At 36.4% G+C, this 72,089-nt stretch overlaps 1 protein-coding gene across 2 annotated transcripts; it reads right to left on the reverse strand.

The window, feature by feature from the left end:
• Nucleotides 1-373: 373 nt before the first annotated feature.
• On the reverse strand, nt 374-42,281 carry LOC149797780 (vesicle-associated membrane protein 7-like). Of its 2 annotated transcripts, XM_089962729.1 has the most exons (10): nt 42,207-42,281; nt 34,997-35,165; nt 31,965-32,022; nt 29,714-29,763; nt 28,454-28,541; nt 25,710-25,803; nt 21,654-21,721; nt 17,619-17,711; nt 13,643-13,724; nt 374-6,109 (listed from the first exon to the last, which is right to left on the reverse strand). In XM_089962729.1, the coding sequence occupies exons 2-9, from the start codon at nt 35,140-35,142 to the stop codon at nt 13,656-13,658; spliced, it is 666 nt and encodes a 221-aa protein (XP_089818855.1). In that variant the 5' UTR covers nt 35,143-35,165; nt 42,207-42,281; the 3' UTR covers nt 374-6,109; nt 13,643-13,655. The 2 variants fall into 2 exon arrangements, with proteins under 2 accessions (XP_089818855.1, XP_089818854.1); XM_089962728.1 differs by having other exon boundaries at nt 374-13,724.
• Between the last annotated feature and the right edge of the window lie 29,808 nt (nt 42,282-72,089).

Genomic DNA, 72,089 nt, shown 5'->3' on the forward strand with positions numbered 1-72,089 from the left:
TAATACAAAAGTGACAAGTGAAAACTGTATCATACATTTCAAGTTCTTGTACGGTTGAGTAACTTTGATAAATGTTTATCCACATACTAAGTTTCATTAGTGTATACGAAATAGGATTCACACTATTAAGGATATATACAAACAGCAATAACAATATAAAAGTCACTGAAGCATAAAATTGGGATGTAATGATCTAGATTTGCGTTATTATTCTCAAATGTTCATAGGTGAAATTGGAACCAATATATTGAGGATGCAATGCATGAAAAGCTGAACACAAATGTCACTCAATCTTGTAAATCAGGTCAGAAAGACATAATTTTTGTATGGATGAGTAATTTTAAGGAAAGAAAAAAAAAAAGATTAATCATAATCCAAACAAAAATTCCTTTAATGTTTAGGTATATACAAGTGGAAAAATATCCAGCAACATACACAATATAGTATGTGTTTACATAAAGTCAGATAAAGAATTGTACACTAATACATGAGAAATTCAATGAGTTTGGATACAACATCCATAGACGAATAATAATACATCTTGATGCAAGGTTTTTCAGACGGGTGATTTTTTTTAAGCTACTGTCATGTGAAATCTCACTTAAATCCAGGAAATAACTCACCCACCTCCAAAGCAAGAAATACAGTTGCCCTCACTATAAAGCAACTCAGTTTACTGATGCACGTATTATAACATGGGCATGGACTTGTATCCAATTCAATGCTCTGAATTCTGGATAATCATTCCTACTTAATGATTTCACTCATTCTGTTTAACAAGAACCAATGAAAAGGCAATTTCACATCATCAAATACCATATTCCTGTGCTCTATGAACCATCATACCACAGCCTAGTTGGAACATCCCTCAGTATAAGAATCCTCAATTTTATTGCTTGTTAGGACTCTTCATTATTATGCATCATTAAATTAGTTCTGTTGGAACAACCCTGAATAATAAGAATCCTCACTTTTAAGGCTTGTTATACCTTCAGTACAAGCCTCCTTACTATTATGTATTATCATTACAATCTTGCTGGAGCATCCATCAGCACCATTCCCCACTTTTATGTATCATTATAACAGTCACGTTGAAACATCCCTCAGTCGAAGTCCCCACTTTTATGTAGAACTGTAACAGTCATTGAAACATCCCTCAGTCCAAGGCCACACTTTTATGTATCACTAACAGTTGTGTTCAAACATTCCCCAGTCCAAGTCCCCACTTCATGTATCATTACAACAGACCTGTTTAAACACCACTCAGTCCAAGTCCCCACTTTTATGTATCACTGTAACAGTCGTGTTCGAATGTCCCTCAGTCCAAGTCCCCACTTCATGTATCATTATAGCAGTCCTGTTTAAACACCACTCAGTCCAAGGCCACACTTTTATGTATCATTTTACAGCTTTGATAGAACATCCCACAGTACGAGTCCCCACTTTTCTGTATCATTGTAAAACCTTGTTGCAACATCCCTCATATAAGATTCTTCATTTGCAGGGCTTGTTTTTACAAAAAGAATGAATGCAGCAGGATCAGACCAGTTCTGGCTGATTGCACCCTAACAGTCTTTAGACATGAGATATACTCAAACTTGCTGAGTAGGTTTGTAAGATCTAACTTTTGTAGAATATATTTGTAGGTAATTCTAAATTTTCTTGAGCTTATTTGGAATGATAATTACCATACATGTCAAATGACTGCTGGAAGACTTGGACAAATGTAGAACACTGAAGATCCAATTCTTATCTCATGTTCCGTATTTGGCACATAATGGCAATGAAACCATTGAAATAAATATTAAATGAGGTATGCCATTATTTACCCAAACCTGTTTACATTTGTATTTACAATAGTTAAAAATATGTAATCAACTGCCTCTAGAAGTTTAATTTGTTTTTTGTTTCTAAATCTTCACTAAACAAGTCCACCACATTTTAAAATATATTTAGAAACAACTCAGGGAAAAAAGTACATGAGACCACATGAAAGGATGTCTTCACACCTTATTCAGACCACTGCAGTCACTGATGTTACAGGTCAGAAACCTCAACTTTACATCTACATGTTTAATGGTAAATTCAATAATGAATGTGAATTGTTCAGAATTTATAAAACATTTGGTGAGGTTTTGAAATTTACCCCCCCCCCAATAAATTGCATGTTCTAGTGGCAGTTGATTAAACAGTTATATGCCTATGGTCCACAAACTTGACATATTTGGTCCAAGTGGTCCCCAGTGTTGAAAATGTTGGAATGTTGGACCACTCTATTTCAACTATTCAAGCAACCACCCTTTGTTATCAGCCAATTTCTTCATTTGAATTCTTTAGTTTTTTTGTCAGTGGCATATCCAGACATATAAATTTTTGTAGTTGTAAGTGGGGGAGGAGAGCGTATACATGTAGGCAAGAGGTCTGTGGATTGAAGCCTCAGCTGGGGACCTTTGGTCAAAGCTCTCAAAAGAAAGGTCCTGCATTTTTAGTCTTTCCAGGGCATAGTTGTAAGCATTTAAATGTAAAGAAAACTTATTCTTGTACATATTCTGATTGTTTTACTCATTTTTTAGACAGGGCTGGTGCATGCTTACTCCACCCTAAACTAACCCATTATCTGTTCATGTCTGCCAACTCCAACCTAAACTCAACCATTATCTGTTCATGTTTGCTAACTCCAACCCTCATCAACATCTGCTCATGTCTGCTGAGGTTGACTGATGAAATGAAATACCTACAGTCATTGCAACCTTTGACAGATAAATCAATGAATGTAAGTACCCACCATTTGTTTTATAACACAACACAAAAATTGAAACCCACAAAACCGAAACCACAGTAACTACTTTTCAATTCTCTTAATGCACCCTATTTCATCACTGAAAACATTTAAGAAAATTCACCCATCCATCAGTAATACTGATGATTTATATACATGTATATATTAGTTCTGTACTTATATTTGTTATATACATACATTAGTTACATGCATATATTAATAAGCATGACTGTCACGTGACATTACAACCCAACTTTCATTCAAGCATTAATTTTGAAACAGCAACAGTCAATTTCACAATCTGAATTAAATACAAACACAGCAGATAGTCAAATCTCATTACATCAACATTTGGAAAACACATTAGTTTACTGTTAGGACAGAATATAAATTATGTAGTCTGACAATAGCGTTGATCTTTGTTAACAAATGTACAAAATTACCTATGTAAACCAAGTTACAGCTACACTGTCCCTAGGAATGAAATCAACTGACCAAGTCTTAATCTGACAGAAATCAACTGACTAGGTCTTAATCTGACAGAAATCAACTGACTAGGTCTTAATCTGACAGAAATCAACTGACCAAGTCTTAATCTGACAGAAATCAACTGACTAGGTCTTAATCTGACACAAATCAATTGACTAGGTCTTAATCTGACAGAAATCAACTGACTAGGTCTTAATCTGACAGAAATCAACTGACCAAGTCTTAATCTGACAGAAATCAACTGATCAGGTCGTATTCCTTACTGTAAAGAGAAGTCATCAGTCATGATTTCTGATCTACCAGTAACTCCCTGATGTGACCAAGTTTGTATAATACACCAAGTACTTGTGCTGATAACAGAGGGGCTTGACATGATCACATATAACAAGATGGCAGCATTTTGGCAGCTCTACTGTTCCAAAAAAAGTGAGAAAAAGGTAAAATAAATACCTGTCATATTCTGGTCTGATGATCCAAGAAAATATGTCAGAATAAATTAATACAAATGGTTTTCATGAATTGTTTACATGATTGCATCAAAGTTTACAACAAAATTGTTGCTTTGGATTTAACACCATTTTTCAACACAAGATTGGCCATATATGATGTCTAGCATATCTGGTTGAATAAGAACCTGGAAAAACCCCAGGAAAAACCATTGACCTGTGGGAAACTATTAGCAAGCTTCCTCACATGCTATGTACACCAACAGAGGTAATATATCAGAGATCTGTAAAGATGAGTGCCCAACCACTAGTCACTCAAGACCCCTTACAATGATGTCTGAACCTCTAACATAAAAGAAATTGAACTACATTTTCAATCTTGTAAATCAGTAAATAAGTGCTTGGAGGAACGTCATCCAAATTGCATTCAAAATTAAAATCAGATTGCCAGCCATTCTTCTAAACAGTGCAATAAAACAGTGAGCATATCAATCATCAGTGATATTTTGCATGACAAACATAAAACAACAATAACATTCATGGACAATGAAGATGTTATATGGCACTGAGCAACGAAATATGAAAAACTGAAAAAGCTTTATTCATGTGGTTTTTGTATATATGACCTCATATGTGACAGATCAAATTTTTTTGAAAAGATTAAACAGCTTCGTAGGGATCGGTAAATGGATGCAAATTTTCAATTTTCAACGACTTGTCAACAGTGATATAATAATTGAACACTGCATACTACATGACTCAAAGGGAAGCTGCGAGTCCAAACCTTACACCAATGACAATGAGCTTAGGTAAGGATCAGCCTCAGGGATAGATAAACTTTGATCCCTAGTTACTGGCAAATCAGCACAATGTATTGAATGAACCTTTGACCTTAGTGTCTACATTACCAAAGAAAGCAACAAAATGGCATGGATGATAGCTAGTACATTCCAGGACTGTATTATAAATTTCATCAAAAAGAGCATATAGCTTGGATATAAAATGTGATTTTACTATTGGACAACGCTACGAGCCATACTAGTAATGGACTTTAGCTAAAAATGTGATATTGAAAATCTGTCAGGTCCAACATGCCTTACATGTTCAATCCATAGACTCAGGAATAATCCACAAATTTAAGAGCTACTAAAAGAAGCTTTAATTTCATCTTTTCTTTCAGTGCACTAAGAAAAATGTAGAACACAATGTCTTTATTAAAATTGCAATAATTTTTGTGAATCAGGCAAATGCTTCTGTAAAAACTTCAACCAAAGTCAACTTCTGTATGAACATTTACAAGGTACATGACAGGGCTTGGACTGAAATAATATGACCAGCAGTTGCTGCACCAACCACCTACAGAAGCCCACATGGATGCCATGGAATACATCACAGCCGATTTAGATGGGGGAAATGCTCAGTGACAGTACTATTGTTTAGATTGTCAGATTCATGAAGTACAGATCATAAGTGATAATGAGGATGATAAAGAGAAACAGGTGGTTGAGAAGTCAGATGCTAATCCATTATTTGGTGATGATAACTTGTGTGCCATTGACTTTTGCAGTGTGAATCAATTTCAGAAATCAATCATGGTTTGTGTACTTAGATGACTTGATACTGATTAATGTGCTCCTTGAATATTGTGAAATTTGTGTTTTAACAAAGCCTGGAGTATTTCATTTTTCCAAAGTCCATTCTATTCATTTCTCTTGGATTATTCCAATGGATTAGAACATAAAAACACGTTAGACTATTTCCTGATACACGCTCAAATACATCATGAAAACTCATATTTGCTTATTCATGTGAGACTGATAAACAGTAATGTCAGTTAGACTGAATTTTCTATTTACCAATCCAGGTGTCTATCAAACAATATTGTGATACCTTCAGTATTAATATATGTATTTCATTAAATGGCATTGGAATTTACTTTACAAAAGAAATTAGATTTTACTCATATCATTGTCATTTTTATTTTATAAAAGAATTATTTGTCAGAAAGGAAAGCTGAAATAAATATCTGTGGGTAAAATGAAAGAAAATATTAGAAAATACAACAAGCATATTGTCCTTCCTTTTTCTCTTCTTTCTCTTTCAATGATGTGTACAGCCTAACAAGAAAGGTAACTCATGATGAATAAAATTGCATATATCAATATAACAGCAAATTTTTTGTTGTTTTTGTATACAGGCCTAACACCATTTTTTAGTACATGATAGGCTATACACAGAGCCAGTATAACTGGTGGTGGAAGAACCTGGAAAACCTCAGGAAGAACCACCAACCCACGGGCAGCTACTGGCATGCTTTCACACATACCCACATAGGCCGAGCCAAAGAACAGCAAACTTGATATAATAACAAAACTGCTTGCAACTTGGCCATTCACTGTAAAAAGAACAGACTGTACAAGTAAATATATATCTATAATGTTATTAACATATAACTTCATCATATCTATAAAGTTTTCATTGGAAAATCAAAATATTTTTACCCTCTGCCCTAATAAAGTAATAAATAAAGAAAAAAGTTTTATACAAATATATTCTATTCAATTTTAAACAATTTCCTTTAAAAAATTAAAAATTACATCATTATTATGCTTTATATAATCCTCAACTTTTTGGGTATAAATACTATCTTAATCACAGCAAATTATTTGCCAGTTACTTTTGCAATGAAAATTCAATGCTAAATACAATAGAAAAGATGCATGTTCAGTGATCCCTTACCCAAAGACCCCAGTATAACATGGTTCCTCATATAATACAAGTTCAGTGATCCATCACTATAAAACCCCAGTATAACATGGTTCCTCATATAATACAAGTTCAGATATTCCTCACTATCAAACCCAAATATAAAATGGTTCACAAGATAAAACAAGTTCAGTGATCCATCACTATAAAACCCCAGTATAACATGGTTCCTCATATAATACAAGTTCAGTGATCCATCACTATAAAACCCCAGTATAACATGGTTCCTCATATAATACAAGTTCAGATATTCCTCACTATCAAACCCAAATATAAAATGGTTCACAAGATAAAACAAGTTCAGTGATCCATCACTATAAAACCCCAGTATAACATGGTTCTTCATATAAAATGGACAATGGCATGGACTCCATTACATTAACTTGTACTAGTTTTATCATTGTTATTTATATCATTTGCATTCACTGAGAACCAACTAAATGTGGTTTCACACCATTAAATAAATTAGTTTTGTTGTTTTTTGTACAAGATACCGTCATATGACTGTGTTGTCACATACAGTATAAGAAGTCCTCATTTATAACACTTTGAAACATACCTCTGTGTATCATGTCCTCACTTATAACACTTTAACAAACCTATGTAATATAGGCTAAATACCTCTTCACTTTTAGCACAGTGTAAGATACTCTGTATTGATGTCCTCACTTGTAACACTACACAAGCAGCATTTTAAAGAGCAGAGTTAAAAAAACTCAAGACGCTGATAAAAATGCTACAAACATACAACATGAATTGTATAACTGAGCCAAGAGCATAGCCCAAACTTTCCCATCAACAATTAGTCCTTTATATAAGACATTGCACTTCTTTTTTATCCTTTCAGATGTCTAATGACATCATACCCTCGTTAGTATGAAAAAGTGTGATGTCTTATTTATTGAACAAATTAATGATTGGAAATCTGATGCCAGCAAAAATTTTCCACTTAGGGAGTAAACAGATCACACCTAAAATTAGGTTTCAAAAGAATGATGTATGCAACAATTGTACACCACACTATGATGTGTGTCACTTGTAAACCATAATATAATGTCTGTCACTTGTTCCCCATGCTATGTACATACTTCTATGATGTGTGTCACCTATGCACCATGCATTGACACATATTTTAAGCTCTGATGTTGCCACCATCACTGTCAGGAAAGTAACCTATATATACAACACTTGATAAGAAACAATCATAATTTTGGCAGAATTTTATTGAAAATTATTTTGTACGACTCTCTCTATTGTAGCTTAGCAGACAAAACACAACAGTGATTGGTCTGATTTGCAGAAACACAAGACAGCCTCAAGCTTATGAAAGATAAATTGTAAACTGGTACACTGACATGAAATTAATCGATGCTGCTTTTAGTGTTGTACTTAAGCATTGGCTGGATAAACAGAGGCTGAGCTAATGAAACTGGAGTACACAGATTTTAGCAAGTCTTCTTTCTTTCAAAATGCATCTTTGTATAGATCATCGTATTCTGATATATATCATCAAGGAATATTACAAATTGTTCAGTAAACCACAAAGCAAATGATCAAAATTTTCAGAATTGACTATGTACAATGATTTCACTAATCAACACAAAACTTAAATGCTATACCCCTGTTACTGACTTAGACCGTACAGTCTATGATCACTCTTCACATTATTTTAAATATTTATGGATATACCATATATACTCACATATAAACCAAATAATTTAGAAAAATAATAAAGCCTGGAAGAAAGGGTGGGGGGTCAGCTTATATGAAGGCCAAGGTCTAAAGTTGAAATTTTTTAATTTTTTGTCCTTCATCACCCGTATTTATTGTTAATGTATGTTGCCAAAGACCTAATGATGCCACAAAGCTCATATATGTGCTGTCTTGACATTTTTTGTAACTTAACAGGTAGGACAATGAATGAAAAACAGATACTACCATAATTTACTTCTATCGGATACATGTCCATCCTCCCAAAAATGCAACATGCATGTATTATGAGCCTTGGTTGAATGTGTAATTTTCAAGAAAACCACCATATTAGTAACATCTCAATCAAGTGTTTAACCCTCAACTAATCAGTGATCATTAAACTCTACAGTACTTTAAAAATGAATGCTAGTTTATTTCAGTGTTAATTTGAAAAGAAACTAAATACAAAAATTAATATTTATGATTCTGAAGGTATTTATGACAGTAACATTTTGGTACCGAGTATGATAGTCTTAAAGCAACCAAAATGATATTCTCCGTGAGGGTTTGTGTTGCAGGCAAATAACAGGCAAGTAGGAGTATACGAGTAGGTGTGATCAATTATTCAATTTATAATTTGTGGGATTCCTTTGACAGATGTGTTTGGAAGTAAAAGACAGCCACCTGGATTTTGTTAAAAGCATACCTGATGTACTGAAAAACCTGACCACACACAATCACGGGATTCCTTTGACAGGTGTGTTTGGAAGTAAAAGACAGCCACCTGGATTTTGTTAAAAGCATACCGGATGTATTGAAAAACCTGACCACACACAATCACGGGATTCCTTTGACAGGTGTGTTTGGAAGCAAAAGACAGCCACCTGGATTTTGTTAAAAGCATACCTGATGTACTGAAAAACCTGAGCACACATAATCACTATTTATCTTCTACTATTGTTTAGTTGTCTATAAAGCAAAGTTGTTTGTTAGCTGTAGAGTGCTGAACTACCAGTTTACTTAATCTGTGGTACATAACACCTCTGGGATAATGGATTTGTTTTGTTGCACAATGCCAATGAATTTATATATCAACTCTCTCATGTATTGTTTAACGAGATAAGGCAGTAGTCATGGTTTCTACTCATAGTTCTAACTGTCACACATGCTTGAACGAACTCCACTCTGATAACCAATCACATTTTTTCTCACTGAATCACGCTAGTAACAAAAACAAAAAATGAAATGATGATAAATAATTATCCAATACAAACTGACAACCAACCACCCATGGATAAAGTATAAATAGGAATACTACCAATATCAAAAGTTATTTCAGTTTAATATTTCTAGAAATTTATGGCGATCAGTTAAATGAATAGTGTTGGAAGTAAAACAAAGCATTCTGCTCATGATACAGCCTTCAAACTTAAAGTTATTGAATATGCAGAATCAAATAACTGTGCTGCAACATGCAAATTTTGTATAAACGAGATGCAAGTATGACAATGGCAGAAAAGCAAAACAACATTAGAACAAATGCCAAGAACAAAGAAGGCTCATTGGACTGGGATCGCCTCATTCTCTATACTGGAGAAAGAACTCATTGATTTTGTAAGTGAATGACAACAAAACAGATACATTATCACAATGAACCGCAATTCGTCTGCATGATATGCAAATGGTGAAAGATGGCAAATATGAGTTGGCAGATTCAAAATTTGTTTCATCAGTCGGTTGGTGTTCACGTTTTATGAACCAGCATGGTTTGTGTCTCAGGCAGCAAATGAAAATAGCATAAAAACTACCAAAAGACTTGGCAGAAAAAAACTGAATCATTTCAAAAGTTTATCATCCAATGCAGAAAGGAGTGCTCATTCGAACTATCACGAGTCAGATATATGGATGAGCATGAAATTTCCTGCTGGTGTCATCATTTTTTCACATAACAAGGGATGACTGGATGAAAGTGGTATGGTTGAGTGATTGGAGGAATTCTGAACAAGAAACCAGGTGTACTTCTTCAGAAACCATCAATGCTTGTCTGGGATATATTTCAAGCACACAAGACAAACAAGGTCAAAAAGGCCGTAAAGAAAATGAAAACTACATTGTCTGTGATACCAGGAGGTTTAACATCAGTTTTACAACCTTTTCATGTCTGCCTAAACAAGCCATTTAAAGACAGCTGATGAAAATGTGGTCTAAATGGGTTAGTTCAGGCACAGTGAAGTAGACAAAAGGGGAAAAAAACATCAACTTGGTCGCCAAGTGGGTCAAGGATGCATGGGACTCAATTCCATTGGAAATGATTAAAATCACTTAAAAAGTGCTGTATCAGCAATGCCAAAAAAGGAACTGAGGATGATATTTGAATCATATGATGATGAGGAGAATGAGAAGCATGACACAATATCAGATGACTCTGATGACATTGATGGCATCTACAATGACAGCATGCCCATAACAGACACCAAGTTTCATGAACTGTTTGGTAATTCCGATACTGAGTCAGATTCTAAAGGATCCTAATGATCGAGTTTTTATAATTCAGGATTTTAGTATGACGATTTTTTAATTTAAATTAAGACTTAGCATTTAAGATAAATTTTACTTCTTTGTTTCGAAACATAAATTAATATTTGTACTTTCCTTTTTGTTAGGTTTGAAGATAATAATTTTAGTAACGTGATTTGCCTAAAAAAATTCAATGACAACTCACTTTGTGCATTCTGTGACATAGACTAGAATCTATGGGTTGCCTTATGCATGGGTCATGCACTTTTGATGTTTTTATCTGTTCAGGGGGTTGACTTATGGATGGGTCATGCACTTTTGATGTTTTTATCTGTTCAGGGGGTTGACTTATGCATGGGTCATGCACTTTTGATGTTTTTATCTGTTCAGGGGGTTGACTTATGGATGGGTCATGCACTTTTGATGTTTTTATCTGTTCAGGGGGTTGACTTATGGATGGGTCATGCACTTTTGATGTTTTTATCTGTTCAGGGGGTTGACTTATGCATGGGTCATGCACTTTTGATGTTTTTATCTGTTCAGGGGGTTGACTTATGCATGGGTCATGCACTTTTGATGTTTTTATCTGTTCAGGGGGTTGACTTATGCATGGGTCATGCACTTTTGATGTTTTTATCTGTTCAGGGGGTTGACTTATGCATGGGTCATGCACTTTTGATGTTTTTATCTGTTCAGGGGGTTGACTTATGCATGGGTCATGCACTTTTGATGTTTTTATCTGTTCACGGGGTTGACTTATGCATGGGTCATGCACTTTTGATGTTTTTATCTGTTCAGGGGGTTGACTTATGCATGGGTCATGCACTTTTGATGTTTTTATCTGTTCAGGGGGTTGACTTATGCATGGGTCATGCACTTTTGATGTTTTTATCTGTTCAGGGGGTTGACTTATGGACTGATAAGCGAGTATATACAGTAATTAAAGTTTGTTGACAAAATCTTACAACTCTCGTTTCTCTTTCATATGTAATTACTAAAAATGTCACAGATGAATGTAAGCCATGTCAGCAAGTAATGTGTATTCTGGTCTACTAGGTATTTGGATCATTTAAAAAACATAGTATAATCAATTAAAATGATGCTATGAACCAATCAAGGATTTTTAAATTACAACAGATTTCCAAAATATATGATGGTAATTGCAGAATCTTTACAATATATAAACTCTGCTCTCATTATGACTCCATAAAATGAAGGTCATAATAACAATGGAGAGGTATTCTGTGTGATTGAACCATTATTTCTATAGTAATATTATATATACATTCAATTTATGATCAAAAAATAATCTGCATAACTGATTCACTGGAAGTTCACACAGGGGAATCTTTTCTTATTACTGCAGTTACTCGAGTGTAAACTAGTCTCCTGACCTTAATTTAATTGATGCTGCTTTTAGTGTTGTACTGAAGCATTGAGAGATACCAATTTTCATGGAGTACCAATTTTTGTTGAGCAAAAATTTGTATGGGTACCAAATTCTGTAGGGTAACAATTTTGTATGGATTTCATGGTTTTAAAGACCCAGTGAAAATATGACACTTCTGGCAAATAGGACCAGTTCCCAAATAAATTATTTTAAGTACCAACAAAAATACCATTTTATCATGAAATCCCTAAAACCTGTATGTAAAAGAAGACGAATATTAAATTCACAGTATTTCATAAAATGCTGTCTGTAATAAAAAGAAAGTGCTTTTATTTCTAAAGGTTTGTTTATTTAATAATGCATTCCCAAAGCTGCCAACCCTCAAAATGTAATCACTAACACAAATCTCTCATCTAGACCAAAATCTCTAAATTTCAAATTTCAAATCTGAAATAAAACTGGTATTTATCCAATCCCCCCCAAAAATCATTTTTACATATATTTGTGTCCACTAGACTCTCAGACAAGCAAGTGAAAGGAAAATTCACTCTAAAATGGCCATTTTATGATCTGATATTCAAGACAAAATTATTCTTTCTCATTATCTTCCCAATTCTTGATGTATGTAAGCCCATCACATCTTCCACTATGGCTTATGTTAATATTATTAGAGTTGCATACCTTGTAATATGCAAACAAATCAACACATCTGCATGCTATGTGGCTGTTCTTGAGTGCACTCCATTTTTAACTTCTGTGAGGCTTTTTGCCTGAGTTTGATTAGGCTGCATGCCTGTGTGCACCATTAGGCTTGGAGAAGAAGAATGATATGCAGAAACTGATTGGTTAACATGCACTAAAGAAGCCAATCAGATGCTGCATTAGGAATGTGACTTGGCTGGTGTTCTGGTTCTGTTTTCATTCAATACACAGTACTGAATTGGAACATCACTCAGCCTTTTCCAAGCTACCATGGAAATGGCTGATCGGTGTTCTTATTGTAAGGATACCATCTACATAATGATAATTTAATCCTTTATCAGAATCTGTGATTCGATTTGATCCATAATGTATTGGCAAATGGGTAAAAAAAAATTTTTTTTATAAAGTACAGAAGTTCACAGGGGTTGACATCTCTGCATTCTGCTGGACTCAACACTAGTATAACTGGGTTAAAGTGGTGGCTATCAATGTAATTGTGCATACTGACCAGTCTAACTGCCCAGCAGGTGGAACGGTTTACCATTTCTACGTATCTGAGCCTGTTTATCAGGAACCCATTGGATTACCTGTGCAGTTTGCCCTATGTATAACATATAATTTTTCAATGTTTATAACTTCAGCCTTCCTCATTCACTTTTCAAGAAAGTTTCACCACATATTTACAAGTCCTGTGTGAATCTCCAGTATTTATTTTACAAGGAAAGAAAAACTGATTGCAAAGGAAAAGGTAAGTTAAAAAGTAGCTGGAACATTTTTCTGATAGGTTAATTATTAGCAACAAGAACAATTCATCTTAAATTGAAGATGAACACAACAAATATATAACAATAATGTGATCACTTGTAGAACAGAATCATTTCTTCCTCGTGCATGGCCAATCCAAGCCACCACATGCAGCTGAGATGATGAAATACAAAATGACCTGAAAAAAAGGAAAGTTGGATATTTAACAACATTCTGTATTAATATTACCAAGTTTATTCTTCATAAATTTGTTTTCTTTGTGGCATCATCATTATCACCACCATCACTAATATCAGTTTCATCGTTACAGTTGTGGTCATTGCCTCTGCTTTCGACATTATCATTCCCACTATCAATGCATTTGTCATCATCAATCATCATCATCATCTGACATCAATATTTACATATTTGCTGTTATGGCTATCTTTTGATTTTCTCAACATTCAAGATGAAGAATTCTTTATTTATTCTCAAGCATTACATGCTTGCTGAGTACACCACAAATTTGTTTTGAATATGGAAAAATAATGTATGCAAATGATATATTGTAAATTGCTATAACTTTGCAGGTATTAAATTTTGTGGTTTTATTCATGGGTACTTAATATTAATGTAGATTTGTCACTTATAAAAAATAATCAATATAGAGCAATAATATTATACGAACATTTAGTTACATGCATTGCCAAGCAAATAGGCTTAATCCCTACTGCAGTAAGTCGGTTCATTACACCCTACTGCAGTAATTTTGTTCATTATTTAGGTTATTTGTAGGGCCCCGAGTGGCCGAGTGGTTTAAAGCGCTCTCCGTTACGGATCGCTGCCATCTCACCTCTGTCTGCATGGGTTCGAGTCTCAGATTCGGCTAATGTGGGTATGTGAGAAAGCTTGCCAGTAGCTTCTTGTGGGTCGGTGGTTCTTTCCGGAGTTTTTCCGGGTCCTTCCTCCACCATTAATACTGGTCGCCATGTATAGCCTATCGTGTGCTGAAAAATGGCGTTAAACCCTACAACAACAACAACAACAACAAAAGGTTATTTGTTATTAACTGCCCACATTATAAAAGATGCTGACTTTCCTTTCCTATGCATGTACAAGAAAACAAACTTAATTCCACTGCTGTAATTAAAACTGCAATTACATTTCAGTATTCTTTACGACTGCTATCAACACATAATAATTGGATATGAAGAGAGAAATCACAACATTCCCTGCTACCATCCAAATCAGGCCTGTTGCTACTATCCCAGCTGATCTAAGGTGAAAAGGCTAACAGGTGCTTGCCAAAAGGCTAACAGGTGCTTGACAAAAGAAGTGGAATTTTCAAGCGACTGAGACATAATCTGAAACTGAATGAATCAAGAAGGATTCTACAATTCAATCTGCCAACAAGATTATTTTATTCTAAGAAAGCTCTAGCTGTGACTCTCCGACCCATTAGTCTGTATGATCAGATGACAGCAGCATATTTTGATGTTTTCAGCGCATATCATGGGGGGTGGGGAGGCTGCTGTCTCAGTTAAAGTAAATGCATATAATACCATTGTTTGTTCCAGTTTCATGCATGCAATATCTGCAACCCCTGGATTCACCTGTCAGCAAGTTCTACAAGGAGAAACTGAACCTATGCCTTCAAGAGTGGCATTCAGCCTAGATCGCTTAGCTATATGAACAGCGGAGATTTTCTCCCAGACACAGCTGTTATCGACCTGAATATATCTACAGTTAAACAAATTCACACAAAGCAGATCATATCCACACAGTGACAAAGTGTCATTTCAGACTGAGTAGAGAAAACTGGACTGATTTGCTGATTGTCTTTCTTCCAGTTAGTTATATATCTGAAATGTAGTTAGCAGCAACAATGTTCCCTTTTGTGTTCAATTTACTCAATTTGTGTTCCATTAAATCAATAGATAAGTGAATGATACTTGTAATCAATAAAGAAAATATTCAGTGAAAACATTTTTCAACGTTGTGGAAATGTAAGTGATGGAAAAAAACATAACCAAATCATCAGCCCAAATATGTCTCCATATTAATTAGTGGAAACAATTTCGGGCAGGAGTGGAACTGAGAAAATAGGAGTATTTAACAGGGTTCATACTGACCTTTGAATGATAAATTCAAAGACTTTTCCCACATTTTCAAAAACCACAAGCATAGATTTCCAAGACCTATTTTTGCTAACATTTTGTATACAGGTTATATGAGAAAATAATGAATGCAAAATATTACAATATTGTTTAATGATGAAATTGAAACTATAATTAATATCCTAGAATTGCTTTATTATGATCTGGAAGATAGGTTAACATTCATTGTTATTTCAGAAATATGTTGTTGCTGTTGTTGTTGTAGGGTTTAACGCCATTTTTCAGCACACACGATAGGCTATACATGGCGGCCAGTAGTAATGGTGGAAGAAGAACCAGGGAAAACCCACGGAAAGAACCACTGACCCACGAGAAGCTACTGACAAGCTTTCTCACATACCCACATAGGCTGAATCCGAGACTCGAACCCACGCAGACAGAGGTGAGATGGCAGTGATCTGTAATGGAGAACGCTTTAGACCACTTGGCCACTTGGGGCCCCTCAGAAATATGTAATTTGTGCATCAGATTTAATACAAAATAAATTGTTCTCTTAGCAGACATCAGCACTGCTTTAAATGCATTATTATAGTTGCTGTTTTTTCTCTTCAATCATTTTGGAAAGTGAAGCCACTGCTGTCATCTTTTCCTCTGCTCTTCTCCAAAGAGCATTTGACTCTGTGACAAGCACAATGAGTCCTTTTAACTCTGTTTCTTCTGCCTTCTGAACAGAGGAATCATGTAGGCTGGCAATGTCAGCTTCAAGACGCAGCTTTTTGGCTTTAAGTTCTTCCACATCATCCATGGCTAACTCCTGTTTCTTTCCTTTTCTGATTTTCCTTTCTTTTGGAAAGGACAGAACAAAACACTTCATCAAGGCTGAAATCTGTTCTACTGAAGCATTCCAAGGGATGATTGTCCAATTGGATAACTTCATCCACTAATATTCCATACTGAGTCAATATTTAATCACATCATTCCTTTTATTTCTCTTGTTCAAGACAGATATTGTTAGAAGAGCAAAGACCTGGCATTTTTAAACATGAGGTGAAACAAAACTGAAGACGTAAATCGAGTGAACAAATTTTGAATCCTTGAGCATGTTACTTTTGCGCACTATCTACAGAGTAAGCACTTGTACAATATAATCAAAGTTCAACTGGCTGAACAGTCTTGTTAAATAAAATTGTGAATTTGTGTAATGAACATTTTGATTGGCCAAAGCTTGATTCGACATTGTAAATATCAGAAGCAGACGACATATGTACATCTGTAATTGTACATACACCCCTTTGCTGGAAATGGACTTCTCCATGAACTGGAACTTGTTCTCGAGCAGGTCTGTCTATTATACTGAAAACTTCCATTAAGCAGGAAATGTGCAGATGATGACAGTGTTAGAGTGACTCTACTCACAGCCAGGTTAGAAATTATAACTCAGTGAATGAATTGACTAAGTTCCTTGCACTTTTTATCACATTAAAGGTTTCCATTATTAAAATGGGAAGGGGGTACACACAAATGGGTTGGTATAATCAGACTATATATCTGAATCTATCAACCTTGGATAATTTGATTTGTGATTATAGAAAGAAATTCAAATTTTTGTGTTTATTTTAATTTTCAAAGACTTTTAAAGACTTCAGGGTAATCTGCTTGATTTTCCAAAACTTTCAAGGCCTTGAAGATGCTACCTCATTTTTCACAAACTTTCAAAGACCTTCAAGGACCATACAACCCTGTGTAAACACAGCAACTAAATGAAGCAATCCTCACCCACCACACACCAAAAATACTTGATGCTCCCATCTTGGGTGCATTAAAAAATTTAGTTTCCACCATCATATCTCGGGAATGGAAAATTTGTAATGCTATTTTTCTATCCTGTCAAAAATCTGTAAATAAATTAAAAAAACCACATAACAAATGGCAATTTAACTAGTAAATCAAAATACATAAACTGAATAAATACTTACAATTACAACTACAACTATTATGATGGTAATTTTAATATTTTTCCACCACATAGATCTTGCCAGATTTATACTGGTTTTCTTGAAGGAAACAGCCTGTAAATGTAAAACATGTTTCTTCAATAATACTCACACAAACATACAACTTGAAGATGACATCCCCTAATGTATATAATACTTACACAAACATACAACTTGAAGATGACATCCCCTAATTTATATAATACTTACACAAACATACAACTTGAAGAGGACATCCCCTAATTTATATAATACTCACACAAACATACAACTTGAAGAGGACATCCCTTAATTTATATAATACTTACACAAACACACAACTTGAAGAGGACATCCCCTAATTTATATAATACTCACACAAACATACAACTTGAAGATGACATCCCCTAATTTATATAATACTCACACAAACATACAACTTGAAGATGACATCCCCTAATTTATATAATACTTACACAAACATACAACTTTAAGAGGACATCCCCTAATTTATATAATACTCACAAAAACATACAACTTGAAGAGGACATCCCCTAATTTATATAACACTCACACAAACACACAACTTGAAGAGGACATCCCCTAATTTATATAATACTCACACAAACATACAACTTGAAGAGGACATCCCCTAATTTATATAATACTTACACAAACACACAACTTGAAGAGGACATCCCCTAATTTATATAATACTTACACAAACATACAACTTGAAGAGGACATCCCCTAATTTATATAATACTCACACAAACATACAACTTGAAGAGGACATCTCCTAATTTATATAATAGTTACACAAACACACAACTTGAAGAGGACATCCCCTAATTTATATAATACTCACACAAACATACAACTTGAAGATGACATCCCCTAATTTATATAATACTCATACAAACATACAACTTGAAGATGACATCCCCTAATTTATATAATACTCACACAAACATACAACTTGAAGAGGACATCCCCTAATTTATATAACACTCACACAAACACACAACTTGAAGAGGACTTCCCCTAATTTATATAATACTCACACAAAACATAAAACTTTAACAGAACATACCCTAATTTACATAATAATTACATAAACATAAAACTTTAAAAGGACATCTACCATGTTATATAATAATTACATAACATAAAACTTTAACAGGACATCCACTATATTACATAATAATTATATACATAATATAACATAAAACTTTAACAGGACATCCACCATGTTATATAATAATTATATATAATAATAACATAACATAAAACTTGAACAGGACATCCACCATGTTATATAATAATTATATATAATAATTACATAAACATAAAACTTTAACAGGACATTAACCATGTTATATAATAATTACATAAACATAAAACTTTAACAGGACATCCAATATGTTACACAATACTTACACAAACACAAATTTTAAGATCCACTACCTTACATATTTATCCCCCCAGACAGAAAAAGATGTTACAACAACAATGGTGCTAAAAGCTGTCTGCTTACTTTGAAAGGAATTCACGTAACAGCAACCTTCTTGTATTTGCACCCACAACCCTGTGGTATGTTCCTACTTCAATTTGTGCTTCTTACAAAATTCCATCTTTTCTTCTGCCTTTCCATTCCTGAATCATATTTTTGAGTCACCTGACTTCACGGAAGTATAGTCCACCTTTTTTCTACCTTTCACTCACTTTATTTTCATGTGTGATGAATATTAATCACCTCATTTGTTAACGTCACAATGAAATCGTCTACTCTGCACCATTTTAATTCCTTGCACGATGGTTATCAGTACTTAAAAAACAGTTCAGAACATGACCTGTTTATGTCAGTCTTGCCAATAATTACAAATTTATTCATACTTTGTACCTCTGCAATTTGTGATTTCATGTAGGGAAACTAATAACATCACACTATTACAATGGTGTTAGTATCCCACTTAAATATTCACCTGCATATACTTCTGATTTGCTCTCTCTAATAACAGTTGACCGGTACAATAGCAGGATTAAATGCACTGAAAGCATTTCCAGCTGACGAGTGTATAATCGTATTTACTGTACAGGATTCAATATCAGGCATACATGAGACATTTATAAACAATGGATGGAAGATAGATGGGCAGCCATTCCATCTAACAACTTTTCTAGGTCAACAAGAGGATTATTAGAGATTCTGCAAGGCAGTATACATGCCCTAACACACTATAATCCAGGAATGGATAAAAAGGAAGGAATAATCGTTAATTATGTATAAATATAGAGCTGAGACAAACACATGGACATTTGAAGAAAATAAAAATAGAAATTCTGAATGGATGTAGCAATTCAAACTAGGTTATTCACTGACATATTATCTCTATTGGTTTCATAATTTACAATACATGGGCAAAATCCAAACCAGACAGGTTTTTAACTGCCAAGGCTATTGAAGTCTAGTGCAGATGCTGGCCATATCACCACAGCCAGTACCAGGGGTTTGCCAGTTTTTCCACTGTGTATCCATTATATGAGCCACTGCATTGCATGTATGGCCTGAATTGCACCAATACAGATAATCATTTGCACTGTCGCACATGCCCTTCTGGGTACAAGCAACGTAAATCCAATAAATCAATCAATTTGCACCCCATGCCCCTAATTCTTATAAATGTGTTAGACACAGATAGAAAGCAAAACAATGGCGTACACACAGAAATTATAGAACGTATTGTGTGTGTGTGTGATTTGGATTTTTAACATCGCTTTAACAATTTTTTCAGTCATACGACTTCTGTAGTGTGGCAGTTTATAGTGATGCCTAGCACTGGGGCATCATGCCACAGACATGTAGCATCATGTCCCACCCAGTCACATCAGGCTGACCAGTCCAACACTAACCACTTAACACTGAGCGCATAGTGAGGCAGCTGTTAGTACCATTTTTAGAAGTCTCTGGTATGACTTAGCCAGAGTTTGAACCTGTCACCTCCTGCATCTGAGGTGGATGGTCTAACCACTAGGCCACCAGAGCAGTCTATAAAACACATTGCAAAGAATAATGAAAAATGACTATGGAAATCATATGACTGTCCTTCCAGCATGTGAAAATAGGACATCTGACAGAATTTATAACAAGGCTGACTAAGGTGAAATGAAAGTATTACAGAACCTATGGTAGAAATGGCACCAACATGCTCATCATCTGATGAAGTTAGACAAAGTGAGAAATATTTATCTTTAATGTTGCACATCAAACTGACAGAAATATTAATGGAGTATGCTTTCCTGGTATAATTTCCTGGTGTGAGAAAACTCCTGAGAACCATTTACATTATAAGGCACAAAGGAATTTGAATTTGGTATTTTTGAGGTCTTGAGAAGGAGCAAAGCAGAAGTTATAGGATTGGCACCAATCACTCAATCCTAGAAGTGACCACCCAACACTGACTTCAATCATGGCTAACAGATGACTTCTAAATAATTTCCATTTTTAAAAGAAGCCAAAGACATGATAAACGTCTTTTTTAGTCTGAAGCATAAATGGCACAAGTCAGGCTTTTTAAAAGTGTAAGTTGGAATCTATTTCTGATTTTCAGCACTTGTCTGTTTCATTGTGGAGAAAATTTAAAAATGGTGCAGCCTGCAGTCCAACTTAGGTGAATGAATACATATGCAAGTAATGCAACCTTATCCTTCAGTAATATAAAAAAAACTGCACTATATTACATTTATAGAGGTCACTCACTATTATGTCCCATAGTATACCACCGTCCCTATTATTACAGGTGTAAGATAAGGGATCTCACTAAACTCAGAATAAGGATCTCTCAATATAATGCTGGTTATTTATGGCTCCCATGAACAGTGTTATAAAGATGAAGCACTATACTGATTCAGTAACAATTATTTAGGTGTACCTTTTCATCACATTTTGTAGCAGCATTTCCACTGACTGCACTGTAACATTTTAATGTGATGACATGTGAAACTATTTAAATATGATGACACGTGAAACCAACTCACATTAGAACTCAGATCATCTGTTTTATCTATCAACAACTCCAGTCTCTCTCCTCTATCTGCTATCTGATCTGAAAAATATATTTAAAAAAGTCAAATTATAATAGCATATATACTTAAGCATTTTACTATACAAGAAATTTAGTTAACTCCACTTCAAATCTCAATATTTTTCACACGAATTTCCAGCTCAAGCAAATATGCAACATATGGAGTCTTTTACTATGAGAATATTTTATTTCTTACACAAATCTATAAGATTGGAGAATATTCTTTTGCCACTCCATCCATCATCACTACAACCATTATCCCTCCAAAAACTCACTCATTCCAATTTGCGTCAAAACCAAACCCAACAACTATCTAAGGCATCTTTCATTCATGCATGTGTGTAAATGTTTTTATTCATTAATATTCTTAAAACTTTCTCTGGGAATATTCCTTATTTTATCCCTGTCATTACCTGTAGCCCAATTGGGTGGGGGGAAAAAAGTTTCCACACACCAGTGTCTAACTTGCATCCAAGTGCTGATGCACCCACCCACCCATCCTATGTCCTTTAACACTAACAATGACGACATTGCCACTGGAAAAGTGATGCCCATGTCTCACTGTATTTATTCTGGTAAACCCCAATATATCCTTCTTGCTGTTCCTGATTAACTTGCATGATGTGCATGAATCCATAAAACAATAACGCAAGAAGTTGAATATATTTTGGACAAATGTGTGGTGACAAGAATCTTTGAAATGCAACTCCGATTTGAAAATATGCCATAAAATTTTCATATTGATGGCACTGAAGTTTGTTGGACTTTTTAATAACAAAATTTATTGCAAGTTATGTTTCTAAGAAAACTTATAGCATCCCATTAATATTAAAAATCAACTTTTGCTGCTTCACAATTCAGTCATCCCAGAAAGGTGAAATAATGTCAGAAGGTTAGAGGATAAAGACTGTGCTCTTAGTTTGGCTGTATGGTGGTCCTTCAGGTATGTGCATGCAGACAGCACTGAGTTGTGTTATGCCAATTATAAATTGTAGCTGCGGTTATGGCATTAGCCAAAGTGTGTTTGAGTGGATCTGTTCAGTACTTGGATCATTCTTGAGACCAACTGCCATGCATGTCTTGAGGTATTCAGTGCAGGAGAAGATAAGCCTGTTAGAGACGAAAGTCCAACATTGGAGCCATGGCAACTATATTGTGTACTAATTGTCAAGTGTCAAAAAAGGTCATCCGATCCATACACATGCAGTGTGGCTTTATCATCCCCAAAGTGGCAAATATCACTGTCAACTGATGGGGGTTTCCAAATGAACGACTGCTGTGTGGCAAAGTTAGAGCCTCCGATAAAATGATGATGAAGGTGTGGTCAGAATGTCTGTAACTCTCCCAGACTGCAAAAGAAATTGAAGTTGGACTTTTTCATTCTATCATAAGAGTAGGAGAAGAAGTAGGAGGAGGAGGACAAAACTCCGGGGATCGAAGGTGGAAAATATCCTCAATGGAAGCTCATAAAAACAGCATATAAATAAGCAAGTGTATGGTTGGTGAGCAAACCCACATAGATTTGGAGCAATGTGCAAAACAATACTGAACAAAAACAAAGTGTCAATGCTTGAAATGAATGGAGATGGATAGCCAAAGATCAAGAATCCAATGATTTTGAGAGTTAGGCTGGTATGATGTTACCTGTACCAAGTGAAAACTCAAATAAAGGAACATCGAGTATGGAATCGATAGGCAATGACACAATAATGTGACTGGGTAATGTATTTGATGTAGAAAGGAAGCATTAAGTAAATTATGTTTCTCTGATGATACTTACCTAATCACATTAAAACTAGGAAAATACACTCAAATCCAGCTTTCTCCTGAATAACTCCCTCTGTGAAGGACAAAAATCATCTTTCTAGCATATAGACCAGTAGTTCTGCGACCCAAATCATGGTCAGGAGAACTTTCTGAAAGATCACAGAGGGTTGTCTGGATTTCTTTTGAGGGTTTCAAAACTTATCAAAATGTGGAAATGGGATTGCTAGGCTTAGAAAAATATATTGCTTAGGGTTGCAGCCAAGAATGGTTGGCAGCCACTGATACAAACGGAAATAATTCTTACAAACTGCCTGGAAGCTACCAATAGCCTGACGAGATTCAACTATCTCCTTGGTAAGGCCAGACTCCATAAATATAAACTGGAGGCAGCTGACTGAGCATACCAACCAACCAAATCTACTATGTCTTGAATTGAAATGTTCAAAGGCCAAGCTTATCTAAATTTCACATTTTTCATCATCTGAGATCTTCATGAGGCATGCATGATCCTGTGAGAGCTAAAAGTACGAACAATTCACTTTAGCCATAAGGCCAGTGCTTATGGGCTTATGTCTTGCTTCCACTATCTTAATTGGTTGGATGAGTCTCTGATGGATGTTGCAGGCAGTTTTTAATGTCTGCATCTGAGTGCACAAACCTGGTCTTAAAGGGAAGAGCTGATTGAACAGAGTGGGCGAATGGCTATTTTTTTATTGCATGTAGACAGTCTGTTCTTAGAGATGAAAACAGGCCGCATCATTAGTGTGTCTGAGCTGCATGTTGTTTGGAGCCATGGATAGCAAATGCAATTCACTTACTGGCACACTGAAGCCAGTGCTGTCAGGAAGAAAAGTCTTGTACAAAAAAGTTTCAGCACAGTAGACAGGTGCTTAAATATGCACAAGTTGAGCCACATGAAGACCCAGGATAGGTTGCATTCGGGGAAGAAGAACGAGTGTGGCCTGAAGAGGTCAAAATTTATCAACAGATCAGAAAGATTCTTGTTGTGACCAATACTGTCTGAAAGTGTTGGAGATCATGAAATGGTGACCTTTGATCATAACGGGGGTTCATATTTTTGTCCTCAGAGAGGATAGACATTAGGAGTAGTGTGATGATGTTAACTTGACTCCAGCAGATGAAAGAATGCCACTTCCTCTCGTACACCTTCAAAGTGGTGAGTTTTAGGGCTGGCGTGAATCTCTCCGTAAGCACAGAGCACATTCTTGTGCAAGATCCAGGCATGAAGGAGGACTTTCTCCAGATACAGATGGAATCCTGATTACCTTGGCTGCTTCAGCAGTGTAGGGGTTGCTATGATCTTCCTAGGCATGTCTGTCATGAGATCGGCTAGATTGTTGATCCAGGAGTTGTTCCAATGGAGAGGAGCAATCAGAACTACTTTACAGATCTTGCTACTCATCTTCTGTATTATTCCAGTTCCCCTCTCCCAGCTGACTGACAGGGTGTAGACAGACAAGGTTTTGGGGTCAAGGAATGGAGAGAGAGTAGTTCATTGTTCTGCCATGCTGCAAATAGGTCTGTGAAAGACAGACAGGTGGAGAGACCACTCCACATGAAGCAGTTAGCCACTTCTTTATAATGACTCAGCCTGAATGTCTGGGATATGTCTGACTTCTATGCATATATGGTATTGGGCACATCAATTGAGGAGTTCCCACATCATAATACAGAGATAAGATAATTTGGTCCCTTCTGGCTTGGAGATAGTTTACCACAACCAAGCTGTCCATCATCATCAGAACCAACTTTCCTTGCATGTGCTTCCTTTAAACTCAGGAAGCCTGGAGAATGACCTTCATTTCTAAATAAGATACTGATGCAAATGCAAAAAAAAATATTTCTTTTACCATCCACTTATCGTGACTGTTGAGAGTACAAGAGTGTCCCCAATCCAAGAAACTGCACAGATTGTCAACTTCCAGCTGTGAGGCTTCCAAAGGTTTTCCCGCTGCTAGATGCTCCCCGTCTTGCCACTGAAGCAGTTAAGTGGGAGATTTCAGTTGAAATCATAATCTAGGGATCTAAACAGTCCAATTCTGGGCACCAGTGTGTCAGATGGGACATATGTGGATGCATGTAAAGGCACTCAAGACAGTCATGTTTAGCATTTATTTTATGTTCATGTGAATCGATCATATATTCGATGGAGAAATAAAAAATTTATAATAAAAAGTTATACAGCCATTCCACATATATTGTAAACATACAGCCAACTCACCTATATTCCTGACCATAATTCCTTTTAACTCATCTACCTGACCTTTGACCTTTTCTAACTGGTCTGGGGATCCTCCACTCTCTGAATAATATTTCTGAAATGTAAAGGATGTCTTCATGAAAAGAATTGAAACACTGACATGAAACATCTAATTAAATGAGTTCATGCTAATATTTCTACTCATAAATTCAGCTATAAAATGAACTTTGTATCAATGACGGAGCTAAATTAACAAAACAAAATTAATTTTAACTAATACAATGCCAAGAAGTTTTAAGTAACATTGATCAAAACAAAATCCTTATCTCTTGCCGATTTACACAGTCCATGACCTGAAGCTGTATTAACTGTACACAAAAAAGCAGGTCAATGTGACCTGCTTTCATTACTGGTGAGTAAACCCCTCCAGATGAATGAATCAACACTATCATAAATAGAACTGTGTTCAACTAAATGAGCTAAATAGTAAAACTAAATGTTGCTGAGAACTCTAACGCAAACAGTTCAGGCTTCTACAAAGTGATACCTACCACGTGTAGCATGTACTATATGTAAATCATGTAAGACAAAAATTAATAACAAAACAAGAAATACCTTCTTGACAACTGGCAGCGATTAAAAAAAAATTAAACCTTTACTCAAACACTGAACTACTAACAAAGTAGTATAAGCATTAAATTTGGGACCCCGAGTGGCCAAGTGGTCTAAAGCGTTCTCCGTTACGAATCACTGCCATCTCACCTCTGTCTGCATGGGTTCGAGTCTAGGATTCGACCAATGTGGGTATGTGAGAAAGCTTCCAGTAGCTTCCTGTGGGTTGGTGGTTCTTCCCAGGGTTTTCCAGGGTTCTTCCTCCACCATTACTACTGGCCACCATGCATAGCCTCTCGTGTGCTGAAAAATGGCGTTAAACCCAACAACAACAACAACAACAACATTAAATTAATTTTTTTATTCGCATTAATCTTGAATCTAAATACTGTTATTTTATTACATATTTATTAAACATGTACTGTAGTAATGTTATCTGGAGCCAAAATTTAAAGTGTGTTACCAATGCGTTTTTATATCACCATGATAAAATCATAATGTTTGTACTATTAACACTCAGGCCTGGACAAGTAAGGTTCTAGTCTAGGATGCACAATTCTTTATGATAAATTATCAACAAGACTCTTTCAAACGTTCAACTGGCCAAAAAGATTCTTCAGAAATCAAGGTGAGACCATTTCTTCCTTTTTAACTGCTGAGTGTTCTGTGATATTATTTCAGCAATAACATGATTTTCATGTTAACTATTTTGGTGGATGCTTGATTGGCACCAGTTTCATTTAGGACCATGGAGATACCATTGTCTTTTGGTGAAAACCCCATGTCAATCTTGCCATCCATTCAGCAGGGTAGTGACAATAATATTTTCAGGATGGCTGTTATTGCAGCCATATTGGTTTTACAACTGGCACTATTTTTCACTGAAAACCAGAAAGATACAAGAGTTTGTTCTATCTGTGAAACTCCCATACTGGTACAGTCATCCATTTGGAGAAGAGATAACAATATTTTCAAGCTGGCCACTATGGTGGCGATAATGAGGGTCAATTTGCTTTATTTTCATTTAGGACCAACTAGACCCCATAAGAATTCTTCTTTTGAAAATCCCATGTCAAAATGAATTTTCATTTACGAGGAACAATAGACATCTGATCAGCACAATTTAAATTCTGGACCCACAAGAAGTCTTCTGGTGAAATTCCCATGCTAATATAACTCTCTGTTTTGAAGGAGTGTGTGTGTGTGTGATTTGGATTTTTAACAGCTTTAACAATTTTTCAGTTATATCACTATGATGTCTGCAGTGTGTCAGTTTATGGTGATGTCTAGCACTAGGGCATCATGCTGCAGACATGTAGCATGATGTCCCACCCAGTCACATTATCCTGACACCAGGCCGACCAGTCCTAACACTAACCTCTTAATGCTGAGCACCAAGTGAGGCAGCTGTTAGTACCATTTTTGTAAGTCTTTCGTATGACTCAGCCGGGGATTGAACCCACAAACTCCTGCATCCGAGGCAGACGCTCTAACCACTAGGCCACCGGAGTGGTCATTTTGGAGGAGTAATGATAAGATTTTCAAAATAGCTGCCATGGTGGCCACATGGATATCATTGGAAATCTGTTGTATATTAAGAAAATGACCGTCTTTTTTTAAATGGAGGGGGAATTTCCCCTCAATTTTAAGTTAGAAAATAGACCCTACATGTGCCATGGCCAAGGTTATAGCTCATGGAAAATTCCATTGTTTTTTTCCAGTAAATATTGCCCATGGTGCCTCTGGGCAAAGCACTTTACTCAAATTGCTTCAGCAGCACCATGCTGTAAAACACCAAACTAAACTTGAAGATTGTTACTATTTATATCTTACAAACTGAAATGTACTGAGGACACAGCTGATGTTGAAGATTGTTGCTATTTATATCTTACAAACATGTATCAGCTGAAATGTACTGAGGACACACTTGATGTTGCAAACATGATACTCTGTATTAATATTCTCTACTGTGGTAAAAATGGAAACAGATTTAAAAGGGCCAGAATTGGGAGGGGGGCAGGCATCTCAAATACATACAGTATTGCCAAGCTATAATTTTTGCAAATATTGTTTTGGTGCCAAATCTGATGATGATATATATAATATATGATAACATCACAAGTGTACTGTAATAAATAATGCAAAATTCATACCATCTGAGATGCCTGAACTCTTGAGAACTCACTGTTCATAGCATATGGAAGAGCTGTCTGGGCCCTCACTCCATACTGGGTAGAGAATCTGTTACACAAATAATGAGATGCTAAAAAACTGAAAGCATGCTCACTCAGCTTAAACAAAAAAAAAAACAACAAAGAAACATTCTTTGCAAAGGTTCATCTACATAAGGGCTGGCTTAGAATTAATGAGACTGGAAAGAAGTTGTGAAATTTTTCTTACTTTCAAAAACCCAAATAATCAATCACTAAAGGGTTACACTAAATGGTTGAATTATAACTATTTGATAAGTCTACATCAGAATTATTACCCATGATATATAACCACCTCCTGATAAGAAAATGTGTCTGTAAAACTGTAAATTTACCCTCTGATATCAAGTAACCCTCAATTCATGTCATTTTTCCAATCAGATTAGTGGCCTAAATTGTGAGGTATTATTATGCAAGCGAGACAAAGTAAAACTCATTCCTCAAATGGTCTGGTTTTAGAATTGTAATATCTTAAACAGCTGAGTGTTTCATCTTTAGATACAAATTAGAAAAAAAAGTTTGGATTGGGTACAATATTGTGTCAAAGTAATGATATTTTATGTTGAATGTACTGTCAAACACATCATATTAGTTGTGCTAAAAAAAAGCAAGATATATATATGGTAACAAAATAAAGGTTAAGAAATCTAATCTGAGCTCTCTATATGATTGCAATGAACTCCCAGGCTTTAACGTCAGCACAATAATAGTTTAAAGTTCCCAAAATGTGAATATCAAGAATTTCATTTCAACAGTGTATCTAATCTAATGAAAAACATACAGTAAAGCAGGGGTCGGCAACCTACTGCACCACACGCCTCAATGTGGCAAGTCAAAAGGATTTGTGTGGCACACGAAAGCCAGCCAAAAATCTCAATTTAACAGTGTTACTCTCTTACTGGTGGCACACACTCATTTATTTTGCAATTAATCCAAAAGAAAAGTTGCACATTATGTAAAATAGGTTGCCGATATCTGCGGTAAAGCATACGATACAATACAGAGAACTTATGCAAAACATTTACTATTATAAAACTGTTCTTAAAGCATGTGAATTAGTTCAAATTTCAGACTAAATGTTTAAGATTAAAATGATTCACATTTGTTATGCATTTTTATTTAAAAATATGCAAAAATGCAGCTAATTTATTGCTCTGCTAGCGATGAAATGAATTAAGTGGAAGCAAAAAAAAAGAAACTTACTTTTTCTTGATCTCATTTAGGTATAAAAATGCTTTGGCCCTTTCAAAATCCTGAAAAATATTTAAAAATTACTTAGCCAAATTAATTACATCATATCTGTGTTACCTAGGCTTAGAAAGACAAAATATCATGTATTTTTTTCTATCGGGATCATACATGTCTTTTGGTATCAATGTTTGCCAAATCCTGAGGGGTTGTTGAAGGGCAAGGTTTTCAGCTGAGGGATTAGGCAAACATTGATACCCCCAAAAACAGTATGACATCTATTCTTTCATAGAAATGAAAAATATCTGTGAAAGTTTCAGATGCAATTGTTTTGATTGCAACGCAAATGAGAATACATGAGATGCATAAAAAATCCTTTGTTGAATCATTATATTTATCGCTATGAATAAATAAAATGTACATGGGTATAAAAACATGCCTTATTTCTCTACCCAGAAAATTTATCTCTTCTGTGGAAGTGACGAAAGTAACAGGATTGCATGCATCAAGGTTGAGGTATGCATTTTCTCAGAAACATCCTAGTCCACACCTGAATGTGATGGACAAATTCAAATGTCCTTTACTTTGTCCTCTTTAGACAAGTGCCACTGTATTCTAAGATTAATGGTGCACTTGATTGGTAATTCAGAATGGTAACAGAAACCAGAGTGATTTCTATGCTTATGTCATAAAAAATTTCACACTGTCTGAAGGGATCTTTCACTGTGAATAGAAGCACTTAATACTGCCAAGATGCGGTCTGAATTGCACCATATTTATCTAATTATAATCCCATGACTGATTTTAGTCCACCCCACCCACCAATTATACGTCTCTGGCAAACATTTACCAAGATTACTCTATGAAGCCGCTAAGAAGAATGTCACAAATATAGTCCATGCAGCGAAATCAGCCCACTATACTACTAAGATCATGGAAAGTTCCAGCTGCAAAGAGCTCTTCGAGATTACTAACAAGCTAATGTCAAGGAACAAATCTACACCACTTCCAACTACCTCCTCTCCAGTCAACCTTCCGGATGTGTTTGCAAATTTCTTGTGTGACAAAGTACAAACCATTAGAGATAAGCCTGACACCACAATTTCAATTGACTCATCGTCATCATACAGTGGGTATACAGAATTTGAGCAGCAACCATTAGCAGCATTTGAACCTGTCTCTATGGATTTTGTACGTACAATCTTAATGAAGAGTTGACCAAAGTCATGTGAACTTGATCCAATTCCAACATCACTGCTGCTTGAGTGCTTAGATCCAGTAATGCCTTCACTAACGGATGTTATTAATACCTCTCTCTCATCCGGAGAATTCCCATCATTTTTCAAAACTGTCATTGTAAAGCCTCTGCTGATAAAAACCAACACTAGACCTTAACGATTTAAAGAACTACCACCCAGTTTCTAATCTCCCATTCATATCAAAAATCATAGAAAAGGTTGTTCTATCCCAGCTTGTATCTCATCTGAATTCAAACGGTCTTTTTAGCAATGTACAATCTGCATATCGCCCTTGCAACGGTACTGAAACTACTCTTTTAAAAGCAGTTAATGACATTCTCTCTGCATTGGATAGCAGAAATATTACAGTCCTCACCCTCCTTGATTTGTCTGTGGCATTTGACACAATAGGCCATGATATATTACTTCACCATCTCCAGCATGTATTTGGCATTCATGATACAGTCTTACTGTGGTTCATGTCCTACTTGGTCAACAGGACACAAATTGTATCTGCAAATGGAATACACTCCAGCCCAGTTGATCTATGTTGTGGTGTTGAACAGGGTCTGTTCTTGAACCTGTTCTCTTCATTCTATACACTAAGTCGCCCAGCAATGTGGAATGAATTGCCCACTGAACTTAGACACAAAGACACAGTGATCACATTCAAGAGGGCTCTCAAAACTCACTTATTTCGACTGCAAGAACAAACTTAAAGACCTAATAATGTTTCCTACCTTGAATATTCTCAGCATGTTTTTTTTCCATCTTCTAATTTCATGGTGTTTGTTTTTGTAATCATATCATTATATGTTTTTTACCTTATAGGTGTTGTCTAATGTTGTAAAGCGCTTAGAGCTTCTAAAGGTTAGGTGCTATACAAAGTCCTCATTATTATTATTATTATTATTACTATTATTATTAACAAGCCAATCTGAATATTTTGACAAATTTATTTGGCTGGCCCAAAGGTCTTAATATGGTAAAAATACTTTATACTGAACACAAATTTCCATGATACTCACATCATCTGTGATACACAAGTAGATAATCCTGTCTTCACATATATAATGGAACAAGTAGCTGCAAAAGAATAGCACATATGATTGACCAGATAATTCAACTTAACTTTGAAGATAACCCACATAATTTTACATCAAGCTTTTGTTAATATTAACATGCAGCAAAGCCCTGCTTATCAAAATTCTCTGAGGGACACAAAATAAAAGCTATCAGTATAAACAGAATTTGGATTATACATGAATTTGGATACTTCAAAGTTTTCTGGTTTGAGGACAAACATGGATGTAAATATATTCCATTCTTATTAGTTATTCTGATCAAGCAGTGTTCACTTTTAATTCCATGACCGATGAACTGATTTCATCTAGCAGTGGTTACTTTTAAAGAAATGACTAATAAAGTAATAATGATTTCTGTGATTGACGTTTTCTAAGTGATGAGACTAAATCAGTGATGACAGCAATAGGGAAATGAGATCAGGTAAATTAAAATGTCATTAAGGCCAAATAAAATTAAATACTGTAATGATGAGTGATCACATGTATCACTTCCTCATACTTGCCAATAAAGACTGCAGATAAAAAGGTATATCATAGCACAGTATTGTAATTAGGTGTTAATTTGAAAACAAAAACATCAAATGGCATCACAATTTGTTTTAAAATGTACGAGCTATACTGTGGACTGAAAGCAAGAATTCTGAAATGAAAAGATCTGCAAGCAAAATCTGTACACGCACTTAATAGATACTTTGTAAGAACTGAATTCATTGAGTCAATAACTTTTGAGTTTATGATAAAAAATGACAAGGTTTTTATATTTTACTTTTGAATTATTATATTGAAATAAATAAGAAACTAGATCAGTGGTCTACAGTCTTCACTCCCTGTATTTGGTATATATTTAAGATATAATTTTTTTACAGAATAAGAAACACCCAATGTTTCCCAACTCGTTTTAGAACACTCATGGTGCTTCATTACAGTGACAGACTTAATAATGGACACTCATCAACAATACTGTACAAGGATTATGTGCTATAAAGGCCACTGTAAAGCTGTAGATACTGCAATGACAACAACAGATTCTATTAATCAACTGTTATATTTTCTCACCAAGAAAGATAACAAGAAATGGACAGCTTGACATATCGGAGTAGATTCACAAAACAATTACCCATTCATAAGCAGGCCTTTCTGCATGATTAGAATTTGGTGATTAATCCTTAAATTTAATTTAATTAATTCTTTAATTTAATTTAATTAATCATGTTTCATTATTCAATGCCTCACTTAATAACAATATGAAATTATATCAAACATATATCTGGCAAACAATACACTGGTCATTTGACCTATCTTAATGTTATCTTAGTATTTTTCAAAGTCTTTACAAATGTAAAATTCTCTTCTTTACTTCAACTGTAGCTTCTTTAATCTCCTCATCTCCTGTTTCATTATTCATTATATCAATTAAAAAGTTTCCCAAGTTAATTATCATTTATAACATAAACATAGCAAGCAATGCATTGCTCGCTGGTACAGGTACCTGAAACAAACATTTATTCTTGATTCAAATTCAAGAGATCAAAATGTGAGGTTCCAAAAATATAAAGATAAAAACCAACAATGCATTAATTGTATATGATTTTAATTTATTTTCTTCTTTTTGGTATTAATTCTATATTTTTCAAATACATAAATATTAGTAAAATGGTTTTGTACAATAATTTGATAAATAAACATGAAAATCTCTGTGCAAATAAAATTATACATTAATTTAAGAATTTTATGGATAGAGATGTACAAGACAGTAGAGTGTATAACAATACATGAATTATGATTAAATCATTCATCAAATTAGTAAGTAAAAAATGATAACTGATCACGAAATGTTATAAGATTCCTAACACTACACATATGAGGTGCAGATAAAAATCAAATTTAAAAAGTGTTCAAAAACATGATGATGGACAAACAATTATACTTTATTGTGCATGTATATGATCAAAATCTAACGCTGCCATTTTTTCTAAATAACTGTGTGTATTGGATAAAATCTGAGCAATAAACCAACATACCAGAGGTTTCCTTTTATTTAGGCTACTCATGAATTATTTGCTCCCATGAATCAAAATCAATTGGCTACTTCAAGTAATTACAAAAAATACACGAGGCAAAAGCCTACATACCATTACAAAATTGGATAATCAATCTATTTACCACGTAATAACCTGCAGAAGCATGGTTTAGCAGAAATACACAATCAAATGAAGTGTTACAATGATATTCAGCCTTCATTTCACTCAGCGATATCTTCATGATTTTCACAGGGAGTACCTTTTCCCACACAGCATTTACGTATAAGGGGCTGTTCAATTTTAAGTTGTCAATTTGTTATATAAGAACAGTATCAATGACTAGACTGAGGTACATCCTATAGAAGATGCTTTTTAAAAATAAATATTTTCATTAGTACATGCTCATGTCTGTTACCAATGTGAAGGCACCTGCTAGACAATTTAATAAGACTCGCCTTTCATTTTGATGTTACATCCATAACTTTGACATATATCCTATCAGAATAAAGGTGCTGGAATCTGATTAGTGAAATTCAAACATTCTGTCAATGAGAGCTCTTTCTTTTCGAAATTCTTAGAAGCAAACATTTTTTGCCATATTTCTTCAACAGGCAGCTAAACAACCATTGTACACTAAGGGATTTTCCAGTAAAATATCACTGGGACACCCACAGATGCAATTTAGACTTTGTATCATTTTCACATGAACACTTTAAGAAATCAGACTACCCTGTCTAATGCACCGACATATATGGTATATGCTATATACAACTGAGAACATGTTACACACAGGTAAATATTGTAGTTTTTGAGGCTATGGCAGTTTGCCAATTTTTAAGCCAAATATCTTTATTCATCAATATTGTTCTAATTTCTGCATGATGGAAACGTTCAGTGTGCTGCAGTGCGTTTAAAATGAAACCAAAACCAAACAAAAATCTACTCAGAAATCACCTGCCATGGGAGTAGGTCAGCTTTGAGTTCTCAGGTGGAATTTTCGCAAGGATCTGCTCAGTAACCTCAGAGAAATTCCCAGCACAGCTGGCATATTTGGCCAACACAGTGTTGCCCCTGGCAATTACAGAGTATAAAATTGGCATGATGTTGCTTTTCTTGTCTACATCTGCAAAAGAAAAAGAATGAAATATCAATTCTGGCTTTCCTTTTGTTCACATTAATCAAAAGGACCCAGATCAAATCAGTGTTGACTCATTACTTGTGTGATGAGCTACAGTCAACAAGATTATATCTATTAATACCACTGCTATAAGCATGTAAACTAGTAAAATTAAATAGGTGGACTATTCAACCAGGAGTATTCAACTAGGAGACACCCCACTTCTTCAATGATTACTTGTGCATTTCATATTTGCACTGAGACCGTCATTTTGTACCAAACAAAGTATCATTGGGACTAAAGTACAGCTCTATTGGTAGATCACAAGAAAGTACAACCTGAGGTCAAAACAAATCATTTTTTTTTAATTCTTCAGTGCAAAGGAGCTTGAATTTGAAACCAATTTTAAAGTCAAATATGTTTCTTCAACCTAACTTACCTGATCATAATACCCTAGGAGTATGACCACTACCTTGCAAATCCCGACATTCATAACTTAAAATATGGCTATTAAAGATCAAAGTTATTTGTCCATACAGGAGGTCAGATAGAGTGGTCTCTCTTGTTACAGGAATTGGTGTCAAATTCTGTCTATACTTAAGTTACTACTAAAGCAGCATGCACATACTGTCAGTAGGAAGTGAAAGCAGGGAGGAAGGAAATGTGCATCTGTATTTTTTATTGGGTAATTACTCTAAAATGTTAATCATAATACCTTAGAAGAACAAGTAAGAGGTGGACAGAAATATAGCCCTTACCCAAGAGTATTATAAGCCATCTCTGGCCATCGTAATGCATGTGTGGCAACTTCTAAGCCTTTCATATAACTCAGCTGGAGTACTGACTCCATATGCCTAGACATGACATGCCTATTTGGGAAAAAATTTCCCCTACAAATCCATTGAAATTGTAGTGCAGTGTAATTAAGAAGTGGCCAAACAACCTGGCAAGAAAGTCTGCTGCCCTAACACACCAAGTCCCACTATGTTTAACTGAGCCTTTTGGGATGAAAGACCTCTGAGGTAAAAGTTACAGATAGTCAACTCTCACCTCCATCCAATGGCTTGTAAAATATCAGCTGGAAACAGTTGTGCTTGAATTTAATGCTGGTAGTGACTGCCCTAACCTCATGAGATGAAATGCACAATAATTTAATTTCATCTTGGGTTAATTCTCTGTATGCAGAGCAAATTACCCATCCTGTCATGGACAAACTACCCATCCTGTCCTGGACAAATTACCCATCTTGTCCTGGACAAATTACCCATCTTGTCCTGGACAAATTACCCATCTTGTCCTGGACAAACTACCCATCTTGTCCTGGACAAACTACCCATCTTGTCCTGGACAAATTACCCATCTTGTCCTGGACAAATTACCCATCTTGTCCTGGACAAACTACCCATCTTGTCCTGGACAAATTACCCATCTTGTCCTGGACAAACTACCCATCTTGTCCTGGACAAACTACCCATCCTGTCCTGGACAAATTACCCATCTTGTCCTGGACAAACTACCCATCTTGTCCTGGACAAATTACCCATCTTGTCCTGGACAAACTACCCATCTTGTCCTGGACAAACTACCCATCTTGTCCTGGACAAATTACCCATCTTGTCCTGGACAAACTACCCATCTTGTCCTGGACAAATTACCCATCTTGTCCTGGACAAACTACCCATCTTGTCCTGGACAAATTACCCATCTTGTCCTGGACAAACTACCCATCTTGTCCTGGACAAATTACCCATCTTGTCCTGGACAAATTACCCATCTTGTCCTGGACAAACTACCCATCTTGTCCTGGACAAACTACCCATCTTGTCCTGGACAAATTACCCATCTTGTCCTGGACAAATTACCCATCTTGTCCTGGACAAACTACCCATCCTGTCCTGGACAAACTACCCATCTTGTCCTGGACAAACTACCCATCTTGTCCTGGACAAATTACCCATCTTGTCCTGGACAAACTACCCATCTTGTCCTGGACAATTGAGCCTGAGCTGAGATATTGATTATTCCTTCTTCCAAAGGTAAAATAAACTTGATTTCTCTCTTTACACTGGCTCAGTTTGATTTCAGTACCACTTCAAGGCACTCATCAGGTCCTGTACACAGCCATTAAGTGAAGTGTTAAATGTGGAAATTGGTTTCAACACAAAAAGACGGACTCCCATGAGCGTGAACCTGTTCTTGGCAATGAAGGCAGTAGCCATCATGAGTAAAATTGAACCCAACGGAACTAGAGACAGTTTGGGTTGACTTACGATGAATGCATTTTGCTTGTCTTGCCTGCTGCAGCTAGGAAAAATGGGAAGCAGATATTATATGCAAGACAAGCCAATGATGTCCCTCTTAGATTACAGGATCCAAGGATTTTCCTGCCAAAGTCTTTCCCATTTTTAACAAAGTGGCTTAGCCCCTCCAACACGCAGGGTACTTGATAACTGCTGAGTGAAAATGGCATCATTTTCTGGAAGCAGGCTTGCCCTAAGAAACTGGGACATAAACAATCATCTTCTGTTTCTTTTTATCCACAGATATTTGTGAGAACATTGGCTTTGAAAGTATGTTATATAACACTGCTTCCCCATTTAGCATGCCCTATGGGGACTTTTTTGTTCCTCTGATCCCTATTGTGAAATGATCGCTGATGCTAGGATTCAAGTAGATTAGTCTCCTTGGTGGCCTTTTTGTACACTTGCTCCATTAAAGAGGAGGATGGAGGACAATGGCTGCGATCTAAGTGTGGCTTTGTGATGCTCTTCCAGGAAGGTGGAAGTGGAGAGCATCACTTTCCACATCCAGTAAATTGACCGCTGTTGTCATGGAATTGGTCAGAATGTGTTGTGCTGCCCTGTTCACCACATGTACCATTTGTGAAAGATTCCTATTGCGTGTCCAGAGGGCATAACTGGAGGCTAGGATATGCAGTTTTCCACTTGCTGGAAAACTGCCATTGATACCAGGTCCAGCATAAAGCATATAGCAACAATGTTCTGGACCAACCACTGTTGTCACTGAAGTGTTTTTGGTCCATCCTTACTGCTATGTATCTGCTGTGTGAAACACCTACATGTATGTCTTATAGTATGCGTTACTGAAACTGGACAGCAAGCATTTATTTGAAAAGAAAGGTCTATTCACACTTGGGTCCTGTAGTTGCTTTTCTCAACAGTACAAATAAGTCAGTCTGTTTTGGTTAGGTTTTGCAGGTCTAATACCATTTTCAGCACCTGATAGGCTATACATGGTGGCCAGTATATTTGGTTGGGGAAAATTCTGGGAAAATCCCCATGAAGAACTAACTATTGGCAAGCCCTCTCACATACACCAGTTGGCAAAGCCATAACTTAAACCCTTATGGTGGTATAAGACATAACTGTTGAGGTCCCTACATGGCTCTGTGAATGGTATATACCAGTTCATGGCTCCTGGTTAAGACAAGGCCATCAACTGGGTATTGTGGTGCTGTACTTGTCTTGGAATGACCTGGGTGCATTGTGGCACCATTATGGAGTGCCACTGTCATGATGCTGGGCTGGAATACAAGAAACTTGATCAGTCTAAATGGGTCTCATCATACAACATCAGTTTTAGTGATGACTTCAAGCAATCTAAATCTGATGGCAGAGACAAATCCTGATGATACAGAGACAAATCCTGATGATACAAAGCCATCTTTTTCTCCCTATCAGTGCCAGGCTTGTGATGCCATAACAAGTTGAGAGATATTGAATCCACAAAACCAACTCCCCATGAATCAGGTGTTACAGTATCTGAGCTGGATTCACCTACTGTCGATCCACCTCGTATATAATCACAAGAGTAGACTGGTTGTCATACCTTTCAGTTTAAGTGCAATTGGTACTACTGAAAGTATCTTTTCTGGTTGAGAAGGTAACAGTAGAGTTAGTGCTGTATTGTAGTTGTAGCTGAAAACGTTTTCTGACTTTCTTATTTGCTGGTAAGCCCTCAAGTTTACAAATTCTCTTCAATAAGCGATTTCTTGACTAAGGTGATGGTGGTGTCTATGCTGATGATGTCTTTTATCTTCCCTTTCATTCTTGATCATCTGACTGGATTACTGATTCTTTATCCATTGTATCCATTATTCAAATGTAATTCCTGAGTGGCACATACTATGATAATTTTCCACCTGTTTCAGACATTTGCACTGACCGCACTTTGTCCTGATCATTATACAGACACCTGTAAATACAGGAAGCAAAACAACAACTATACTGGTGATGCCAGTCAATCAATACAGGAAGCAAAACAACAACTATACTGGTGATGCCAGTCAATCAATACAGGAAGCAAAACAACAACTATACTGGTGATGCCAGTCAATCAATACAGGAAGCAAAACAACAACTATACTGGTGATGCCAGTCAATCAATACAGGAAGCAAAACAACAACTATACTGGTGATGCCAGTCAATCAATGCTTTATAAAGTAACAAAGTGGATGTTACTGAACTAATAGACTGTCTTTAGAAAATTACCTGCAAACATAGAGGATAAGTGATAGCTAGAAGCCAGTCAAGTGTCATTTTATAATTAATGAAGTGGATGCGATTTGACTATATAGCATGGAGATCATAAGTGATAGCTTATTCAGATGAATTCTGCTTATAACCTCACTTGAAGTGCAATCTGCTGAGTAATTTAATTGTTTTCTAACCTGGAAGACCCAATGGTCTGTTATTATATAGTTAATGACCAAGGAATACAAAAGACAAAGTACATGTTACTGAATGCAAGGCAAGTAACAAAAAATAGTGCAAACATGTATAATATATGATTAAATTATTGTTCTAATAAGTCAGATAAACTTCATCTCAGAATGAAAACAGTGTGAAATAGTCTGAATATAGATTGTGTATACTTCCCTTACATGAGAAACTCCTTCAACACACTGCAGTGTGACTAATAACTCCTGATATCAGAAGTATAGATGGGATTTTTGTCAATTCCTGTTTCTCAGGTGGCACTAACAGCTCTGTATTTTGCATAACATTAAATATTAGAAGAAAAAAAAGAATTTTGCAGATTTTATTCAGTGGCAATTTTTTTTTTAAATCTTGTGTATTGGGTATTGTTAAAAGGACTTTTAATGCCCTTTGTTTTCGTATATGATTGATGTGTGTAATTTGGGTCATGGAGCATACAACTTGGCCTTATGACGCATGTGCATCTATAAAAAAAACTGCTAGCTCTACTTTGACATCTTCAAGTCTTGGAATTCATAGGTAAATTGTAAACAAAATAACACAAAGCTCTATTTTGCTTTTATATTTTATGTAATTCATAATCATTGCACTTTCAAAAGTTGGTATTGTCTAGTCTGGTAAAATTAGTTTTCCCTATCAGTCACATCTGTGTTACTATATATATATATATATATATATATATAAATTCACCGGCGTATAGTCTGTTGCTAAATTCTTTAGTAATTCTTCCCCATAAACAAGACTTTGTAAACACGTTACATCCCCCTATTCATTGTTGTTTCTCTTCCACATAATAGCTTATTTTTTTTTATAAAACATTGAACTTTACTACTCTTTTTACAAGATCAGTTTAGTTTGCTTAATATCTCTTGCCATTTATTGGCATTGTTACTTTAAATTTTGTAAAACTAGCTATAAACCTGACCTAATATCTCGACTGAGCTGCTGACAGAAGCAATCCAAAGTAATGTATTTCATTTCAATAGACCGATGGATAAGCATTACATCTTTTCAAAGCTGTGCGCAGAATAGGCCGACATATCGCGAGTCATGAAAACACTGGGGTGGTATCCCATGTGTCAAAATTTAATATTATTTGAAACAGAATATTTTGGTGACAACTGCCTCTTTTCAAATGGTAAGCATTGCTGTATTTTATTCTCATCGATTGGTTGAATTTGTATGCATTTTGCTTCAATATTGGAGACAGAAACTTTTGGTGTGCAGAAATGCCCGACAGCATTGTAACTGTACAGTTTATCAATCTTTTAACTTGATACCATAACAACATACCTAATGAAGTCCCTATTATTCAGGCTTTCGGTAATGTTGCCATATACACCATTAACTGTTATGAACATTTATAACACATAAACTTGCTTGCAAAGTCATAATATTTCAGACATGGGTAAAAAGCATTCTACCCACTGCTGATTCTGCAATTTTCCTATTTTACCAATGACATTATTCATCCATTCCTTTAACCACTAACCATTTTCAGCTTCTGACTGTATTATCACTTCCCCTCAATCTTATTCCTGCAATATTTACTTTTTGAATAAATGATTCTATTCTGATAAAGTATAAGAAAACATTAGGTGCCAATACTTTTGACTGCCCACTGTACATAATTCTCGCAAGTGGGTTTTGGAGCGATGTGCAAATACATATAAAAAACATTAAAACCTGAGTAGGGTGTTATCCATCCACTTTAAATGTATAATCACCTTAAGTTACACTCTTTCCTGAAATAAAACAGTGGAGAAACTTCATGCAGACTATGGGTTTTCTTGGATACCATCGATGTGCATGATATTTGTCATATATTTGGATTTATGTGATAAAGCTTAAGTGATATACTTTTACTAGTGCTTATTGAAATACGCTTACAAAGGCCTAATTAAAATATTAAAAAATTCAGTCCATAACTTGAATAGGCCATTAAATATGGGCCTTACGTAGGAAAGAAAGATGGAGATGTGATAAAATTTAAGCCTCTTAGCACAGGTACTTATTTCTAACAGTATTTCTCTGACAATAACCACTAACGTTCTGTCGATAAATAAGTTTTAATTGGTACAAGAGGAGTGGGTGTTGTCAACAGAAAAGTTTCCCCGTTTTTTGAATTGGCATTCAACAACAAAGTGCGTACATGTTGACTCCAACGTATAATGTCACTTTGTAATACACTACGTCTTGTATGACTCTAAAAGTTTATGTTCTTCTCTTTTACTTAACAGTTAAAATACAAATATTTAAAAATGAAACCTTTTTCATTGCTTTCCATAACGTTGTTTGTTTACTTACCTAGCAAAGCAAGGAAATGACAAGCAGTTCATATGACCTATGTAACTGGCCGATTGGTTCCAGGAGAATCCGAATGGTAGTCCGGTTTACTGACTTGAATTTACCCATGAATAATGAGTTTGCACGTTCACCGGTTTATAAGCCAATAAGCCCATCTGTGTTATCTGTAGCTAAATTCGTAATTTTTCTTTCCATATTTATTGCGCACTTCGTTTAAAAATCAGAAAGTAATCGAAATTAGGTTTTGGTTGACAATTGGTAAGTTTGGTAAATACAAGAACCTTTGAGGTTTCGTAAAGCATGTAGACATTTAAAATTTAAAAAATTAAAATCTCAGAAATGCACCTCGAATTTAGCGTAAACCATAAAGCTTTTTATCTGAAATAATACTTTATAAACGGAGTGCAGAATATGATAGCATGGCATGGTATGGTTTGGAAATAAGTGTTCAGTGCACTCAGTAAATTCGTTTAGTAAATATTAATAAAACAACTCTCTCTCTCTCTCTCTCATATGGATAAATGTGTTTTGGAGTTGACTTTGTCCAAATCAAGTTCATGTTGCTCCTGACTATAGACAATGATGTACGTCTTTAACAATTATATTTAGCTAATATTTTCCCTATGAGTCTAGAATGGAAGTTTCTATTAAGCAATGTTGTGTGTGTGTGTGTGTGTGTGTGTGTGTGTGTAGAAGCCTTATACATTGTGAACTAAATTAAGTAAAGGGTTTTATAATCTTGTTTTGGGGGAAAATTATTTATTCATGCGATCACATCTTAAGCAGAAATCAATCTTATTGTTGTGTCCAGTATTTCCTTTGGTTTTGAATTTATTTATTCATTGGAATTATAAAGACTCATCAATAATATTCTCGAGTAGAGACGTCAACTTGGAATTAGAGTGAATGAAGACAAAGACATTTTGATCATATTATTAATTTATCCAAAGAATGTTGTCACATTACCACATTAGAGGCACATCTACACATTCAGCGCTGGAAATGGAACACACCTGGAATTTAATTAGAATTTAATTGAATTGTTTGGAATATTTTGGATTTAATTCGCAATACTGTAATAAATATTTTTATTACTTAAAGGCCATAGTGTTGTAACACACACACACACACACATACATACATACATACATACATACATACATACATACATACATACATACATACATACATACATACATATATTGTACGGTAATTACTTTTGTCAATAAGTATAATGAATTTAATAGCATTTATTATTCCATAAAATACAGCAAGAAAATTTCTTTCACGATATTTTCGAGCCGGAAATAGTTTTGTCAAAGAAATTAAATCAATAATATTCTCGAGTAGAGACGTCAACTTGGAATTAGAGTGAATGAAGACAAAGACATTTTGATCATATTATTAATTTATCCAAAGAATGTTGTCACATTACCACACTAGAGGCACATCTACACATTCAGCGCTGGAAATGGAACACACCTGGAATTTAATTAGAATTTAATTGAATTGTTTGGAATATTTTGGATTTAATTCGCAATACTGTAATAAATATTTTTATTACTTAAAGGCCATAGTGTTGTAACACACACACACACACACACACACATACATATATTGTACGGTAATTACTTTTGTCAATAAGTATAATGAATTTAATAGCATTTATTATTCCATAAAATACAGCAAGAAAATTTCTTTCACGATATTTTCGAGCCGGAAATAGTTTTGTCAAAGAAATTAAATTTCAGTATGACTCTCCACAGAAACCCACGATCGGAACATTTCTTTCACCTAGCTAAACTTTAAAATAATGTAATCCTGATTGGAATCACACAGAAATAAAAATGTAGCACATACAATTGGAAATCCAAAAAGAACTCTATTGAATTTGCAGGACTGAACATTCAGACCCAGCAGCTTCAATAAATAAGAATCCCAACCAGGCTACAAAACACCACATTTTTATGACATTATTTCGCTTTTTCAAACTCAAGATCTCAACAAGCATTCTTCCGGGTGGGGGTAAAATTCAAATGTAAAAAGCGCTTTTGATTTCCTTTTCACAGTTCAAATCCCGATGAAAATCCAAGACGGAAGGCGATGACGTATGCAATAGTCAGCGTTGTATTGATGTGTCAACAGTCTCTGTTTGAATCACAGAAAATATTATTCCAGTTCTTAATTCCGTATAAATTCCGGTAAATGTCTTTGCCCAAGAATTAATTTAGAGCACTTTTGTATTTCCAGGGAAAACAATCGCTTGAATTCAGTAATTTGAAGAAAATAAAAATCCAGCCCATAACAACTGGACACAACATAAAATAACTTGACGTCTAAAGTGTTATGGCACGACTGATAGAATTCGTATCATAACATCAATTATAAGACTAACTAAAACGCAAAACAGATTCCCCGATGAGGGTCAAGAGTTCATCCTTCTGAAAAAACAGAAGTTTATTTATCAAAACGGACACTGATTTTGAAGGTCAGCAACTGGTTACAATGTTTCAATTCTGGATAATGTCAAATCCAATGAACAATGTTACATTACAATAGCATGTAATGGAATAAAAAATATTTTAATACTAACAGACAAACAATCAATTTAAATATACATAACAATATGATATGTATGTATGTACGTACGTACGTACGTGTGTGTGTGTGTGTGTGTGCAGTTATTTTATATTCAACCAAAATAATGGGGAAAAATTACACGTGTCTTAAATGATTTACACATTTCAGTGGATAAATAATTTTCGGGATGAATTTTTATGCCGTTTTGAAACGGTTGACAAAAAACATTATCGAAGGACCCTTACTTGGATATTGAAAGTCTATTGGCTTTCTCATATATCAATCAAAAGTAAATAGGGCAAACTAAAATTAAATATGCTGAAAATAAATAATGGCTGCACAAAATAAATAATTAAACATATTACACAGACAAGCGAGGTAAAAATGTCCATGCAAAAGAAGTTGTATTAGCAGTGCCTATTAGACAGTGTTGACATGCAAGCACATAAAAATTCAATGATGGATATAAAAACTTTCGCAGTGATGTATATGTTTTGCAGAAACAATTGGACTAAAAATATAACAACAGACACGGAAGATGATATACGCAAAACTTTCAGACAATTTTCAAATAGCAAAAGTTTTAATAGATACAGCTCGATGGAGGAAAACATTTTAAAACAAAAATATTTAAGGTTTTGTTTGTAAAGCAAGCATTAAAATTCTTTTAAACTTACTCGGAAAAAAGCATATATAGTGGAATGGATTAAAAGAACCACAAAGACCAGAGTGTGGAAGTATGTTGTACAAAATTACACGTTAATATATGAATGTTTTTACCAAAGATAATTGAGGAAGATAATAACACGAATCACAGGAGGAAGCCCCGAGTGGCCGAGTGGTCTAAAGCGCCTTCAGTTGCGGATCACTGCCATCTCACCTCTGTCTGCGTGGGTTCGAGTCTCGGATTCGGCTAATGTGGGTATGTGAGAAAGCTTGCCAGTAGCTTCTCGTGGGTAGGTGGTTCTTTCCGGGGTTTTCCAGGGTTCTTCCTCCACCATTAATACTGGCCGCCATGTATAGCCTATCATGTGCTGAAAAATGGCGTTAAACCCTACAACAAGAGCAACAACAACAACCAATCGCAGATTAATATACATTACTCTAACTGAAGCAAGCAATGGATAAAACATACAAGTATCGATCATTTTGGTCATTTGACAGCTGATACAATGGGAATGCCTGCAGTTAATATAAGTGTAACAGATATAATTTTAAAAAATACAAAATATTTGCAACGGTTACATTCCTATTTTTTACTGAAGAAATATTCAAAAGCGGGGAACTACTCTTATGTGATCTGGTACAAGCAGGAAGAACTGAAGGAAAATGATGGGGGTGGGGGAGCAGGGAGTTTTACAAGAGAAAAAGAACTTACCCTTAAACTGAAAAATTGCGATAAATGGTTTAACAGCTGAGATAAAGACGCGTCCATTCTATGGCGGCAATGTAAAAATAAAATTACTCTGGTTTTCCGGAGACAGCGGAAGTACAATACATAGGACTAATAATAGCATGAAAACGTAATAGGTTTTTTCTGTTCTTTTTTTTATATATAATGAATTTATATTGTATAACACGTGTAAAAAAATGCGTTAGAAAAAGAAAGAAGGAGTTATAAATATGCATGACATGCGAATTAGCATTGATCATGAAAAGTGAGTGCGTGTGTGATTTGGATTTTTAACGTAGCTTTAAAAAAAATCAGCCATATCACTAAGATACCTAGTTATGTTTAGCACTGGGACATCATGCAGCAGACATGAGGCATCATGTCCCAGCCAGTCATATTATCCAGACACCAGGCCGACCAGGCTAACCACTTAATGCCGCCTGCCAAACGAGGCGGCTGCTATACCAATTTTGTATAAGTCACTGGTATGACTCGGCTGGGGTTCGAACCCGCGACCTCCCGCATCCGGCCACTTAGGTCACTGGAGCGATCGAGGGAAAAGAGAAAATAAATTATATACATTACACTTAAACAATAACATGTTACACGCGAAAAATGTGTCCAAGCTGGGTAATGAATTACATCACATAATGAATTAAAGATGATATGGTTGAATTATTTGTAGCTCATTTTGTATACTTTAAAAAAAAGATGAACAACAAATAAAACATAAGAGAGAATGCGAGCTCGCATATGAGAGCTTGAACAACAATGAAAATAATATAGATGTCGAAGCGTTCATGAGGACAGTTAAACTTCTTTAAAATTTCATTGAAAAGAGATTTACAAGTGATTCACACAAACGGTCATTCAAGTACTAGTGCATATTTTTCCTGGACATTTTTTTAATCACGTACAACTTTTAACTCATCTTTAATCACAAAGAATTACAACCATAAACAAAAATGAGTTGATATGGGAATCATTTCAACATCATTTTGATAAGTAAAACCAAGTATACCTTTCATTATATATATATATATATATATATATATATATATATATATATATATATATATATATATATATATATATATATATATATATATATATATATATGTTTGTTCTAGGGTTTAACGCCATTTTTTAGCACAAGATAGGCTATACATGGCGGCCAGTATAACTGGTGGAGGAAGAACCCTGGAAAACCCAGGGAAGAACCACCGACCCACGAAAAGCTACTGGCAGGCTTTCCCACGTACCCACGCTAGCCGAGCCTTGGACTCGAACACACGCAGACAGAGGTGAGATGGCAGTGATCCGGAACAGTGAGCGCTTTAGACCACTCGGCCACTCAGGGCCCCTATATATGTGTGTGTGTGTGTGTGTGTGTGTGTGTGTGTGTGTGTGTAATTGGTGAAGTCACCATCACAAAACAAACATAGTAAATACATTGTTGATGTCTCTTTTAATAGATACCAATCACAGTATGAAATAAGATTTTCGGCAGAATTATCAAATTGGGCAATGTAGATGGCAGCATTATGTTGTCGAATTTTGTTAATGCACTGGAATGATACAAATGTACTGAAATTATCCAAATCAGGATATAACGCTAATGTTTGTTACCCGATGAGAAAACTGCAGTTTGAATGTAAAATAGCTTAACGTGATGGTATAACAATAGCAGCGATATAAGATAATTGAATTTGGTTTGTAACAAGCTGTCTTGCTAGCTTCTGGAAAAACATCATTAAATTCTGTCTCAGGTACTGCTGAATACTGGAAGACAGTGTCAACTAATGAACTGAACTCTGTGGTAAAGACATACCTACCAGTTGCTCAAGATAAGCAATCTTTGTTCATCTTGATGGTTTTTTATTCGTCTTTATCAAACCTGTTTCATGCCCCTGCATACATTTCTCTCTTCATGGTCGTGACTTCAGAAGTTCTGATAGTTGTGCCGTATAATTCAGTTTTGAAAATCCTGTGTATTTTGTGTTTTATTTGTGATAGATCAAACACGTTCTCTTAGGATAGTCCATGGTGTCATCAAATTTGATGTCCTCTTGCATGTCGCAATACAATTCTCAGTTTCGACACGAATGCGTAAATCATTAGCAGTTTTCTTTTATCACATTGTTATTTTTAAGACTGTTGTAAAATTCGTACATCAACTATTTTGATTACTCTAACACAATAAATATACCATAGATCAGTATCTGCTTAATTTTATGTGTGTGTGTGTGTCGGGGGAGGGGTCCTGCCTGACTAGTACTAAATCTTATCTATCACTGTTCTCGTAACAAATTACACATCTTTTTGGCATTCGAAAAATGTATTTCATCTTAACACATATTTTGTTCTTGCTCTTTACCTGAGAGTTTCCATGTTTGCGCAATACGGTTATATTTTTCAATTTAAAAAAAAAAAACTAATTAAAATTACAAATAAGTTAATGGCTAGTAAGCTTAAACCGAATAAAACTGGTCATTTTTTTAAGGGAAATAGTACCCACTTTTTCCAAATCAGTTTTTAAAAAAACCTAATCACTTGCTCCTCCATAATCACGAACATTTGTCAGTATATATAGTAATACATGCACCTCGAGGTCTGCATATTGAAAATATACTTTAAAAAGCATCTAACATTGCTAACATTTAGGATCCCTTGAAATACCGAGCAGAAAACCTTAGATATAATTTTCTTATCATATATTATATAATGCAGACGTTAATCAGAGAGGTTCATTTCAAGGCTTCTATGTTAATTACTGGTCTAGACAGAAATGCCACGCATGCAATATTTATGAGGAATGCAACTGACTCCCTTTATCAGAGAGAAGAATATATTTTCATTTATACTGGATACGCAGTTCAAAGGCAAAATCTAAAACTTACACTTAACGAAGTGTTCATTCACATCTCTACAAACACGCTAGTAGTTAAGGGGGTCACCCTAGGGAAAATGGGAATTACCATTAAAAACACCCCTGGGTCACTCTGGGGACAATGGAAATTTAACATGGAGAAAAATCGTGGGTCACTCTAGGGACAAGGGGAATTTAACGTGGGGGAATAAAGTGTGGGTCTATCTGGGGACAAGGGGAATTTAACATGGGGAATAGAGTTTGGGTCTGTCTAGGGACAAGGGGAATTGAACATGGGAATAGAGTTTGGGTCTATCTAGGGACAAGGGGAATGGAACAGGGGACTATAGTGTGGGTCTGTCTAGGGACAATGGGAATTTAACATGGGGAATAGATCGTGGGACTGTCTAGGGACAATGGGAAATTTAACATGGGGAATAGATCATGGGACTGTCTAGGGATAATGGGAAATTTAACATTATGGAAACCCCTGGGGATATAGCCTCAAGGGAATTTAACATATGGAAATTGATCATGGTGGGTCTGTATAGCGTCAAGGGGAATTGAACATGGTGGGACTGTCTAGGGACAATGATGGTTGAGGGTCAAACACAACAGAGACAGAAACATACATACACTAGTACAAGCGTGAGATTTATATATAAAGCATTACCAAGACCTGAAATCTTGCTGTGGTGTTCAAAAATTTGCATAATTGTAATGATGCTATAAATAGCTATAATCAAGGAAATGTTCAACGACAAAATGGATGTGACTCAAAGTAACGCTAAAATGAAGAAATTGTCCCAGAATTTAAAGGAAAATAAACATATCCCCGAAAAGTAAGTTACAATGGTTTAGACTAAAATGGATAAAATTAGTAACTACTTACAATATCAACTTGTGTGACGATCGTGGATAAACACCCATGTATCTATTTATAGCTATAATCAGCTAAACTTCCTATGAAATCCCACTATCTATTTATACTACAACTTGTGGGTTATTCCTTTGGAAAACCCCACTATCTTTTTATAGCCTCAGCTTGAGTGACGTTCCTGTTTATGAACTCTAGTACATATGTATAGCTACAACCTGTGGAAATCCCCAAGTCCATATTTATAGTCTCGAAATTTCCAGCGTCAGTGACGTCACTGTACTGAACACTAGGGGATAAATGTCAACAGTGTTGCAAGTGGCTGACCTGAATACACGCTACTGCAGGTAGGTAGGTAGAGTGTATCTGATAGGGATAAAGTGAGTTTTATAGGGACAAACAGAGACCAATACACACACACACACACACACAACGTACGCGCGCAGACATACGCACACACACACACACACACACACACACACTATAAAATGGATAAAATTAGTAACTACTTACAATATGAACTTGTGTGACGATCGTGGATAAATACCTATGTATCTATAATCAGCTGAAATTCCTATGAAATCCCACTATCTATTTATAGCTCCAACTTGTGGGTTATTCCTTTGGAAAATCCCACTATCTTTTTATAGCCTCAGCTTGAGTGACGTTCCTGTTTATGAACTCTAGTATATATGTATAGCTACAAAATGTGGAAATCCCCAAGTCCATATTTATAGTCTCAAAATTTCCAGCGTCAGTGACGTCACTGTACTGAACACTAGGGGATAAATGGCAACAGTGTTGCAAGTGGCTGACCTGAATACGCGCTACTGTAGGTAGGTAGGTAGAGTGTATCTGATAGGGATAAAGTGAGTTTTATAGGGACAAACAGAGACCAATACACACACACAACGTACGCGCGCAGACACACGCACACACACACACACACATACACAGAGGGAAGAGGAAAAAACAAACCCCAAATATACTATCAACACAGAAGGGAGATAATACAAACCCCAAATAAACTAACCACACAAACGCACGCGAACGCATACAAACCCCAAATATACTATCCATACAAACGTACGCGAACGCATACAAACCCCAAATATACTATCCACACAAACGTACGCGAACGCATACAAACTCCAAATATACTATCCACACAAACGTACGCGAACGCATACAAACCCCAAATAAACTATTCCACACAAACGTACGCGAACGCATACAAACCCCAAACATACTATCCATACAAACGTACGCGAACGCATACAAACCCCAAATATACTATCCATACAAACGTACGCGAACGCATACAAACCCCAAATAAACTATCCATACAAACGTACGCGAACGCATACGAACCGCAAATGTACTATCCACACAAACGTACGCGAACGCATACAAACCCCAAATATACTATCCACACAAATGTACGCGAACGCATACAAACCCCAAATATACTATCCACACAAACGTACGCGAACGCATACAAACCCCAAATATACTATCCACACAAACGTACGCGAACGCATACAAACCCCAAATATACTATTCACACAAACGTACGCGAACGCATACAAACCCCAAATATACTATCCACACAAACGTACGCAAACGCATAAAAACCCCAAATATACTATCCACACAACGTCGCTAACGCATACAAACCCCAAATATACTATCCACACTCGGGAGGAAGAAGAAAAAAAACAACCAAATATACGATCTACACAACGTACGCGAACACTCACACACACACACACACACACACGCACACCACAGAGGGAAGAAGAAAACCATTATACACTATCCACACGGAGTGAAGAAATAACCCTTTATATATACTATCAACAGAGAGTGAAGACAATAACCCATTATATTCCATCAACACAGAGTGAAGAAGAAAAAGTTTTTTGAAAGCACCTAAGCCCTCACCTGCAATAACCAACTCTGCCAAACACCTACACCCCACCCCCCACTCCCAACACTACAAAACCCATTTAACCCGTTATTTTATGGCATCAGTGTGTGATTTAGGAAACATCAAGACACAAAATGATGGATGAATAGACTGACTATTGTTTACGGACTTGCATGCCTAAAGAGCGTGCGTGAAGGAAAACATCCTTCCATGTCAATTCTAACTAAAACATGATCCAGAGGGATAGAGAGAGGTGAAAGAGCACAATTTCATAAAGTGTGAGTAAAAACAAAACACGCCATCCTTATTATACAATGTCAAGACCAAGAGACACTTACGTTTTCTTTCTGGTCTATTCTCTTTTAGAAGGTAGTATGAAATTTCACGTCAGGGCCAACGCATCGGCTCACATTGTCAATTTTTCCATTTCCATGTCTTTACTGGCACAAGTTCTTCATCATCTTCAATTTCTTCTTCTTCTTCTGAATCCCTCTTCTCTGTTTCGTCTTGTTTCTGTTTCTTTTCTTTTCTCGTAGGGCACTCTGAATTCCAGTGTCCTTTCTCCTGACAACGATATTAGGTATCTTGACTTTTGTCTCTCTTTCTTAGACGAAGCAGGTATTCTGGAGACAAATACCCATTTACCTTTGCAGATATAGCAAACTTCATTAGCACTTACACACTTTCGTATGACTCTCATCAAATCAACGACCAAAAGAGTAAGTTTTGTTGCCACTTTCGCATGTGAATTATGCTTTCGTATGACTTTTAGCAAATATTTGACCAGCAGGTCGATCTGTGCTGACTCTTCCATCTTCTTGATCGTTTGAGAGTGGAATGAATACTCTGACGCTAAGACACTCTCCTTATATACAGGGACCTGCTGCGTATGAAACCTAGTCAAATGTAATTTTGCAATAAGGTGAAACGATTTCATTGAGAAAGTAAAAGGCAATGACGTGCCGTGTCGCCTCACACAAGACCTGAAGTGTTAGCTCAGATCCGTGTCAGCGATTTCGAAGATGACATAACTGAGCTTTAATCAATGCTCTCCAATTATGCCACAAAACCACGAGTCCTGATTCACGCCAAAAGAAATTTCGTTCGGTCCATAAAAAGTAGTATCACATCTGAGAAACGCAAAAACGAACTTCCAGAAAACTGAGAACGACGGCTTACACCTACAACGTGAAATGTATGAGTTCAAGTAGTGCGTAAAACTTAGTCAAATTAAATTTTTATAGTCAAGACGAAACAATCTCTTTTCGAAGAAGAAGAAAGCAGACACCAAGCGACAATGGCGATCCGTGTCACACAACACTTTTCAAAATGTGTATTATTAGAGGTTTGTTCCAGCGATCTGCACGGTTAAATTAAATGTTGATGTATTTTGCAATAAGACGGACACAATTTCCATGGGATCGCCCATGGAACCATTGTTCGTGCATTAGTTTAATTTTTAATTTTTTTTTTATATAAATCGCCTATAGGATAGACCCAGTAAAGCATGGCCATTCTCGTCACTGTGTGAATAGCTACTCAAGTCAATTCGAAGTGAACGCGGTAAGAAAATAAGTATAGCCAATGAAATGGCTTACAACGGGTGATGCATTGTTTTGTTCTAGGACTGTGTGGCATAATAATCCCTATGTTCTTGCGTTGTTACCATTACAGTGCAGACAGACTGAAATGTGAACTTACAAGCCCTCTTTGTCTGTGTTGTACCATTTCTTCTTACCACATCAAAATACTGAGCGTCACAGTATTGGTTCGCGTTTTCAAGCTGACCATTTTTTTATATCTCACTTAAACATTTTAACATAAACACTCACACTCACATCGGTAGAGTCAGAACAGACGTGTTACAGTATTGAGGGGCATGTTATCTTTTTTTTTTCAAACTAATAAATTTGGGGTTTGTATGAAGTAAAGAACCGAAAGTACAGTGAACCTCAAGGATGACGACCCAATCTGTCTGTCTATTGATGCATGTATTTACTTAAGAAGAAATATGACCTCTAAAACACAAAGAGATACGGCAAGTATGATTAGATTAAACACAACGATGTTTTCCTTCACGCCCGTGTAATTTAGAGTTTCAATCGTCTTTGAAGACAAACTTGGTCTCCTTTTGTAGGGCTTGAAATAATAAAAAAAAATGAAAAATCTTAAGCACTTTGCTATAGATAATTTCATCAACAGACTAAACAACATAAATACCGTTACAACAATAGAAAGCATTAAATCTTCTATCAAAAAGAAATGCATCAAAAAAATTAAAGATTAACGATAACTAACCAATGAAACCGAATTTAACAAAGGCAATGACATGTGAAGAAATGCTTCTCACTTATAAAGAGAGAGAAACCTGAATTCAAAATTCAGTTCTTTTTTTCTTCAAAATTGTTTCGTTTCTTTTTTCGTTTTTTGGAACAAATCTAAGCACTAATATAGAGTGGAAAAGGGAAAATGCACATACAAGCTTTGATATTTCTGAAAAAATAGGGGATATTCCTAACGTTCATAACCACCTATGGACTTGGACTTGTCTGTGACTTATCCACAAAACAAGATGTACATATTTCTGGTCAAGCTGCAAGTGTGTGCGTGTTTTTGAAAATGGTAAAAATGGGATATACAATTTTCTCGTGACACTTATAAAGTGAAGAGTCTGTGCAAGTGTCAAAAGCCAAAGTCATATAAGTTTTGTATTTTGTACGGCTTGTAAAGATTTCCACTTTAGAAAATGTAAAGTATCACAAGTTATTATCACAAACAGAAGTGGAACATAGGGGCTTGCAAGAAAGAAAATAACCCAGACAGTTGGTGTCATCAAGAGTGCTAGAGACGGTACCCGAACTTGCTTGCTTGCTTACTTGAATTAAAGTGATTTTCGCTCTAATGGAGCATATATCACTGGTTTAATAACGCACCGCGTGATTTTTAATTACTCCTGGGGAAGAAAAGAGAGCCTCATCTCCCAGGCTTTTATGTACTCACAGACTACTTTTAAATTTAGCCACTCAGGTGTAGGACTAACTAGTCCTTAACAACCTGACTGAAAGGTTTTAAACATGAGTGGGAATAGTCTCACCACACACTCATTTTTCTGTCCGAGCGTGGTAAAGGAGGAAAAAGGTGCTCAAAAAGACAGCCATGGGTGTTAAGTACTCAACAAAACGCTAGCCCGTACTTATTTCAAATCAAGTCGTGTCACCAAAAAAGACGACGTGTACGACATCAAAGGCATTGTCAAACGCAGAAACCGTAAATTGGGCAAACGACGTGTCAAAGAAGGCAAAGTACGTTGGAAAGGATATCCACCCAGTTTTCATTCTTGCATCGACACTTCGCACTATAAAAAGAAGTGACCATCATGCCCTTTCACACAGATTCAGCTACTGCGATCACTCCTTCACCCAATTCTTCTCTGCAAGATTTACAAACACAACCCTTGTGGGTGTGGTATGGAAAACGTGTGCCTAAAACGCAAATCGTCTTTTTCTGCCAAACCTTCGTGGTGTATTGTGTCATCGGTGCAGCAATTGCCAATTTGAGTTTGCAACAAGGAGACAAACAATTGTGGACCATTGTATTGAGCAGTTACATCGGTTACCTGCTTCCTAATCCCTCCCTGAAATTCTCTTCGAACGGGAACCACGGGAACCTTGTGTCCAGTGTCAGTGCCAGTCACCACTCCAACAACAACCCCATTTTGGGCGGAGACACTCCTCTAACTTCCAGTATCGCCTCGGAGAGCCACAAAACTCTGGAATTATGAGCAATAACAACCAATTTTACTTAACCTTACCCAGTGACAGTTCCATGGAGGTGTTTCCCAAGAACACGTTGTGCTGTTACACGGTCAAATTACCTCAGACCATCCAGTTAGATCACGAAGCCCATTGGGAAGTGGCTTTAGTGGAAATCATTCACCCAACACAAATCAAAAACATCACCGAAAAGCAAAACACTTTCGAGGTGGAAATCCTGAATGCCCAATTGGAGGAAGAAATCAATAAAATCTGGTTTTCAGGGGACACAAGACCAGCCAGCAATCCAGCCTTCATTATCTACACCTTGAAAATTCCTTCAGGTTATTATTTTAGTGGTGAACATTTGGTGGACACTATTGCGGACAGGTTCAACTTAGCCTTTGGCAAAGCACTGAACAGAGCCAAAAAAAGTGTGAAGATTGAGTACCATAAAGTGGCTCATCGTCTCGTGATCAAATTTCAAGATACGGACACATTGTCCCTCAGGTTAAATGGTAGTTTGTTTGAAATTTTGGGTGGACATGCAGAAATGGTCGCAAACAATTTGAGCCCCAAGATCAAAAGTAATATGGATTTTTACAGAGCTTTTGGAAACCCGGTAGAACTGAACCAAGGACTTAATTTGATCTTTGTGTATTTCGATGTGGTGGAGTACAACGTGGTGGGACACACCTCTGTTCCGTTACTGCGTGTCATTCCTTTCAAAGTGGATAGTACCACAAACAATGACCAGGAAGGTGCAAACACCTATCACGTACACCGTGAATTTGTACATCCTCACTATTTGCCCGTCAGTAAGTCGTATTTAGACACTGTCAACATTGCTATAAAAGGAGATCTGGGACAAAATATTCCTTTCTCCAAAGGGAAAGTTACAGTGAAACTCCATTTTCGAAAACGGTTCTCTAACGAATTGTAAGTCAAGACAGCGAGGAGGGACATTTTCACCCTATAAAATCCGGCCAGATGCGTGTGGAATTTCAGTTTGCAGAAAATCTACGCGCAGATAATACGGTGAACGTCATCCTGTATGCTGAATTGGACAATACGATATAAACCAACAGTTTGAGAGAAGTCATTCTAGGCTATTAGAAGTCATGGAAGACTTTTATCAATGTTTGTATAGTAGGGATTCTTTGGACATGGAATGTGAAGATCCTGAGGAAGGAGAACCCCAAGACAAAGATGAAGAAGTCATCATGATGAAGTCTAGATGGCCAGAACAAGAATCACATTTAGTTTCCTGTTATGCTATAGTCTTGACAGAAAAAAATTAAGGAATTGATCAAGAAAGATTGGATAGGATGTCATAACGATCATCCCAGTGAAATTCAACACGATAAATGCCTGATGCTGAGTCAAGAAGAAAAACTGGACGAATATCTGGACGAAGCTTGGAGTCTCATCTCGGAAGAAGACGTGTTACAACAGTGGTATAAAGGCTTGCGTGAACATTATTGTCCTCCATTAACAACTCAAGAGATCCATCGCATCGAAGTTCTGTTGGATCAGAGTTGGGAGACAAGGCGATGAAACGGTTACTTGTCAGACATTTTCAAGCAAAAAGTCAGGATCGAATTAATCACTTATCATTACCTGTGAAGAAGAAAAAGACAAAAAATGGATACCTGAGAATTTTGTTACCTTTTGAACCACAGTTTGTACACTGTTTCTTGGAATCCTGTCGTCTGTGCTAAAGATGAACTCCCTCATTGCACACCTCAAAACCAACAAGCTTATGTCATCAACACGGACGACAGTCATCTCCCAGGAACCCACTGGGTAGCCGTCTACTTTCCTCAAGAAGGATGTGTGGAATATTTTGATTCCTATGGACTGCCCCCTTTGGAAGACGATATCATTGACTTTATGAGAAGAAATGCTCAGACCACACGATTCAATAATGTGAAATAACAAGGCACATATTCCTTGGTGTGTGGACAATACTGTGTGTATTTTCTGCATCATTGCAGCCTGGGCTATTCTTTAGAACATTTAGTGACTCATTTTGATCCTCGTCATTCTTCTAGAAACGATGTGAAAGTACATCGATGGTTTTGTAACCAGTATGCTTATCTTTTGTCTCTAACTAGGAAACGTAGTGTCCATCAATGGCCTAATGACTTCCAACAGTGGAAATCACAATTTCATTCACAACGTTGTCAGCCCTGTCCAAAATAATGTGTTAGTTGAAAAAAATATTTGGTATTTGAAAGAAAATGTTTGATGTTATATTGTTGGATTATTGTTAAAGATGTTAGAGTTGTTTGTTAGTATGAATAAAAAATGTTGTGTTTTGAAGAAAAAAAATGCCTTTGTGGTTTGTTTGGCTATAGGAATCTTGATTCATGCTCTTTGACTTCTCTCTATCCCTCCCATAACACTATTTGAACGTTCCGGCTCGAAAACCGTGTAGTAATGTTTTCCTTCACGTCCGCGCTTTGACCATAAAACGGGATAGTCGTTCGTTCGTTAGTTGGATTATAGTGGTTTTCGTTCTTTTGAACATGTACCACCTTTTTATTCACGCACTGCGTGATTTTTAATTACTCCTGGGGGAAGGAAAAGGAGCCTCATCCCCCAGGCTTTTATGTACTCAAAGAGTACTTTTTAATTTAGCCACTCAGGTGTAGGACTAACTAGTCCTTAACAACCTGACTGAAAGGCTAATAGACATGAGTGGGAATAGTCACACCACACACTCGTGTTTCTTAGTTGGATTGAAATGCCCCAGGTGTCAAACCAAGCAGTATGTGACTCCCGCTACGATTGGTCGGCAGCGATGACGTCACATTAGGACACCCGGTCTTGTGGCATTGACGAAGTGGCCCGCTTTTTTGATATCATCAATTGCCTTTCCCAGTCCCATATTCCGGTAGACAGAGCCTTCCTTTTTTCCACTCTGTTTAGGTGGTGCAGGTTCATCAGCTTCATCAGCTTCATCGCCGCTGGATGATGATACTTCCAGGGCCGCTGCCAGCGTGGAAGTTTCAAATTCTTCAGTGTCGTCTGCCAACATTGCCTGGATTTGGCTGAGTGAGTATGTTAGTAGAAATAGCTGTGGAAGCTTGATTTAAAAGTTCAGCCAGATGTTGTTTAAGAGACAAGGAGACGGTTAGGAGTATTTTTTTTTTCTTTTTTTTTTTTTTTTTTTTTTTCTTTTTTTTTATTCATGAATTCCTTATTTATTTTGATTCCCTATCTTATTGGTTTGGAATGAAAACTTGTTTTATGGTTGTTTGTATGTTATTATGGAGTCCTGTTTTAATTAATTCCTATTTTCCTATTTTAATTTTTTGTGGCCTTAATTGGTTTTTATTATTCGGGGTATGAACGGCTGTGTCAGTTTGTGAACCTACGAGACCTAGCAGGCCGTCATAATTCCCAAACAGTGATTTTGTAATATTCGTCCTTAACTGGTTTTTATTATTCGGGCTATGAACGGCTGTGTCAGTCTGTGAACCCACGAGACCGAGCCGGCCGTCATAATTCCCAAACAGTGATTTGTTATATTTTTAACTGGTCTTTGATTTACTTTCTTAGATTTTTTTGAGTAGATTGGATTCGTGATATTTTTGAATGTTAGATTAATATTGGGGTTTGTGTTCATCAAGAATTCTGGGTATGTTGTAGGGGATCCAATTTTATGCTGTTTAACTTTAAACTTAGCCCTTTCTTTTTCAAGTGTATGGCAGTTGTTAAAAATATGCTCTATGTCTTCTGGGACCCTGCAGTGGTAGCAGTTAGGGTTATGTGGTTGTGGTCCTATGTACTGTCCGCAGCTGTTAGCCAGCTTGGTTTTGCCCGTGAGTATTCTATTTATGAATTTTTGTTCACTGCCTTTTGTTTTGGGTGGTTTCCTATTTCTACATACTTCTTTAATGATGGTTTTTAGTTTCCTGCCTTGAGTGCGTGTGTTCCATAATTCCTGCCATTTATTATCAATGAGGGTTTTAGATATGCTATTGAGTTCGCATATGCTATAATCTAGGTTGATGTGAGTGGTTTCGTTTAGTTTGGTAGTCTCCAGTCTGCCCATCCATTGTTAACTCATCTTCCTGCGAAGATGTGCTCAAGATTAGCCAAGTTGAACGAAGCCTATGTGAATTTGCATAGGGTCATGACAAGTTTGATACCGAGACCTGAAGAGATAGACAATATCATAATGTTGAAAGTCACTGAAGACCTGAAAGAAGAGCTCTTCAAGGAGGAATTCAAGAAGGAGAAAGAAGAATGGATGGAGAAGTACAGACTTCATAAACAGCAGAGAGATCAGCAACAGCAGCAGCATGAACCTGACAGAGGCTTTGTATTCAGTGGTATCGACACCAAAGAGTTCTTCTTCTCTTTTCCGAAGAAGCAGACCTTATCCTGTGAGAAAGCCTGTCGTCAGAGGAGGCCGCCATCTTATAACCTAAGCGATCGCCATAGCTTCAAGTTCCCAAAAAAAAATAATTTCAGGGCTACCCCATACTCTCGAAAAGAAATAACATTCCATTGCCTATGATATGTTAGTCAGTTAGAAGAAAAAATACAGAAGTGAGTCTATCAGCACATGATTTCTTTATCTTGGTTAGAAAGTGCGACTCTAAGTCCTTCGTTTCCGTCGCTTATCAAAATTTTAAAAATAGTAATGTTCTGTAAAAAAGTGAGTGAGTGTTTCTTTTAGGTCTGTGATTTTTTTATTTGTTGGTGATAATATGGATAATGTAAGTTCGGGTACAACGAAATTAAAAGAATTAGGCCCAGAACTCGGTGTGGAGGGAAGAAATATACGCAACAGTAGCGGGAGCAAGAAATGCAGACCTAGCCAGTTAGCACTCCACCCACCTCGAGAACACAAATAACATCTAGTCAACAGCCGACTATACCTAACAAACAACCTGCCCCGGAAAGAGTGGTGGCAAAACAAAGGGTCAATTATGTTAGACAAACGGTATGGCAAACTCAAATGTAATTATCGGAGGCACTACGTTCTTTTCTGGGGCCCCGAGTGGCCGAGTGGTCTAAAGCGCTCTCCGTTACGGATCACTGTCATCTTACCTTTGTCTGCGTGGGTTCGAGTCTCGGATTCGGCTAATGTGGGTATGTGAGAAAGCTTACTAGTAGCTTCTCGTGGGTCGGTGGTTCTTTCCGGGGTTTTCCCGGGTTCTTCCTCCACCATTAATACTGGCCGCCATGTATAGCCTATCGCGTGCTGAAAAATGCCGTTAAACCCTACAACAACAACAACAACAACAATGTTCTTTTCTCACTCCGATACTACAGGTAATCTCAGCTGAAAGAACAACCACAACAACAATAACAGCGACAGACACCATAGCAGCAGATTTGAAACTATCTACCTAAACTAAAGAATTAGTATCAGAACCAGAAGAGGAAATTGAGGCGGAGGAGGAGGAGGGGGACGCTGACCCTCGTTGAGAAGTACACCGAAATGGGGCTAGATCAAGCATTGTATGACGTCAACAAAGCAGGGCAGTTTATTAGAACCATACAATACGTTGCCTACAAATCTCTAGACACCTTTAAACCAAGACCTTCTCAATGGGGATTAGGGTCAGAGTTCTTCCCCAGTTCTACAGACAAACCTACACTGGATACCCCCTCAGTCAACTGGTAGAAGCCGCTGCTTACATTGCCGCCCATCATGGCTACGCATTTCCTGATATCAAGAATCATGAGACTAGGAGTGCGGGAAAGAACGTGAAAGCAAAAGAGAGACGTGTTACCTTCTAACAGAAAAACAGCCTTTTTTAGGGCTCCAAAAGATTGCTTTTTATTAAATAGGGAACATATTTGGCTTGGTATCCCTCCTTGACTAAACTATTCTCGAAACAAACTTGACCCATTGGAACACCGCAACAAACTTAACTTTTTAAACCTAACAGTGACCAAACTGGTATATGTCTCTTAGACATAATAGTTTAAATAAGATCAGTATGGCCATTTTTATGTACACTAAGTACTAATATTAGATAGATATGTTAGGAAGTAGGAAATTTAACAGACTCGTTAGATTTGAACTAATTGCACAAGTGGTTAACACATTATTGGTACTTTTTACTGTCCATTAGCAAAAACGGGACTTGATCTGAAATAAGTACGAGCTAGCGTTTTGTTGAGTACTTAACACCCATGGCTGTCTTTTTGAGCACCTTTTTCCTCCTTTACCACGCTCGGACAGAAAAATGAGTGTGTGGTGAGACTATTCCCACTCATGTTTAAAGCCTTTCAGTCAGGTTGTTAAGGACTAGTTAGTCCTACACCTGAGTGGCTAAATTTAAAAGTAGTCTGTGAGTACATAAAAGCCTGGGAGATGAGGCTCTCTTTTCTTCCCCAGGAGTAATTAAAAATCACGCGGTGCGTTATTAAACCAGTGATATATGCTCCATTAGAGCGAAAATCACTTTAATTCAAGTAAGCAAGCAAGCAAGTTCGGGTACCGTCTCTAGCACTCTTGATGACACCAACTGTCTGGGTTATTTTCTTTCTTGCAAGCCCCTATGTTCCACTTCTGTTTGTGATAATAACTTGTGATACTTTACATTTTCTAAAGTGGAAATCTTTACAAGCCGTACAAAATACAAAACTTATATGACTTTGGCTTTTGACACTTGCACAGACTCTTCACTTTATAAGTGTCACGAGAAAATTGTATATCCCATTTTTACCATTTTCAAAAACACGCACACACTTGCAGCTTGACCAGAAATATGTACATCTTGTTTTGTGGATAAGTCACAGACAAGTCCAAGTCCATAGGTGGTTATGAACGTTAGGAATATCCCCTATTTTTTCAGAAATATCAAAGCTTGTATGTGCATTTTCCCTTTTCCACTCTATATTAGTGCTTAGATTTGTTCCAAAAAACGAAAAAAGAAACGAAACAATTTTGAAGAAAAAAAGAACTGAATTTTGAATTCAGGTTTCTCTCTCTTTATAAGTGAGAAGCATTTCTTCACATGTCATTGCCTTTGTTAAATTCGGTTTCATTGGTTAGTTATCGTTAATCTTTAATTTTTTTGATGCATTTCTTTTTGATAGAAGATTTAATGCTTTCTATTGTTGTAACGGTATTTATGTTGTTTAGTCTGTTGATGAAATTATCTATAGCAAAGTGCTTAAGATTTTTCATTTTTTTTTATTATTTCAAGCCCTACAAAAGGAGACCAAGTTTGTCTTCAAAGACGATTGAAACTCTAAATTACACGGGCGTGAAGGAAAACATCGTTGTGTTTAATCTAATCATACTTGCCGTATCTCTTTGTGTTTTAGAGGTCATATTTCTTCTTAAGTAAATACATGCATCAATAGACAGACAGATTGGGTCGTCATCCTTGAGGTTCACTGTACTTTCGGTTCTTTACTTCATACAAACCCCAAATTTATTAGTTTGAAAAAAAAAAGATAACATGCCCCTCAATACTGTAACACGTCTGTTCTGACTCTACCGATGTGAGTGTGAGTGTTTATGTTAAAATGTTTAAGTGAGATATAAAAAAATGGTCAGCTTGAAAACGCGAACCAATACTGTGACGCTCAGTATTTTGATGTGGTAAGAAGAAATGGTACAACACAGACAAAGAGGGCTTGTAAGTTCACATTTCAGTCTGTCTGCACTGTAATGGTAACAACGCAAGAACATAGGGATTATTATGCCACACAGTCCTAGAACAAAACAATGCATCACCCGTTGTAAGCCATTTCATTGGCTATACTTATTTTCTTACCGCGTTCACTTCGAATTGACTTGAGTAGCTATTCACACAGTGACGAGAATGGCCATGCTTTACTGGGTCTATCCTATAGGCGATTTATATAAAAAAAAAAATTAAAAATTAAACTAATGCACGAACAATGGTTCCATGGGCGATCCCATGGAAATTGTGTCCGTCTTATTGCAAAATACATCAACATTTAATTTAACCGTGCAGATCGCTGGAACAAACCTCTAATAATACACATTTTGAAAAGTGTTGTGTGACACGGATCGCCATTGTCGCTTGGTGTCTGCTTTCTTCTTCTTCGAAAAGAGATTGTTTCGTCTTGACTATAAAAATTTAATTTGACTAAGTTTTACGCACTACTTGAACTCATACATTTCACGTTGTAGGTGTAAGCCGTCGTTCTCAGTTTTCTGGAAGTTCGTTTTTGCGTTTCTCAGATGTGATACTACTTTTTATGGACCGAACGAAATTTCTTTTGGCGTGAATCAGGACTCGTGGTTTTGTGGCATAATTGGAGAGCATTGATTAAAGCTCAGTTATGTCATCTTCGAAATCGCTGACACGGATCTGAGCTAACACTTCAGGTCTTGTGTGAGGCGACACGGCACGTCATTGCCTTTTACTTTCTCAATGAAATCGTTTCACCTTATTGCAAAATTACATTTGACTAGGTTTCATACGCAGCAGGTCCCTGTATATAAGGAGAGTGTCTTAGCGTCAGAGTATTCATTCCACTCTCAAACGATCAAGAAGATGGAAGAGTCAGCACAGATCGACCTGCTGGTCAAATATTTGCTAAAAGTCATACGAAAGCATAATTCACATGCGAAAGTGGCAACAAAACTTACTCTTTTGGTCGTTGATTTGATGAGAGTCATACGAAAGTGTGTAAGTGCTAATGAAGTTTGCTATATCTGCAAAGGTAAATGGGTATTTGTCTCCAGAATACCTGCTTCGTCTAAGAAAGAGAGACAAAAGTCAAGATACCTAATATCGTTGTCAGGAGAAAGGACACTGGAATTCAGAGTGCCCTACGAGAAAAGAAAAGAAACAGAAACAAGACGAAACAGAGAAGAGGGATTCAGAAGAAGAAGAAGAAATTGAAGATGATGAAGAACTTGTGCCAGTAAAGACATGGAAATGGAAAAATTGACAATGTGAGCCGATGCGTTGGCCCTGACGTGAAATTTCATACTACCTTCTAAAAGAGAATAGACCAGAAAGAAAACGTAAGTGTCTCTTGGTCTTGACATTGTATAATAAGGATGGCGTGTTTTGTTTTTACTCACACTTTATGAAATTGTGCTCTTTCACCTCTCTCTATCCCTCTGGATCATGTTTTAGTTAGAATTGAAATGGAAGGATGTTTTCCTTCACGCACGCTCTTTAGGCATGCAAGTCCGTAAACAACAGTCAGTCTATTCATCCATCATTTTGTGTCTTGATGTTTCCTAAATCACACACTGATGCCATAAAATAACGGGTTAAATGGGTTTTGTAGTGTTGGGAGTGGGGGGTGGGGTGTAGGTGTTTGGAAGAGTTGGTCATTGCAGGTGAGGGCTTAGGTGCTTTCAAAAAACTTTTTCTTCTTCACTCTGTGTTGATGGAATATAATGGGTTATTGTCTTCACTCTCTGTTGATAGTATATATAAAGGGTTATTTCTTCACTCCGTGTGGATAGTGTATAATGGTTTTCTTCTTCCCTCTGTGGTGTGCGTGTGTGTGTGTGTGTGTGTGTGTGAGTGTTCGCGTACGTTGTGTAGATCGTATATTTGGTTGTTTTTTTTCTTCTTCCTCCCGAGTGTGGATAGTATATTTGGGGTTTGTATGCGTTAGCGACGTTGTGTGGATAGTATATTTGGGGTTTTTATGCGTTTGCGTACGTTTGTGTGGATAGTATATTTGGGGTTTGTATGCGTTCGCGTACGTTTGTGTGAATAGTATATTTGGGGTTTGTATGCGTTCGCGTACGTTTGTGTGGATAGTATATTTATGGTTTGTATGCGTTCGCGTACGTTTGTATGGATAGTATATTTGGGGTTTGTATGCGTTCGCGTACGTTTGTGTGGATAGTATATTTGGGGTTTGTATGCGTTCGCGTACGTTTGTGTGGATAGTATATTTGGGGTTGGTATGCGTTCGCGTACGTTTGTGTGGATAGTTTATTTGGGGTTTGTATCCGTTCGCGTACGTTTGTGTGGATAGTATATTTGGGGTTTGTATGCGTTCGCGTACGTTTGTGTGGATAGTATATTTGGGGTTTGTATGCGTTCGCGTACGTTTGTGTGGATAGTTTATTTGGGGTTTGTATTATCTCCCTTCTGTGTTGATAGTATATTTGGGGTTTGTTTTTTCCTCTTCCCTGTGTGTGTGTGTGTGTGTGTGCGTGTGTCTGCGCGCGTACGTTGTGTGTGTGTGTGTGTATTGGTCTCTGTTTGTCCCTATAAAACTCACTTTATCCCTATCAGATACACGCTACCTACCTACCTACAGTAGCGCGTATTCAGGTCAGCTACTTGCAACACTGTTGCCATTTATCCCCTAGTGTTCAGTACAGTGACGTCACTGACGCTGGAAATTTTGAGACTATAAATATGGACTTGGGGATTTCCACATTTTGTAGCTATACATATATACTAGAGTTCATAAACAGGAACGTCACTCAAGCTGAGGCTATAAAAAGATAGTGGGATTTTCCAAAGGAATAACCCACAAGTTGGAGCTATAAATAGATAGTGGGATTTCATAGGAATTTCAGCTGATTATAGATACATAGGTATTTATCCACGATCGTCACACAAGTTCATATTGTAAGTAGTTACTAATTTTATCCATTTTATAGTGTGTGTGTGTGTGTGTGTGCGTATGTCTGCGCGCGTACGTTGTGTGTGTGTGTGTGTGTGTGTGTATTGGTCTCTGTTTATCCCTATAAAACTCACTTTATCCCTATCAGATACACTCTACCTACCTACCTGCAGTAGCGTGTATTCAGGTCAGCCACTTGCAACGCTGTTGACATTTATCCCCCAGTGTTCAGTACAGTGACGTCACTGACGCTGGAAATTTCGAGACTATAAATATGGACTTGGGGATTTCCACAAGTTGTAGCTATACATATGTACTAGAGTTCATAAACAGGAACGTCACTCAAGCTGAGGCTATAAAAAGATAGTGGGGTTTTCCAAAGGAATAACCCACAAGTTGTAGTATAAATAGGTAGTGGGATTTCATAGGAAGTTTAGCTGATTATAGCTATAAATAGATACATGGGTGTTTATCCACGATCGTCACACAAGTTGATATTGTAAGTAGTTACTAATTTTATCCATTTTAGTCTAAACCATTGTAACTTACTTTTCGGGGATATGTTTATTTTCCTTTAAATTCTGGGACAATTTCTTCATTTTAGCGTTACTTTGAGTCACATCCATTTTGTCGTTGAACATTTCCTTGATTATAGCTATTTATAGCATCATTACAATTATTCAAATTTTTGAACACCCCAGCAAGATTTCAGGTCTTGGTAATGCTTTATATATAAATCTCACGCTTGTACTAGCGTATGTATGTTTCTGTCTCTGTTGTGTTTGACCCTCTACCGTCATTGTCCCTAGACAGTCCCACCATGTTCAATTCCCCTTGACGCTAAACAGACCCACCATGTTCAATTTCCATATGTTAAATTCCCTTGAGGCTATATCCCCAGGGGTTTCGGTAATGTTAAATTTCCCATTGTCCCTAGACAGTCCCACGATCTATTCCCCACGTTAAATTTCCCATTGTCCCTAGACAGTCCCACGATCTATTCCCCATGTTAAATTTCCCATTGTCCCTAGACAGACCCACACTATAGTCCCCTGTTCCATTCCCCTTGTCCCTAGATAGACCCAAACTCTATTCCCATGTTCAATTCCCCTTGTCCCTAGACAGACCCAAACTCTATTCCCCATGTTCAATTCCCCTTGTCCCTAGACAGACCCAAACTCTATTCCCCATGTTAAATTCCCCTTGTCCCTAGATAGACCCACACTTTATTCCCCCATGTTAAATTCCCCTTGTCCCTAGAGTGACCCACGATTTTTCTCCATGTTAAATTTCCATTGTCCCCAGAGTGACCCAGGGGTGTTTTTAATGGTAATTCCCATTGTCCCTAGGGTGACCCCCTTAACTACTCACGCTTCTATTTCGCTCATCTGACGGAAGCAAATTTGAACGTCTTTAATTTTCTGTAAAATAAATACACGAAGGCGTTTTAACTAACGCTTTTTTCATAGATTCTAAACAAAATGGGAATAATTTTTTCAGACAGTACAACATGCAACTGATATTTGATGTAGGTGGATTAGATATTAGGTAATTTACTTGCCTTGCATTTCGACCCCCCCCCCCTTTCGAACCTCATCTTTATTCAGCTGGTCTTGTTTGGCTTATTGTTGCTTGTTTTCCTTTTCTGCCACTTGTTCGATTAATTTGTATCACTAAATATGTATGCTGAAGTACTTATCTAATGTTGTGAGAAATTAGACTCCGATCCCTTTGGCATAATTTAGCAAATAACATGCTTAAACCAGAAAATTAAAAATATTAAATAAAACCTTATCGAAATAATTTTTAGTGACATTTAATTTTCTTGCCTCAAACTAGCATTGAGTCCTATGCATACCATGAATCAAGGCTGATGTTCAGACTAGACAACCTTGTATTTAGTCAGCTATATGTAAAGCTTTACGTTTCTTTCATGTATTACACTCCAAGGTTCGGATAGCGTGGGTACGTGGGAAAGCCTGCCAGTAGCTTCTCGTGGGTCGGTGGTTCTTCCCTGGGTTTTCCAGGGTTTTTCCTCCACCAGTTATACTGGCCGCCATGTATAGCCTATCTTGTGCTGAAAAATGGCGTTAAACCCTAGAACAACGTGTATGACACTCTTCCTTGTTTGACAATATGTACATTCATTTTGGTTCCGTCGTTTTTTGTTTGTTTTTTCTTTTTCTTTTCTTTTTTTTTGTGGTTGTTTTTGTCCGTTATCATTTACCAATTTCTTGTATAAGGAAGACAACATATTATTTTCACCTGGAATTAATTTCTATGGTGCCATTACGGAGCTGTAATGGAATCCCAAAGCTATGGTGCCATTACGGAGTTTTTAATGGAATCCCAAAGTATACCGGCTAGTCCTACCACAGGAGTCTGACGTTTTATCAATAAATTAAGGCGAAATGTCTGACAACATGAAATTACCAAAAATATCGGTAATATAAATGAACACAAGGGGTGCAAGCGTGACCACAACCCTCCGTTCGATTCGACTTTTCTCACGCGTTTGGTGGAGTCTAATAGAAAGGGTTTGTGACTATAATGGTAAAAATAAAGGTTTAATTCGCGGGATCGGATTCATGCGATGGTCGTCCGAGAGTTATGCGTTGGTAAATCAGTTTTTTGAATGTATATGTGTAGTTTTTCAGTCTTCTTGCGATTCTGAAGCGATAAAAGAACACGTGAGAAAAGCCGAATCGAGCGGAGGGTTGTGGTCACGCTTCCACTCCTTGGGTTCATTTATATTACCAATATGGTGATTTCATGTTGTCAGGGATTTCGCCGTACTTTATTGATAAAACGTCAGACTCCTGTCGTCCTACACCCAGGGGCTCGTATCCTGGCTTAAAATTTTCCTGTCATTCATGTACTATATAATAACTACAAAGGAGGACACTTCTCTTCTTTCTCGCCCGACCTATTTAAGAATAAACGCTGATATATCAAGCTACATTTCGCATAACGTACTAAATTCGGTGCCGATGTTTAGCTCAGGCATTCGACTTTGTATGTGTATCGAAAGTTTGGCTTGCCATTATCTTTTCCTGGATGAAGTTGAAGAATTTTTCTAATTATGATATTCTCAGAATAGGGTTCAGTGTCATAAAAAAATTATACAAATCCTTTAAATTCAAATAAATCTTTCAAACTACACTTCAGAGATTCCATCTTGGGAGAAAGTAAACTGAACATGCATTATTTGCCTTTCTCATGGCAAGGCCACAGTTTCTAAAACTGACGTTTTATTTACACTCCAGTCTGGTTTTAAAATAGAAAGTTTTTACCTTTACACTAACAAGTTCTCTTATGAACAATTGCCTATAAACTAATATACTAACAGTCAGTGTTCTGTGTTGCTTCACTGTGCTTGAGCTACAGGGGCTTGTATCATTGCTTACAATTTACCTACAAGGGGGGACACTTCTCTCCTTTCTCGTGTGACCTATTTAACAATGAACACTGATATTTCAAGCTACATTTTGCGTATCATTATAAATTTGGTACTGATGTTTAGCTCAGGCATTTTTAATTTTTAATTTTGATTACATATCAGAAGTTTGGCTTACTATCCTACCTTTAAGGAATACTAGATCATTTTCCCATACTACTGCTTGACATGGCCATGATTGCACCCACTTAATATGCAAGTGAAATCCCACTGAATGGAATATTGTCCTCTCATTGGTTACAAGAAAATTATGTCATGCATTTATTTACAACTTATTTTCAGTTGGCCAATGAGAAGGCAGTATTCCATTCAGTGCATTGGAAAGAGATCCTCCTACTTACTTGCAGAGCTACTGTAAAATGAGATATTTGCCTAAATCTGCGTACGACATACCATTTGAAGCTTCTGGGTAAAAAGGCAAAGGAAAAATAGCACATGTTATGTATGTGCTGACAACTGGAAATGTTGGTACTTACCATGCTTCAAATGTACCTGTGTAACACACAAACACACACATGCACATGCAAACACACACATTTGAGTGCAAATTTGGTGCTATCCAATCATAATACTTAAGGTTGAGTACAAATTCAGTACTATCCGATCAAAAAATAATGGTGATAGTTGAGAGCAAATTGAGTACTATCCAATCATAACATAACAGCCATGGCTGAGTGCAAATTCAGTTGTATCCAATCATAAAATAATAGTGATGGTTGAGTGAAAATTCTGTACTATCCAATCATAATAGTTATAGTTGATTGCAAATTTAGTCCTATCCAATCACAAAGTGCATAATTTGTTACTATCGAGTCCAAAAATAATGGTGATGGTTGAGTGAAAATTCTGTACTATCCAATCATAATAGTTATGGTTGAGTGCAAATTTAGTCGTATCCACTCACAAAGTAATTGTGAAGGTTGAGTGCATAATTTGTTGCTATCAAGTCCAAAAATAATGGTGAAGGCTGAGTGCATAATTTGTTACTATCAAGTCCAAAAATAATGGTGAAGGCTGAGTGCATAATTTGTTATTATCAAGTCCAAAAATAATGGTGAAGGCTGAGTGCATAATTTGTTACTATCAAGTCCAAAAATAATGGCGAAGGCTGAGTGCATAATTTGTTACTATCAAGTCCAAAAATAATGGCGAAGGCTGAGTGCATAATTTGTTACTATCAAGTCCAAAAATAATGGCGAAGGCTGAGTGCATAATTTGTTGCTATCAAGTCCAAAAATAATGGTGAAGGCTGAGTGCATAATTTGTTGCTATCAAGTCCAAAAATAATGGTGAAGGCTGAGTGCATAATTTGTTGCTATCAAGTCCAAAAATAATGGTGAAGGCTGAGTGCATAATTTGTTGCTATCAAGTCCAAAAATAATGGTGAAGGCTGAGTGCATAATTTGTTGCTATCAAGTCCAAAAATAATGGTGAAGGCTGAGTGCATAATTTGTTATTATCAAGTCCAAAAATAATGGTGAAGGCTGAGTGCATAATTTGTTACTATCAAGTCCAAAAATAATGGTGACGGCTGAGTGCATAATTTGTTACTATCAAGTCCAAAAATAATGGTGACGGCTGAGTGCATAATTTGTTACTATCAAGTCCAAAAATAATGGTGACGGTTGAGTGCATAATTTGTTACTATCAAGTCCAAAAATAATGGTGAAGGCTGAGTGCATAATTTGTTACTATCAAGTCCAAAAATAATGGTGAAGGCTGAGTGCATCATTTGTTATTATCAAGTCCAAAAATAATGGCGAAGGCTGAGTGCATAATTTGTTATTATCAAGTCCAAAAATAATGGTGAAGGCTGAGTGCATAATTTGTTACTATCAAGTCCAAAAATAATGGTGACGGTTGAGTGCATAATTTGTTATTATCAAGTCCAAAAATAATGGTGACGGTTGAGTGCATAATTTGTTATTATCAAGTCCAAAAATAATGGTGAAGGCTGAGTGCATAATTTGTTACTATCAAGTCCAAAAATAATGGTGACGGTTGAGTGCATAATTTGTTATTATCAAGTCCAAAAATAATGGTGAAGGCTGAGTGCATAATTTGTTATTATCAAGTCCAAAAATAATGGTGAAGGCTGAGTGCATAATTTGTTACTATCAAGTCCAAAAATAATGGTGACGGTTGAGTGCATAATTTGTTACTATCAAGTCCAAAAATAATGGTGAAAGCTGAGTGCATAATTTGTTATTATCTAGTCCAAAAATAATGGTGACGGTTGAGTGAAAATTCTGTACTATCCAGTCATAATAGTTATGGTTGAGTGCAAATTTAGTCGTATCCACTCACAAAGTAATTGTGAAGGTTGAGTGCATAATCTGTTACTATCAAGTCCAAAAATAATGGTGAAGGTTGAGTAAATGGGACTGCTGGTACATTCAATATGAACAGATCATATTTTTTATCCTTGATCCAATATATGAAATACAATTGTCCTTGAGCTGATA

The sequence above is a fragment of the Sinohyriopsis cumingii genome, chromosome 6 (assembly GCF_028554795.1).
Source record: "Sinohyriopsis cumingii isolate HCF-2022 chromosome 6, ASM2855479v2, whole genome shotgun sequence".
NCBI lineage: Eukaryota > Metazoa > Mollusca > Bivalvia > Unionida > Unionidae > Sinohyriopsis > Sinohyriopsis cumingii.

Bases quoted from the DNA above. Each gene is read 5' to 3' on its own strand.
- LOC149797780 (XM_089962729.1), bottom strand. From the start codon at position 35,142: ATGCCAATTTTATACTCTGTAATTGCCAGGGGCAACACTGTGTTGGCC. The intron at 17,712-21,653 runs GTGAGTTGGTTT...TTACATTTACAG, and splicing joins CAGATGATCTGAGTTCTAAT to GCTGTTTCCTTCAAGAAAAC. The intron at 13,725-17,618 runs GTAAGTATTTAT...CCTTTTTTTCAG, and splicing joins TAATAGTTGTAGTTGTAATT to GTCATTTTGTATTTCATCAT.